General features: G+C 34.7%; 5 protein-coding genes and 1 non-coding gene across 6 annotated transcripts; 5 read left to right on the top strand and 1 right to left on the bottom strand.

Annotated features, from left to right (window-relative positions):
* Positions 1 to 26156: 26156 nt before the first annotated feature.
* On the bottom strand, positions 26157 to 27880 carry LOC145627234 (uncharacterized). Its single transcript, XM_081679624.1, has 4 exons — positions 27778 to 27880; positions 27395 to 27565; positions 26968 to 27096; positions 26157 to 26881 (listed from the first exon to the last, which is right to left on the bottom strand). The coding sequence occupies exons 1-4, from the start codon at positions 27796 to 27798 to the stop codon at positions 26354 to 26356; spliced, it is 849 nt and encodes a 282-aa protein (XP_081535750.1). The 5' UTR covers positions 27799 to 27880; the 3' UTR covers positions 26157 to 26353.
* A 3886-nt stretch (positions 27881 to 31766) lies between these two features.
* On the top strand, positions 31767 to 33152 carry LOC145628122 (uncharacterized). The gene is made up of 4 exons (XM_081680439.1): positions 31767 to 32105; positions 32159 to 32344; positions 32454 to 32831; positions 32949 to 33152. Exons 1-4 carry the CDS (start codon positions 31767 to 31769, stop codon positions 33150 to 33152), a joined length of 1107 nt encoding a protein of 368 aa, XP_081536565.1.
* A 6695-nt stretch (positions 33153 to 39847) lies between these two features.
* LOC145628121 (uncharacterized) lies at positions 39848 to 40419 on the top strand. Its single transcript, XM_081680438.1, has 2 exons — positions 39848 to 40062; positions 40251 to 40419. The coding sequence occupies exons 1-2, from the start codon at positions 39848 to 39850 to the stop codon at positions 40417 to 40419; spliced, it is 384 nt and encodes a 127-aa protein (XP_081536564.1).
* A 332-nt stretch (positions 40420 to 40751) lies between these two features.
* On the top strand, positions 40752 to 41700 carry LOC145628119 (uncharacterized). The gene is made up of 4 exons (XM_081680437.1): positions 40752 to 40776; positions 40883 to 41127; positions 41281 to 41508; positions 41572 to 41700. Exons 1-4 carry the CDS (start codon positions 40752 to 40754, stop codon positions 41698 to 41700), a joined length of 627 nt encoding a protein of 208 aa, XP_081536563.1.
* A 4188-nt stretch (positions 41701 to 45888) lies between these two features.
* On the top strand, positions 45889 to 46635 carry LOC145628118 (uncharacterized). Its single transcript, XM_081680436.1, has one exon. The coding sequence runs from the start codon at positions 45889 to 45891 to the stop codon at positions 46633 to 46635; it is 747 nt and encodes a 248-aa protein (XP_081536562.1).
* A 15123-nt stretch (positions 46636 to 61758) lies between these two features.
* On the top strand, positions 61759 to 61830 carry TRNAE-UUC (transfer RNA glutamic acid (anticodon UUC)). Its single transcript has one exon. It is a non-coding gene; the product is annotated as a tRNA-Glu (tRNA).
* The last annotated feature ends 4536 nt before the right edge of the window (positions 61831 to 66366 follow it).

Below are 66366 nucleotides of genomic sequence, written 5' to 3'. Positions count from 1 at the left end.
CCCGACCGGGTGCGAGAGCTAGTCTTCAAAATTAAGTATTTTCGCCAGACCGGGCGCAAAATTCGTCGTATACGGACTACCTTGTCTGCCCGATCGGGCAAGCCTCGCCCGATCGGGCGCGAGAAGGGGCGAAATTTGGACCGATAGATTGCCCGACTGGGCGAAGGGCGCCTGACCGGGCGCGAGAACCTCCAAATATACAAATTCCAGATCGCCTGACCGGGCGCGAGGGGCGTCTGCTTCCTCTTCTTCTTTCTTTTCTTCTTTCTTCCTTCATTTCTTCTTTCCTCCATTACTTTCTCTCTCTAAAACTCAAATTCTCTCTACCTTCTCTCTAAGATTTCTCCTTCATTCCTCAAAAAAATTCAATACTTTTTACATATTTGTAATCCCCTCTTCATCCTCTACATTTCCATATAAAAATTTTCAAGTTTTATTCAAATAAAATTTCATACCCATTTTTACCATGGCTTCGAAGAGAGCTCGGTCAATTTTCGGTAGGAGTTCCAGTTCGAGGGAGGAATACGACCCAGATTTGCAACTTCCGTACTGGCCGACGATCCGTATTGCTAGCGGAGAGCAAAAGGAGCCGCTGGAACACTTAATCGGGCGTGAGGTAATTCCTTCTCGGTGGTTACACCGCCCTACTTTAGAATCATTTGGTTTGTATGATTTTGTAAAACGATTTTTAAATGACATTGGCATGAGAAAATTTGTTGATATGCACTATCCTACATACCGAGAACTAACTTGTGAATTTTTGTCTTCTTTACAAGTTGTTAGTAGTAGAAATGGACCGAATTTAATTTTTAGGTTAACAATAGGAATATTAGTTTAACTTATGTAGAATTTTGTAAATTATTTGAATTAAATTCTGAATTACCTCACCAATGGCATGCAGACTATAAAATGGATGACATATATCATGCTTTGACTGGTTTGCCTACTCCCGACCCCCAACATACTAGTACCAAACCTATTCACCACCCTGTCCTAAAAATCTGGCAAAGATTTGCGGGTTTGTGTTTTTTAGGTAGGAACGAGCCCCATAATGCCCAAACTAAGGAACTATCTGTCATAGGCCACTATGTGTATGAATTCGGGAAATTGAACATAGGTAGGTTTATTATTCACCATTTGAGTAGGCATGCCACGACCAGCACCACATCTCGCACCCCCATCCGTTTAGGAGGCCTTATCACTCGAATAGCAGTGAAAAAGGCCGGTTTTGTAGTGGATGGACCCCACCAACTGACCAACTGTGGACTAGATACTTATATGACTGCTAGGTATTTTGAGGAGTTGGGGTGGGTACGATCGGATAGCGAGCAGACACCCTTTTGGTGTATTAGGACTGGGAGCGAGCAACCCTTGCCCATCTTTCCCTTACCCAGTCCTGACTTGATCGCCTTTCCCCCAGGGCAACCATCTTACACATATGATGTTTTAGTTGCCAACGCTAGGGGGAAGGTACCACCACCCCAGCCTCATCCTCAGCCCGAGGTGGCATTCTCTCCACCTCGTATGTCTCACTTTGTCCCTCATGTTGACTCTGACCCAGTTTGGGACCTTCAGAGTATAGGTAAGGCCTTAGGACGTATTGAGCATTCTCATACTGACCTTAGGAGGATGGTAGGTTCCATAGACCATAGGTTAGGGTACCTAGAGAGGAACCAGGGTAGAGCTCTCTACCCTATGTACGATGATTATGCTCATCGGGGAAACATTCCCGACGATACTATTCACCATGACTGGTTTCACCCTCCACCCCAGGGATACGATAGGGATCCCACTGCCCACGGTATTTACACTGACTATTCCTCCCTTCATGGGTACGGCCAGGACATTCCTTTCGGGGGACCGGCGGGGGGGAGTTTTCATGCTGACTATTTTGGTGGTAGTTTTTCTGGTGCGGGTGGCAAGGGAGGTGCAGGTTTCGGCTCGATGGATGAGGATGATCAGGACTAGCTTTGCTGGGCTAGTTCCCGAGCCAATGCGGACATTGTCTGATTCTGGCTTGGGGGAGATTTTGGATTTGGTATATTTCTTTTCTTCTTTTTTTTTTTTTTTTTTATTTTTGGTGTGTTTTCTTAGGTTAGATTTCTTGCTTTCTAGGTTAGTTTTATTGCTTTCTTATATATGAAAAAATTAAAAAAAAAATTGAAAAAAAAATCCAAAAATACATTCTAATGAATTGTAAATTATGCTTCCCTGTGCCCCTTACTTGAGAAATTTGTTTGGATTCTTGGTTATTGATAATGAGCATTGTGGATTTGTTGATCATGATTTGAAGTTTAATTGTTTGGATTCCTAAACATGCGTCAATTTTGCCAACTATTTGTGAATATAGTGCTTGACTAGTTGATTTGATTAGGAATGTGTGTTAGTTCCTGGTATGTCAATGAATTTGAGTATTGGTTTGCAACTATTAGTAATATTTATATAATTCATTATTATTCACATTGAGGAGGACGAAGACATTTGTTCTTTTAGGTAGCCTCCAGATGATTATAGATATATTTGTTCCCTTCTTGCTACCTATTTTGTTGCCTTGACTTTTTGTTGTTTTATTAGCCACATTACAAGCCTATTTTGCCCCATTGGTTACTAGTCCCAAGCTTGGCTTGGGGGAGCTATTAGTGAGTGAGGTGAGGGAGTTTGTAGTGTGCTTATTATTTGCACAACTTGGGTGGGTTTTTGAGAAGTTGTTTTGTTGTTGATCATGTTTATTTTTGATGAGTTTGAGAGTTATATTTTCTTGAAAAAATAAAGCATGATGTTATGAAAAAAAAGAGAAGTTCAAGAAAAAATATGTGAAAAAAAATAAGTGAACTTCAAAAGAAAAGAAAAAAAATTGTTCAATGTTCAAATGTTCTAGTTGGAGGTTGTAGGGAATAATTTCAAGCTTTTAAAATCCCACTAGCTTGAACCCCACTGTGATCATACACTAAAGTACGGTGGCGTCCAAAAGGGAAGAAGATAGAGCAAAAGAGTCGCCAACAAGTTTTTTAAGGAACTTGTAAACCGTTCACAGGGTGAAGGTTACACCCCTTAACGATCCAAGAGATCGTCAACTCCATAAGGTCTTGAACCAAATAAGGGTTCGGGGATGAAGGTACAAATCCAACCTAAAAGAGATTGAACCTGCCCTAATAATAGGCCTCTACTTTATTCTGATCGTATTCATGTGCGCTTTCTGACTAACATGCAATCAATAGGATTAACCCTAAACCTGTTTATCTATGTTGGTTGAATTTAATGCACAAATAAATTTATTGTTGGCGATCACTTGAATTATAATCATATTAACCCTAACAAGATTATTAAATATCTTATTAAGCGTATTTACAAGTACAAAATTCCCTTTAACATGCATAGAAGGTGTGATCAAGCAATAACAATAAATATCAAGCAACATAATAATAATCAACATCACAACAATAAAATTATAATCATCATCAAGATAATAATAATCATAAAAATAATAATCATAATAATAATCATCATAAATAAAATCATCATCAAAATAATAATAATAATAATATTCATAATCATTATAACAATTATAATCATAATCATATTCATGTTAACATTAAAGCATAATAATAATAGCAAGATCCTAGGCATGATACTAACAAGATTAATAACAAACCCTAGCATGTCACTAAGCAATAAAAATCAAATCTTTAACCCTAACATGATACTAACAATCATAAATATTAGGAAGAACATAGGAAGCATCGTAACAATCATATTTAATATTAAAATTACCCTAGACATGCTACTAGGAATATCATAATAACAATGTAAACATGATTTCTACATTATAATATCAATAAAAACCATTAAAGTACTTACTTGGATGCTTCGTACCTCTTTCTAATAACAAAATACACACGTTAGTAACTTCAAGGAAAATAATAATCAAACAATTAAATTAAATAATTGAAATAGAGATTTGCGACCAAACCCTCAGAAATTAAACCTTTCACGTCTAGGGCGAAGGCAACTTCGAATAGGGCTAGGTGTTTCTAGATCTTGCGAATGCGGAATTTTTTATGAAAAAAACCAAGTAAGAATTAAGAGATGAATGAGAGAATTAAAAGAATGCTAATGAATGTTGATGAATGGTGAGAATTGATGAATCTTGATAATGAATGAAAACGGAGTTTTAAATACGATATTTGTAGAGAAAATTAGCCAAAAAAGATAAATTAACAAAACAGAGTCTGACGCTCAGGAAACAGAGCTGGCGCCAACCCTGGCTAGATGGCGCCAGGCACCAGCACTAGCGTCAGGCGCCAATGGCTAGCGCCAGGCCTGGTTTTAGGCGCCAAGGCCTGGGTTTGGACGCCAAGCTTAATTTTAACGCGTTTTTGAAAATCCGATAAGTTTACCGTACTGGAGGATAAAATAATATAATTTCTTCGAAAATGCTATTTGATTTTGATTAAAACTCTGAAAAGTCAACAAAGTCAACTTATCAATGCTAATTGAATTAGGAATGAAAAGAACCTTCTAGAAGAATCTAGAAGACTAAAACCATTCCTAATTGCATTAGGAATGATAAATTATATTAGGCCCTCCCCTAGATCATTGGGCCGCACATAAAGCTCAAACCGGGCCCAGTTTGGTAAATTGGCCATAACTTCCTCAATATTCATCGGAATTGGGCTTATAATATATCGTTGGAAAGGTCTTTGCAAGCCCCATCCAACTACACCACTATTGGACCCATATCATGGACCAACCAAACTGGATTGGATGTTTTCTTAAAATAGAGTTTTCAAAAACAGAGAGAAGAGAAAAGAGATAACTTTCCGCAACACTAGACCTTTCCACACTTTTGTTTCATTCGATTATGATTCTACGTGAAAGGTACTCATCACTGGGTTTGGTTTTGGGGAGACACAAATGGGTGTCTACAGAGGTTGATCAAAAGAAAAAAATAGAACTTCAATGAAAAATTCAAGTTTGGAAATAAAGTTTGTTTATTCACTCCACTTCTTCATTATTATATTTTTATGAGTGATATGTAAGAGTTGGGATTGTTTATTATGATTGGAGTATATTTGGTTGATGTTAGAGTTGGTTATGTAGGAGATGTTGATCATTATTTATTTTGATCATGGGTTTTGATAGGATTTGCTCCCTTAAGCATAGCTTTTCTCTCACTTATTCCCAAATTTATCCTACCCTTTACCCTAGCCTTACATTACAAGCTTTAAAGACCTTCTAACCTTTGTGCATAGAATTGTATGAATGTGAAAGTGTTGTTTATCAATGCAAGTTATGACTTGAAATATTTCGAGTCGACTAGTAGGTTGAGCGTTCATTGTTTTATACACACGAGAGTGTGAGTTGGCAGGGCATTGTTCACATAAAAGGGTTGGATGGAGAGCGATCGAGTACATCTTTTACTCGCCACAAGAATGAGAGTTGAGTGTGTGAGCACTAGTCTTGAATTCTATATGCTCTTGTGGTTTGCTCTGTTTGACAATTGTTAGGGAAGATTGGTAATTAGATGGATTTGATTGGTTGATTTTGAAGCATGTTTATTTGATTTACCCTGGATCGTTTGTGCTTGATTTTTACTTTTTGGGGTGAAGCATATTTATTGATTCATTCATGAGATCTTTGCTTAGGGACAAGCAAAGGTTTGGCTTTGTAGGCGTCGTTTGAAGTGCGCCTACGTTAAAAGCATGTTGTGAATATGCTTGGCACTCATAGGAAGTGGGAATTGACATTACGATTAGGGAAAACGACTAGGGACAAATAAAGTAGGGAGCCGCCAACAAGTTTTTAAGGAACTTGTAAACCGTTCACGGATCATAAAAGGCAACCACGATAAAGGGACAACAAAGGCAACAACGATTGACCCGTGAAGGTTACACCCCATTCATAATCCATGAGATTACTAACTCCATATGGTTCGGAACCACGAAAGGAGGATCGGGGATGATGATACGAAGTGAGTCATGGAGTCACATTCGCCCGTATTGGCCTCTACTCGATTCTTATATTGAAAAGAATTCCTGTGATCTCAAAGGCATACAAACAATAATTCAATTCGCTCCAATCTATTATTAAGCTAAATTGGTTTAATATTAATGCAACATATTATTCTAAAATATTGGTGATCACTTGATTAAATAACAAGATTAAAAAGGAACCTAAACCGGTTGTCCAAATTATCTTATTAGGCGTGATTTTCAATTACATATTCCCTTTAAACATGCAATATGGTGATCATAAATAAAAATAGTAGAACAACATTAATATTAAAACCAATTTAATCACAATTCCAACAACATAAAATCGTTAGAAAAATAATAAAAACAAAAGAAGCATGATCCTTACTTTGATTCTATTTGTTTGCAACTACAAAATAATAAACGAGTTAGTAACTTCAAGAAAATAATAAAGCAATGATTAAATTAAATTAAATAAAGTAAAGTTGATTTTGGGGCCAAACCCTCAAACAATTCTACCTTTCACGCCTTGGCTTAAGGATGGGACCACGAGTGAAGTATGGACACTTTGAGTATTTGAAAAAGGAATTTTGAAGTAAGAAGGGTAGGCTAGTGTTTAGGCTAAAGCATAGAAGAGAGAAAATAAAATAATCGAATTACTCCGTGCCCCGTTCATCAGAAATGAGGGGGTATTTATAGGGAAAATGTGCTGAGGGAGCACACGGAACCCTAAAATGATAAAAACCCTAAAAAAGTATCCCGTGACACGGTCAAACTGTACCGTGACACAGGAAATTCCACCGTCAGACGGGAAACTTTCCCGTGACACGGTACAAATTTGCGTGACACGGGAAATATTTAGAAAACGGGATAAAAAACGCGTTAAGGGTTTACGCGGAAAAGACACGAAAAGTCCCGTGTCACGGCAGACCTCCCGTGTCACGGGAAATCCCACCGTCAGACGGGAAGGATTCCCGTGACACGGTAGGTACCTGCCGCGGCGCGGGAAATTCCAGCCTGTTTTTCCGTCTAAATACATTTTTAACCCTAATTTCCTTCGGCATTTTAAGTGCCGATTGATAATTTCGGGCCTTTTCTGACTTTTTATTATTTGGGCTAAAATAAGAAAATAATTAAATAAAAATAAATAATAAAACAATAAAATAAAAAAAGGCTTGGGCTAAAAATTAATTAATAAGTTTGGGCTGAAATTAAAACTATGCTTTTACCAAACATCAAGACTAATCTATGGACTGTTCAAAAATATGAATTTAATAAAATACGATTTTTTAATCACTCTCGGGATTAAATACTAAACCCGACCAATAGTGGCGGTGAAAGGTTGTTCATCATCTGATTTGGTTTTGGGGAGACATTTTTAGGTGTCTACAGGCTTGGGGGAGTTTGATGTGTCTATTTTATATAGTGTTTTACCCCCGTCCCTTGGTCATAATTAGTAGTGTTTTTGGCTCTTTAGAGCCACTTTTATTACTAATTGGTGTTTTCTAGTGTTTTCGTAGATTGGGTTGACTTTTGCAGGGATTTATGCTTTTGGAGTTTTTTCCCGACATATTTTGGATCAATCACGAACATTGGAGAAGCACGACCAGTTTTTGTAGCCCAGGGCCGGTTAGAGTCATCGAACCGGTGATTAAGGGCTCGGTATAGGTGATACCGGGGCATTTGGACCGAGTATTTAAAGACCGGAAGAGAAAACCCAGATTGGCCCAAAGAGGAAACCCAGATGTGCCCAAAATGTCTCTTTTGATGTTGTCTTAAAAGATGACAAAACATGCGCATCGTTGAAGTAAGATTTCATGATAGAAGGTTCCTAGAAGGAAAGGTGATAAGGATGGCTGCAAGGGCTATGTGTGAGTGAAGTGTGTGAATGTGATACTAAGGATGGCTGAAAGGGCTATGGTGATGGAAATAGATGTGAGAAGAGTAAAAAATGATGACTCTTTAGGTTGGGTAGGCTAAATGATGTGGGTTCAAGTCCCCAAGTCTAGCTCTAAATGGGTAGGGGTAAGCATTGGATATTCTTTGACTCGATCATGCATGGATATGAATATGAATGTGGCCGCACCTCGATGTGAGGTTGCCTACGTATCCGTTAGGAATCAGGCCGAACGTAGCTCTAACCGAACTTTGCACAAGTGTATGTACACCTCAAAGAGGTCTTTCAAGGGTTGCAAGGTGGTTAAGCTGAAGGTTTAAGGAAGAAAGGGGTAAAAGGCTCAAGACCCGAGAGAATCCCCAAGATATGTAATTTTGAATTTGAAAATTTTGAATTTTGCAAGTTTATTTTCAACTTTTTTTTTTGTTTTGAATTTCTTTTTTTCTTTTTTTTTATTCTTTTGAATCAATGTAGACTATCTCAGATCATGCGGTCCATCACTCACTTAGCATTCATGTTTCTCAGGCACGGTACCAAGCACTCGATGAGAGACGCAATTTGAGACGTGTTCATATCAAAGACATTGGAACACTTGCCTTTAGACATTGTTTTATTGTTGCTTTGATGCTTTTTTTTACTTGCTTTTTTAATGTTATACAATTACACATCTTCCAATCCCAGGGTTAAGTGAATGTGGGTTGAAGAAATGAAGGCCAAACGTTAGACGAGGCTCAAAATGGTTGATGAAGAAATGGAATGTGATTGAACGGTTAACAGGGAATGACATGGTTGCAAAGGTGCCTCAAGTCATTGGTGTACCTTGGGTTTAGTTCGGTATTGATTTTTTTTTATTGAGAATGAATGAATGAATGAAAAATTCTATGATCGAGATGTAAAGGAAAATTGCTCATTTTATTAATGGAAAAGGTGAACGAAACACATGAAACATATAAAAATTCAAAATGGAAAACCTATGCTAGACATGAATGGGGAATGGAGATGAATAATAAAGAAAGAAACCATGAAATCTTGCACGAAGGATTTGTTATGCGCCTTGTGTTCATTACTTCTTGCCGCCTGAAGGGACAGGAAGTTTGTTTGCATCCATCAAGTCTTGAATGGCGTCCTTCAAATTCCAACATTGCTCCGTAGTGTGGCCCCTTCCTTGATGGTACTTGCAATGGGCATTGGGATTCCATTTGGCGCTCCTTTCTTCAGGTTTTGGCTCTAGAAATGGCCCAATAGGTGTGATCAAGCCTTGACTGTAAAGGCGATCAAAGGCCGCATCATAAGTCATTCCTAAAGGAGTGTAAGTTCTTTTCTTCTTGGGCAATGGAGTATCAAGAGCTAACACTTCATTAATATCAACTTGGCTTATATTGTTGGTAGTATTTTCGTTCTTAGAAGACGAAGAAGAAGGATGGTCGTTCTTCTTGTTTTTCCAAGTGTTATTATTGTTACTACCAACAGTCTTTATTAGCTCATCCTTGATATTGATGCCGATGTCGTATACACCTTCGAAAGTGTTCAGTGGAAGAAATTTGAGATGTTCCCTATATTTATGAGTCAGATTTTGAATAAAGAGGCGAACCATCTCTCCTTCTTTGGGAGGATCTACCAAGAGTGAAGCTGTTTCCCTCCACCTGTTCAGGTAAGCGGTGAAGCCTTCATTCTCTTTCTGCTTGAGAATGGAGAGTTCACGTTCAGAAGTTTTAGTTTGAATGTTACACTTGTAACGATTCATGAAACTGTCGGTGACATCTTGCCAAGTCGCAGTATGCTTGGCATCTAAGGAATAAAACCATTGTTGGCAAGCATGTTCTAAGGAGAGAGAGAACACCGTAGGGAAGAGTGTTACGTCAAATCCCTTAAGAGCCATGGTTGCAGAGAACGCCTTCAAATGGAATATTGGATTGTCAGTAGGCTTGAACTTTGGAATATCAGCAGTGGAGAACTTTTCAGGGAGTCTGTCCTTCACTTCCAAAGGAGTGGGAGGCCGTTCCACATAAGTGAAATCCTCAGAAATCTTACTCATTTGTTCCTTCAGTTTGTCAAGGGTGGAAACAGTGACCTTGTTTTGTTCCATGGTAGTGACCCTAGTGGTAAGGGTTTGCATCATGGCAGACACTGCCTCGATTGATTTGTTGATGTTCTCAATATCTTCTTTAGTGGCCATTGAAAGGCGATGAGTAATGGGGATGGCAAAGTTCTCTTTGAACGCCTATTAGATCTGAGAGATTGTTGCGATAATGACTCGAACCGTATTAATCTATCCCTGTTCCTTGACCAAGTACTGTGAAATAAAATAATTCACTTAATTGTTTGACTCATTGCTCAAGATAGGAAAGGAAGGAAAAATTAGACATTTGAAAACAGGTGAGAAAACTCCACTCATTTTTTTATTATGATGAAAAAAAAGGTGCATGAACCTAATATACGATCATAAACGACCTGGTGCACGACTCGAGTCGGAACATAAAGAAAGTGTGTGGACTATACTTGACTCGTGAGTGACTAAGTGATGTCATAAGACTCGTGGTATGATCGTATGGCTAGACATGTGAACAATAACCAAAATGACTGACGTGAGGACCAAATTAACACGGAAGACTTGACTGACGCGGTTTTTTTTTTTTTTTTTTTTTTGGAAAATCCACCGTGTCGCGGTAGAAATTTGCCGTGACACGGTAGAGTTTCCCGTGGCGCGGCAAACTTTTTTTTTTTTTTTTTTTGCAGGTCCACCGTGCCACGGTGGACTGTGCCGTGACACGGTGGACAGTCCCGTGTCGCGACAACCATTCCCGTGCCACTGTGGATGCTGACGTGGCACGAGATTTTTTTTTTTTTGCAGGTCCACCGTGCCACGGTGGACTGTGCCGTGACACGGTGGACAGTCCCGTGTCACGGCAACCATTCCCGTGCCACAGTGGATGCTGACGTGGCACGAGATTTTTTTTTTTTTTTTTGCAGGTCCACCGTGCCACGGTTGACTGTGCCGTGACACGGTGGACAGTCCCGTGCCACGGTGGATGCTGACAAGGCACGGGATTTTTTTTTTTTTTGCTGCAAGTCCACCGCACCACGGTGGACTGTGTCGTGACACGGTGGACAGTCCCGTGTCGCGGCACCCATTCCCGTGCCACGGTGGATGCTGATGTGGCACAGGATTTTATTTTTTTTTAAAAAAAAATCTATAATTTTAAAATTCTACTTGTTTATTTTTAAAGGGAGGATACCATCCGACTTACTCCGAAAAAAAAATGACACAAAAAACAAGACTACCCTAAAATACGGTCAAAAAGTAGTGCACGACTAAAGATAAAAAGTGTGTGAACATGATATGTGAGTGATTAAGTGAGGTTATAGACGCGTGTTTTGACCGTATAGCTAGACATGACACAAAATTGGACACAACATTCGCACAAAAATCGAAAAAAAGACTGACAGAACACTTTCCTGGGTACCGTGTCACGGTGCAGACTGTCGTGACACAGTGCAGTCTACCGTCAGACGGTAGACAGTCCCGTGTCACGACACTGTTCACCGTGGCGCGGCAGAACATGCCGTGACACGGTGCGCAGTTCCAGGTCAGTTTTGTGATTTTTCCAGATTTTAACCGATTTTAGGTCCGTACTAATTACTATGTGAGAATAAAAACCCTCGGTCATGGGTTAAACAAAAGAGCAAACACATAAAGGTTAGCACCAACAACCACATAGCATTTAGGCACGATGATGAAAAAAATTTCGCAACCTAGAGTCAAGATCTAAGTTCCACTATGGTCAAGCTTTTGGGTGTCAAAGGGTACCATGGTTAAGAGTTTGGACGCGTTAGCAAGGAAGCCTCCCTTGAGGGTGTATGCCAACGGGAGGCTCTACGAGTTCGTGATGAAATCGAAATCGACTCCATGGTTTGGGTGGATTTAATAACTCGGATGAACCCTTATTGCCATGAGTGTTTTTGGGTTGATAGAGCATAAATCCCCCGGGCTAGCCATATACGTAGAACACGTACTATTGTGACAAAATAGGTGACCTAAAATGAATATGCATATGTGACAATGCCAATTAAATCGCAGGAATACAATTCAAGAATCATTCAAGTCTCATCCACTCATCTCAATTAAATACCGATCACTCAAATCGATAAATAACCAAGAATCCTCCCCAGTGGAGTCGCCAAATTGCAGGCGTCGTTTGAAGTGCGCCTACGTTAAAAGCCTGTTGTGAATATGCTTGGCACTCATAGGAAGTGGGAATTGACATTACGATTAGGGACAAATAAAGTAGGGAGCCGCCAACAAGTTTTTAAGGAACTTGTAAACCGTTCACGGATCATAAAAGGCAACCACGATAAAGGGACAACTAACAAAGGCAACAACGATTGACCCGTGAAGGTTACACCCCATTCATAATCCATGAGATTACTAACTCCATATGGTTCGGAACCACGAAAGGAAGATCGGGGATGATGGTACGAAGTGACTCATTGAGTCACATTCGCCCGTATTGGCCTCTACTCGATTCTTATATTGAAAAGCATTCCTGTGATCTCAAAGGAATACAAACAATAATTCAATTCGCTCCAATATATTATTAAGCTAAATTGGTTTAATATTAATGCAACATATTATTCTAAAATATTGGTGATCACTTGATTAAATAACAAGATTAAAAAGGAACCTAAACCGGTTTTCCAAATTATCTTATTAGGCGTGATTTTCAATTACATATTCCCTTTAAACATGCAATATGGTGATCATAAATAAAAATAGTAGAACAACATTAATATTAAAACCAATTTAATCACAATTCCAACAACATAAAATCGTTAGAAAAATAATAAAAACAAAAGGAGCATGATCCTTACTTTGATTCTGTTTGTTTGCAACTACAAAATAATAAACGAGTTAGTAACTTCAAGAGAATAATAAAGCAATGATTAAATTAAATTAAATAAAGTAAAGTTGATTTTGGGGCCAAACCCTCAAACAATTCTACCTTTCACGCCTTGGCTTAAGGATGGGACCACGAGTGAAGTATGGACTCCTTTGAGTATTTGAAGAAGGAATTTTGAAGTAAGAAGGGTAGGCTAGTGTTTAGGCTAAAGCATAGAAGAGAGAAAATAAAATAATCGAATTACTCCGTGCCCCGTTCATCAGAAATGAGGGGGTATTTATAGGGAAAATGTGCTGAGGGAGCACACGGAACCCTAAAATGATAAAAACCCTAAAAAAGTATCCCGTGACACGGTCAAACTGTACCGTGACACGGGAAATCCCACCGTCAGACGGGAAACTTTCCCGTGACACGGTACAAATTTGCGTGACACGGGAAATATTTAGAAAACGGGATAAAAAACGCGTTAAGGGTTTACGCGGAAAAGACACGAAATGTCCCATGTCACGGCAGACCTCCCGTGTCACGGGAAATCCCACCATCAGACGGGAAGGATTCCCGTGACACGGTAGGTACCTGCCGTGGCGCGGGAACTTCCAGCCTGTTTTTCCGTCTAAATACATTTTTAACCCTAATTTCCTTCGGCATTTTAAGTGTCGACTGATAATTTCGGTCCTTTTCTGACTTTTTATTATTCGGGCTAAAATAAGAAAATAATTAAATAAAAATAAATAAAGGGTTTGGGCCAAAAATAAATAATAAAACAATAAAATAAAAAAGGCTTGGGCTAAAAATTAATTAATAAGTTTGGGCTGAAATTAAAACTATGCTTTTACCAAACATTAAGACTAATCCATGGACTGTTCAAAAATATGAATTTAATAAAATACGATTTTTTAATCACTCTCGGGATTAAATACTAAACCCGACCAATAGTGGCGGTGAAAGGTTGTTCATCATCGGGTTTGGTTTTGGGGAGACATTTTTAGGTGTCTACAGGCTTGGGGGAGTTTGATGTGTCTATTTTATATAGTGTTTTACCCCCGTCCCTTGGTCTTAATTAGTAGTGTTTTTGGCTCTTTAGAGCCACTTTTATTACTAATTGGTGTTTTCTAGTGTTTTCGTAGATTGGGTTGACTTTTGCAGGGATTTATGCTTTTGGAGTTTTTTCCCGACATATTTTAGAGCAATCACGAACATTGGAGAAGCACGACCAGTTTTTGTAGCCCAGGCCCGGTTAGAGTCATCAAATCGGTGATTAAGGGCTCGGTATAGGTGATACCGGGGCATTTGGACCGAGTATTCAAAGACCGGAAGAAGAAACCCAGATTGGCCCAAAGAATTGGAGCCGATCGTAGTCCAAATAGTTGCCCAAGTGAGCCGCCCGGCCAAAGTGGCTGGCGCCCGGAGGCGCGCCCGGCTTGGCGGGAGAAGCTAAGGTTGGCGCCTGGTGACGCGCCCGGCCGGGCGCGAGATTGGTATTGAAGAAGCAAAAAGGCGCGCCCGATCGGGCGGTGCCTCGCACGATCGGGCGCGTGTAATCATTAAGAGACGATTAGCGTTGTTTTAGTTTGTTTTAGTTTAGGATTTGTACGGAGTATAAATACTCCTCCGTAATACGTTTTTAGGATCTCTCTCTCTCTCTCTTTCTTTTTCTCTCTTAATTGTTTTCTTAGATTTCTTTCTCTTAAACATTTGTTCTTAATCTACTCTTAATTAAACTCTTAGAATTATTTCTCTCTTGTTTCTCTCTCTACAACTCTTGGTTTAATCTCAGTTATTTATTTTCTTTCTTTCATCATGTCTCCTTTAATTGATTTGTTTATTTTATATTTAATTATGTCTGAGTAGTTTCCTTTCTAGGGTTTATGGGGATCCATAATTAATATGAAGGGATAATTTGTTATTATTGATTATTGATATTGCATGATATAATTTCTTATTGAATTGTTTTAATTCTTTGCAATTAGATTATGAATCGAGCAGATGTAATTTGATTGTGAATGTTTAGCAATATTGAATTGATGAATCGAGCAGATGTTAATTTAATATTAAAGGCTATTTTTAATAGGAACTTAGATCTAGTAAATTGCGAGAGCCTGTTAGATCTATGTTGATTAATAAATTGCGAGAGCCTGTTGATCATGTTATTTGTGCAATGTTGATTATTAGTTATTATGTTTTATCTCGGAATATTAATTATTGGTGAACCTGTGACCCTAGGCCTTCTTATTATTGTTTTTCTCCCTAAACTTATTCTTCGTAGTATAGAATTTATTCCCAAAAATATTGGTTACTTAGAGGGTTTAGTTATTTACTTTTGATTAGGGGATACGACTTTACCCTGTCAGTTACTCGAGTTTCTCAATTAGGAATTATTCGAGTCACAATTATTTGTATGCCGCATGACTGAGAAAGTCAAGTAACCCTTGACCGAGTAACCTTTAACCAAGTGAACCCCTCGAGTAGACCATATCCGAATCACTCAAGTAACCCCTGACCGAGTGACCCAAGTAACCCCTGACTGAAAAACTTAGGTAACCCCTAACAAAAAAACTCGGGTATCTCCTGTCGCATGGTGTGGCCTGCTACACCAAAAAGTTGCTGAAAATAATGTAAGTGCCTTATTTTGTGTATCAAAAAAATATATCGATTTTTGTGCTACTACTCTTATTATCGCATAAATTGCTCATGCAAAGTTTTAAGAGTCATTTTAGTTATTAAGGGTCATTGTGAGCATTTTGATAACATTTTCATATATTTTGGTTGAGAAATGAGCAAGTTATGCTATACCCATGACCTTTAGTACGAGCGCTTCAATAGAGGTTCCACCATTGTTATACATATTTTCAAACAAATTATACATATCCTCAAACAAGTTATACATATCCTCCATTGACTGGATAATATAATATCCTCTATTGGTTATATGATATCATGGTTGTTGGATGATAACCTATATTACCTATATGGTATCTTTTATGATTGTGTCTATGATATCCTTTATTGGCTGAATGATATCCTCTATTAGCTATATGATATCGTGGCTGGATGATATTCTCTATAGGCTATATGATATCATGATATGCCAATAAAGGATACCACTTCACCTTAACCGAACCCACAACCCCACTTCACCTTAACCGAACCCACCACCCTACTTCACCTAGCCCACACCCAAACCCAGATGCACCCTAACCGACCTACTTAAAATTACCTTTTTTTACCCCTAATTGAACCCACACTCAAACTCACCCACCTAAAACCACCCACCCACCTAACCGACCCCCTAATCGAACCCACCCAAACCCAAACCCACCCACCTAAAACCACCCACCAACCTAACTGACCCCCTAATCGAACCCAACCAAACCCACCCACCTAAAACCACCCAATTAGATCTTGTACACAAGAAACCCGAAAATAATAAATAAAAAAATGAAAACTTACAAAAAAAAATCAGAACAAAAAAGTGAAAATAAAGATGAAAAACTTGTAAATCTACTACACCTACCACAACAATTCGACCACAATCAACCGAATTTAGGCTTGAATTTGGTTATATAAGGTCAAGTTCGACCATGATGAAAACGCTAGATCTAGCGTTTTCGTGGTCGAACTTGACCTTAAAACCATATATTAGATTAAAAAAAAAACTCTGTCAATTAGTCGGAAAATATATGTCGGGGATAATTTGGGGGCAGAGAGAGAAGAGGAGGGCGGAGAGAGAGAAAAGGAAGAAGAATAGAGAAGAAAACATAAAAGAGGACAGAGAAGGGAGGTGGAGATGAGAGAGCAAGAGCAGGAGAAAACTGAGAATTGAAGAAGATGAGAGGATAGAGAAGGTGAAGAAGATGAGAGGAGAGAGAATGAAAAGGAGAAAGGGGGGAAACCCCGGAATTGAAAAGGGTTGTTTTAGGGTTGTTTGTTTTTTTAGTTAGACTCCGACGAATTTTTTCAATTCGTCGTAAATATCCGACGGAAAAAAAATCCGTCGGAAAATATGCACTGTCCGATGGAATTAGGTATCCGTCGGAACCAGTCCGTCAGAAATCGACCTGATTCTAATAGTGTTACAGGTTGTCTCCTCTTGATCTTGTCAAATATAATACTCATGAGTATGCAAGTACTCTATGATTGATTTTGGTAGGATTTGTGATTGATTATTTTGGATCTAAAATGCTGGAGTATAATTATCAACCGAGTGTATTTTTTTTTTTTAGTTTTTGATTTTGGTTGGATTTGTTTAACTTTTATTTTTGGTTGGATTTGTGATTGATTGTTTTGGATCAAAAATGCTGGATGGATTTTTTTTTATTTTTTTTATTTTTTGTTATTTATTTTTTTATGTCACTTTTCTCTTAGAAATTCGGATGAGAGAATTAATGATGAATCATAGGGTTACTCAGGTGTTACTTAATGGGGTTACTCGGTGAGTCAGAAGTTACGATGGTGAGACAGGGGTTACTCGATGAGTCAAGGATTACTTGGTTACTCGGTCAGGGAGTTACTAGTTCGGTCAGGGGTTACTAGTTCAATCTGGGTTATTAGTTTGGTTAGAGGTTACTAGATTAGAGTTACTAGTTCGGTCATAAGTTACCTAATTAGGGGTTACTTGTGTATTAGCTGGTTACACCGTATGGACAGCCACACACAAAACCTGCTGATATATATATATATATATATATATATATATATATATATATATATATATATATATATATATATATATATATATATATATATATATATATATATATATAGGGGAGGGATCCGGTGAGAATAGGTTCATATGTGAGAATTCATACTTATATGAGAATTGATTTTAAATTTAGAACATGTGAGTAAAAGTTTAGAACATACGAATAAAAATTTAGAACATGTGTCTGAAATTAAAATTTAGAACATCTGAGTAATAATTTAGAACATCTATGTGATTAATATGTTTAGAACATTTGATTTAAGAATTAGAACAAGTGATTAAAAATTTATAAAATATGTTGTATGAAATTTTAAACATATGAGTAAAATTTAGAACATCTGATTTAAGATTATGAATATGTGAATAAAAATTTAGAACAAACTGATATAGAATATAGAAAGTGTGAGTAAAAAATTTAGAACATATGAGTAAAAAAATAGAACATACGCTTTAAAATCTGGAACATATAATTAAAAATCTTAAAACACACATTTTAAAATTTAGAACATATAAGTTAAAATTTTGGAACAAGTTATTTAAAATTTTTGATATTAAACTTAACTAATTTATGGTTTAGAACATGTGATTACTAAATTAGAACATTTGATTTAATTTAGAACACCTAAGGAAAAGTTTAGAACATTAGATTTAAAATTTAGAACATACGAGTAAAAATTTAGAACATAAAGAGTGTTTTCACATAAGAAAAATTCTCACGAGAGCCTCCCCATATATATATATATATATATATATATATATATATATATATATATATATATATATATATATATATATATATATATATATATATATATATATATATATATATATATATATATATATATATATATATATATATATATTCCCTTAAAATACAAAATATATTTCAATCACTAGTAGAAAAAATGAAAAAGCCACCGGTTTAAGGTCACCAGTTTTTGTAAACCGGTGGTTTAAAAAATAGGCGGGCTAGGACAAAAATTATTGCCACCGGTTCAAACCAAACCGGTGGCAAAATTCCTCAAGACCACCGGTTTTGAACCGGTGGCAATATTCAAATTAAAAAAAAATCGCGGCTTTTTATCTCCTCTTTCCCCCTTCTCTGGCTCAATTCAACAGTACACAATTGCAATTCGTTCCCAAGTTTCGTCCATTATTGAACCCTCTCTTCAAACCCTACCACCACAAACTCCACCACTGACGCCAAAGCTACCGCACCACCATCCACCACCTCCGCACTCCCTCCACCACATGCGCATACCTCCACACTCCCTCCACCACTCAGCGCAAGCAGCAAATTAGGGGAAGCGTTCGTGGTACCTCCACCACCTGTCACCCGTCACGCCACAGCCACCGCACCACCATCCACCACCTCCGCACTCCCTCCGAACCTCCTCCACCAGTGAGCAAAGCAGCAAGCAGCGCTCACCACAGGGCGGAATTCTAATTTTCGGGGGAACCTAACTCCCTCCACCAGGTGTGTGGTAAATTATTTCTCCATTTATTTGGGTTATAGTGCATCAAATATATACTCTGGGGTTTAATTCACACTGTTGTTATTAATTTCATTGTCAGTGGTCAATTTAGGGTTCTTCTAAGGTGGATAGTGAACTATTAATTATAATCACCTAAGTTACGAAAGATTATTGATTGATTTTGTTGCTAGAGTTTTGCTGCGCGCTGTTATCAATTTAAGTTGATATTCTAGCTAGAGTGCGATGAATTTTATGTGATTTTTTGGGCCTAATCTGATGATTGAGTGAAATTTGTTTGCTAATGTTTTGCATTTTTTAACATTATTCTCTAGCGCTGGCAATTATCTACAAAATTCGGAAATTCCATACTCTTATTATGTGATTTTTCGAGCTTAATTTGATGATTGAGATATGGTTGCTAATGAATTGCACTTTTGGAGCCTTATTCGTTGGCTGGCTCGGGCAATTATCTACAAAATTTGAAATTACATAATTGTATAGAGAAAGACATTACATAATTGAAAAAAAAAACTGCAATTACTTGATATTAGTGAATCATAAAATTATGGAGACTACCACGCATTATCTTACCCCAAACCGCATTACATCCATTATACTTGCTTTATTAGGAAATTTTGAATAAAGTAGAGATTATTAGTAACCTTGTTAATTAATTAATTAGTTGAGTTTGGTAGTATGTTTTAATGTGTAATTTTAGGTGGTTTTGTAGTTCTTGACAAAATTACTAACTTTTATTTTTTGTTTTATTTTTTATTTTTGTAGATTCATATTATGAAGTGAAGCACAAGTTTATTAGCTATTCAAGTGGGAAGTTCGAGACATTACATCCGTTATACTTGCTATATTGGTATGAACTATAAACTTTATGGAGCTATATATATTTCTTTCTATTTATCTATTTGATAAAAGTTTGTTCATGATATTACAAGTTGTGTCTTGTTTAATAATAAATAATAACAATAATATGTTGAATGTTTGCATCATCATATGCCTAGATACCCGTTCAAGGCTTTCTCATTAGGAGAAAGTCTTGAATAGTCCCCGGTTGGGACTGTTCTTGAATGTTTACTCTCACTTAGGTGGTGAATGTATGTCTTTTTTTCGATTTTAAGGAACATCTTGGCTGTCCATTTCTTCTCCATGTTCTCTGGGTACATATGTGGGTAAGTAATTATCTACATCTTGTACTTGGAGAACTGGGGGGAAGTGCTGCCGGATTTTCCTTAAAATTGGAAAGTTGACATACATTCACTAGTGAGAGTAGACATTCAAGGATGGGTTAGGTTGGAGTGATAAGGACACTTTGGAAACATGCATTTGTTCACTATATGAATGGTATATTCACGATGTGTACTTGAAGTTGATTTACATAAGATATGTAGCAATTGTACATTATTGATAATATGTTGCTATATATGTTTAGAGACACTTTACTAAATGGGAAAGGATCGTGGTTGGATGTATGGTAGACGTGATACAATGGATTTTTGGAATGGGGTTCAAGAGTTTTGCGAGACGGCTTTATCTTATCAGCGCAAAATTGGTGAGGAAGGCCTATATTGTCCTTGTGTTGATTGTAATAATGTGAAGGTGGTCAATAGTGTTGAAATCATTAGAGATCATGTACTTTGTCGTGGGTTTAGACTTAAATACCATGTGTGGATTTGGCATGGTGAAAGTGGAGAGTATAGTGAGGATCTTGATGGAAATGATGTGCATGATAAAAGCAATGAGATTCATGTGGATGAGGAATGGGAGAATGATGAATATGTTATTGATAGTGGTGAGGATGGAGCTGAGGATCATCCAGTGGATGAGGTCGAGGATAATGACGTGGATGAGATGTTGCATAATGTCGAAGGTGATGTGTTTGAATTACTATCGGAGGCTTTGGAAAAGACCCCTTCACCTTGGCTTTGGAAAAGCCCTACCATCCAGGCCGGGTAGTAGGTATGGGAGGGACGTTGCTAGGATGGGAGAAGGTGATGGGTTCAGAATACACAAAAAAGGGAAGATCTCGAGGAAGTGTTAACTCACCGGAAGAATTGGATGCCAAGGTGGCATCCATAAAGGAACAAGTTCGCAATGAGTTAATAGGTGAATTTAATGCTTGGGCGAAGCAAATGAACTTACCCTTGCCGTTCCCCTCGACTACACCGGTCGACTCTAGTAGTCACCCAAAAGGACAAGGAGAAGAGGAGATACATGAGGTAGTTTTCTATCTATTAGTTTTGGCATAGCTTGTGAGTTACGTGAGATCTAATGTGGCATTATTGATTAATTATTGCAGGTTGTTACTCCCACACATGCGGACTCGAGGGAGGTTGATAATCCAACACCCCATGAATTTCCAGATTTAGAGGTGAATTTAGGATTCGAGGGAGCGTGTTTGGTTTTAACATAGTGAATTTCGTTACATGATCAATTGTGTAGGAAAAGACCCTTTTTGATAATTTCAGTTTTTACAAGTGAATTTCGTTACTGGTGTAGGTAGAGACCGAGTGTACACTTCTAGCCCCGGGGCTATCAAATGGAGGAGAGTTGCAGTTGGTGGCGTATGGAAGTGCACAAGCAACGACTGGTGATACGGTCCATTTCCAATCGCTTAGGCCACAACATTACTCGGTCGGGATCAATTCTTACATTGCTGGGTTTGAAAACATCCCACTACCGGTGCCTATAGTGGATGATGGGATTACTCTTCTTTGGGAAGCAAAGGGTAGCTATGTGCAATGGACACGTGCTTGGGTGAGGTTGATCAACGAGGTAATATTTATTTTGATGTTGTGCAAAATAACAAATCTTGATGCGTACTTATTAGCTTAAAGCCCGGCCAAAAATTTTTGAACTTTAATTATCTTTGTTTTGATTAGATTTCGAAAAAAAGTCAACCATCAAAGAGAAGGAAGGTGGTGAAGCCTAAAAGCGTTGATTAACCTATAAAGAAGATGAGTGAACAAGGGTCGAAGAGTGAACAAGTGTCGAAGAAGAATTCTTCGAAAGGTTCAGCCATGCAACCTACTCCACTTGTTGGAGACAATGTCCTTCAATCGCTCACTAAGGATTTAACTTTTCTACACAATCGTTTTAGTCATTTTCCTAGTGACGATCCCATTGAAATTGCACTTCCTAAGGCAATGTTCCATTATGATGAGGATGCAAGTGCATGGTTAAACAAACAAGATGTGAAGGAATTTTTAAGCGATTCAATGCTTAACATTTCTCTCATTCAAATATTCATGAGGTACGGGCTCATGCCACTTAAATTAATTTGTTGTATATATTAGTGTTGTTTATCCTTCATATATATGTCAATTAATTTTTCATTGCACATGGACGTAGAGCACTACGGGAGCACTTAAGTGACACTGATTCCCCTAGTAAAGTTAGGTGGTTATGCCCCGAACAGACATCCGAGACTAGAATCTTACACAACTCCCCCGAGGTGATGTATTATGTTAACCATAATATTCGGGAATCAATGCGTGCGGGAGACAAGTTCATATTCGCCCCATGTTATGAGGAGTACGTTTAACCATGTGTAATTCAATTCTTTCTACATTTGAATTATTTGTTGTACCCTAATTATTGATGTGTTTGTGTATGGTGAATTTATGTAGGTATCATTGGTTCCTCATGGTGATTTGTCCTGCTAATAACACAATCTTTCACCTTGATTCAGCTCGATCAACAAAGAAGTACCTCGTGATGTCTGTACTACAAAAGTAAATATAGCTACCTAGAGTTGAGTATCTTAACCTAACTCATTTAGTAGTCAAACTAATCAAATTTGATTTTACTTTCCTATAGTATTATGAAGAAGATACATGGTCGTGCTCCACGGGGTCCTACATGGAAATCACCTATGGTAATGCCACATCATATTGTGATTATCTTAATAAACATTGCTAAAACAATTGTGGGTTTTATGTGAAGTTTGATTCATTTGATTTGTTCCTATGCTAGTGCCCACAACAAGATAATGGAGTTGATTGTGGATTATACGTGATGAGATTCATGCTTGAGATAGCGACTCATTGTTCCAACACCATACATCTTGATGAGGTACGACCTTAAACTTAGTAAAATGCCCTTTTTCTTTGATTTCAAGGCTTAGCCACTTATAACTAAGTATAATTGATATTTTATGAGGAAGAACTTGGTCATTTGTTGAAAAATGTAGAAAATGGGCAATAGGCCTTATTTTGGCTATTTTGGATGAAAATGCGACCTTAAACTTAGTAAAATGCCCTATTTCTGTGATTTCAAGGCTTAGCCACCTATAAATAAGTATAATTGACATGTTATGAGAAAGAACTTGGTCATTTGTTTAAAAATGTAGAAAATGGACAAGTAGAAGTCAAATAGGCCTTATTTTGGCTATTTTGGACGAAATTGCGACCTTAAACTTAGTAAAATGTCCTTTTTTCTGTGATTTCAAGGCTTAGCCACCTATAACTAAGTATAATTGACATGTTATGAGGAAGAACTTGGTCATTTGTTGAAAAATGTAGAAAATGGGCAAGTAGAAGTCAAATAGGCCTTATTTTGGCTATTTTGGATGAAAATGAGACCTTAAACTTAGTAAAATGCCCTATTTCTGTGATTTCAAGGCTTAGCCACCTATAACTAAGTATAATTGACATGTTATGAGAAAGAACTTGGTCATTTGTTTAAAAATGTAGAAAATGGACAAGTAGAAGTCAAATAGGCCTTATTTTGGCTATTTTGGATGAAATTGCGACCTTAAACTTAGTAAAATGCCCTTTTTCCTGTGATTTTAAGGCTTAGCCACCTATAAAAATGTATAATTGACATGTTATGAGAAAGAACTTGGTCATTTGTTTAAAAATGTAGAAAATGGGCAAGTAGAAGTCAAATAGGCCTTATTTTGGCTATTTTGGATGAAATTGCGACCATAAACTTAGTAAAATGTCCTTTTTCTGTGATTTCAAGGCTTATCCACCTATAACTAAGTATAATTGACATGTTATGAGAAAGAACTTGGTCATTTGTTTAAAAATGTAGAAAATGGGCAAGTAGAAGTCAAATAGGCCTTATTTTGGCTATTTTGGATGAAATTGCGACCTTAAACTTAGTAAAATGTCCTTTTTCTGTGATTTCAAGGCTTAGCCACCTATAACTAAGTATAATTGACATGTTATGAGGAAGAACTTGGTCATTTGTTTAAAAATGTAGAAAATGGGCAAGTAGAAGTCAAATAGGCCTTATTTTGGATGAAAATGCGACCTTAAACTTAGTAAAATTCCCTTTTCCTTTGATTTCAAGGCTTAGCCACCTATAACTAAGTATAATTGACATGTTATGAGAAAGAACTTGGTTATTTGTTGAAAAATGTAGAAAATGGGCAAGTAGAAGTCAAATAGGCCTTATTTTGGCTATTTTGGATGAAAATGAGACCTTAAAATTAGTAAAATGCCCTATTTCTGTGATTTCAAGGCTTAGCCACCTATAAATAAGTATAATTGACATGTTATGAGGAAGAACTTGGTCATTTGTTTAAAAATGTAGAAAATGGGCAAATAGAAGTCAAATAGGCCTTATTTTGGCTATTTTGGATGAAAATGCGACCTTAAACTTAGTAAAATGTCCTTTTTATGTGATTTCAAGGCTTATCCACCTATAACTAAGTATAATTGACATGTTATGAGGAAGAACTTGGTCATTTATTTAAAAATGTAGAAAATGGGCAAGTAGAAGTCAAATAGGCCTTATTTTGGCTATTTTGGATGAAAATGCGACCTTAAACTTAGTAAAATGTCCTTTTTCTGTGATTTCAAGGCTTAGCCACCTATAACTAAGTATAATTGACATTTTATGAGAAAGAATTTGGTCATTTGTTTAAAAATGTAGAAAATGGGCAAGTAGAAGTCAAATAGGCCTTATTTTGGCTATTTTGGATGAAAATGCGACCTTAAACTTAGTAAAATGTCCTTTTCCGTTGATTTCAAGGCTTAGCCACCTATAACTAAGTATAATTGACATGTTATGAGAAAGAACTTGGTCATTTGTTGAAAAATGTAGAAAATGGGCAAGTAGAAGTCAAATAGGCCTTATTTTGGCTATTTTGGATGAAAATGCGAATGTTTTTAATTTTACCAAGTATTTAATTTTTTACATATTAATTTAATTTATTCTAACATAATTTATATATATTCCAAGTTTTGCAAGGTGCAAAAGGGGGATCCGTTAACTAGCAAGGAGCTTAATGAAGTTCGAGACATGTTGGCATCTTTCATCACCTTCAATTTGTAAATGTGGCATCATTTTGAATTTATACTTTGTTTATTATTAACTTTTAAACTACAATATTGACTAGTTATTAGTATTGTTTGTATTTATTTATATATCACACTTTATTTAATTTGTTGTATTGCATTTGGTTTTTAATTATAAAAGTAGTCTAAATATATATTTTTAATTCTTGTTATGATTATTAATAATAATTATATTATGGCAGAATTTTTAGCAATAATATGCCAGAATATTATAGCAGGATCAGTTGCAGGAATAATTGCAGGCAAAAAAAAAAAAAAAAAAAAGATCCTTTTATTGCCACCGGTTTATCGGTTCGAACCGGTGGCAATAGTCTACCTTCAGCAGCAAAAAAAACGCGCCATTTTTTTATTGCCACCGGTTAACCGGTGGCCATAATTAGTATTACCACCGATTTAACCGGTGGCCATGAACACTATTGCCACCGGTTTTGAACCGGTGGCCATTTGCTGCTTTATTGCCACCCCCCAAATGACCACCGGTTCAAAACCGGTGGCAATGGGGGGTTTTCAACCGGTGGCCATTTGCATTTTTCGCCAAGTGAATATTGCTCATTAAGGGGATTGAGGACCGTGAGGGATAGATTGGTATCTTTGGTATGGTCATAAAAATGGTCATGTGAACACAAATCGAAATTGCTGGTTGTTTGGGCCGAAAATAGCCCAAATTTGTGACTTAAATACCCCCCCCCCCCCTTCCCTTTGTCAATTGTCAGCTATTGGCCAATTTTCCACAACTCTAAATACTCATCTGTTCAGATGATTGTTAACTCAATCAAATTCTATTTACTTTGAGCTCCAAAGTAAATTTTTACAACAAATTTATTCTTGTATGTTTGCATCTCCGAACTGATAGTTTTGTCAAAAAAACAGATTAACATACATTATTCAGGATATATAGTACAACTTTATGGACTTGACGAGTACAATGACCAAAACACACAATACATAATCACACATCACACCAAAAATACATATATAGTACAACTTTCACGACTTAATAAGTAGGATGACGAAAACACATAATACATGTTAACCGAGTTCATTAAACATAAACCTTCACCGGTACCAATCCGTGCAGTCAAAGCCTTACTAAGATTTCTCTTCATTGTTAAGGTTATCAGTGGACATTTTATGATGTCCATGTTTCCTGTCCTTAATTGTCGGCCTGAGATTTGGGTACTCCAGGATTTTTAGCTTTTCGCCATCGGGTGCATTCACCATCTCAAAATTCTTATTGAAATAGAATTTATACTCATAAAGATACTTCACTCCATTACAATCTCTTACAAAACATAAGCCCACCTCACTCCCGAACTTATTTTTCAGGTGATTAGCAATACTCTCTATATTAAGAACATTCCACTTAACGTCTTTAGACTCTCCATCAACTACTCGTCCTATAGTCTCAACTTTAGCTAATATATTTATTTTAGGACCAACTGGCAGGCTCTCTTTGAAATGTTCATAAAGTTTATCTATGTTCTCAAAATATTCTAATTGATCCAAACCAGTAAGATAACCGTGGTCTCCATATTGATGTATTCGGTGGTCTTTACCATTTTTATATGATAAACCAGGAGAAATTTTGTTAATCCTGTCCACATATTTTTTATCCACCTGTAGATACATTTTGTCAATTAGCAATACTGTAATAAAAAATGCTGTTTTGGTAATTTATTTGTAAGCACAGAAATATTGATTACTTTGTGATCATATTCTGGTTTGGTTGGACGATTCTCTATTGGGGGCTCCTCATGAAGACGTAGTGAATGAACCACAACCTTTTTAACTTCGTTTTGACTTCTATGTAACAACTCGAACGTTTTTGAATTCTGCACATTGTTTTTAAATTATTATTAATCAACAACATGTACTATATGGTTTTCAGTTTTCTATTTTTTTTAAAACTAAAAACCAAAAACAGAAAACAAGAAAAAGGTGTTTCCACTTTTCTGTTGTCAGTTTTTAAAATTACCATGATTTTAATAAGTGTGAATAATTTTTTGCTTGACATGTATTATATGGTTTAAAAAACAAAAACCAAAAAACAGAATACCAAAGTGATGCCAAACGAAACCTTAATCTCTAATTTTGTAAAAAGTTAATGAATGGATTATACTATATACGTACCGTCATAACAAAAACAAAGTATGGAGTATTGAGATCAACTGTTGGATTAACATTAGAGGGTAAGTGAAGTCCCTTTGGTGCCTTTGCCTTGCTCTGATCACTGATATGCGATGAAGACGAACCGTCATTGTTAGCTTTCATACCATTTTCTAAGGCTTCCAAGAAGTTCATCTGAAAAATGTATTTCATGGATTAGAGTTTATAAGATTTAGACGCATGGAAATTTTATCCTAATTATGAATATGCTTATCAAATTTAACCTAATCTTGTTGTAGCCATTGAATAGCCTTCCAAAAAAAATATGCATGTCAAGTTTTGGTTTGACAACTTATAACTAATACTCATAGTTTGGTACATTCTAAAATGGGAAATACAGTGTTTACCTCACTTCTGGTGGTTTCCATCTGTTTTTCAGGCGAGAGAAAGGGAAGGAGGATGATCAGCGAGAAGAGAGCTAGACACCCAACAAGTTAAGAAGTATTGAGCTCAGTGGTGAGTGACCGAAAACAAGTAGGCAGCATATATATATATAGGGGATTTGCAACTTTGCAAGTGACTTAAGAGACAAGAATATGTACCCACTTATAAAAGAAGTTAATACTTAATTTCAAATGACCTGATACATGAGATAAATTGTGAGTCTATATTCTATATAATTACTCGTGGGAGGCAGTGATTGGATTCATGAAAGTCGCTCATGCATGATGCTTTTTCCCAATTTCAACGCCTTTACTTTGGTAATATTTTGTTAAAATAATCAGGTGTACTGTTGTAATTCGAGGAATATGTACCATCCACTAGTAAAGAAAGGTAATAAAGAGGTTTAATGTCAAATTATCCCCTATATGGAGCATATTTGATAGGAAAATTGTAAACTAATAATCCCACCTTTAGATGGTCTTCCATAAATAATTCCATCTTTCTAAATTCCAGAAACAATTCCACCTATTCCCCCTATCTTCCATTAACGATCCTTTTTACAAGTTACCCCTTAAACCGGTGAACCTATTCTATTTCCCTCCCTAAAGTCTTTCTTCTCCAACGGTTCCCCCCCCCCCCAAAAAAAAAAAAAAAACTCAGTTTCGCCATTTTTATGAAACAAAGGAGAAATTCTCCGTCCAAAAAAAAAAATACATCTTTCAGAAATTGTCGAGGACTGCAATTGTTCATTGATTGAAGAAAATTAAGGTCCTTAACACAGCAATTCAAGGTGGGCTAATTAGAGGTAAATCGACAAACCCTGGCTTTCTTAAATTTGCGAATTAAAGCAATTAAACAAATAAAGCTTCGATTAACATAGTGAAGAGTAATTTAAGTAGTTATTGAGACTGTTTGCATATTGTTATGGCACTACAAGAAAAAGGTCGAATTCCGACGGACACGAAAATCCGTAGGAAAATACAAAATTTTTTACGGATTTAATTTCCGTAGGAAATTTCCGACGGATTTGGAATTTCCGTCGGAAATTTCCGACGGACTTAAATTCCGTCGGAAAATATTTAATTTCCGACGGATTTTATTCTGTAGGAAATTTACTACAGATTAATCCGTCGAAATTAAGTGATTTCCGACGGAATTAAGCCCCTCGAAAAATTTCCGACGGAATTGCAAGTGCTTTCGACGGAATTTAGATTTTAAAAATTAAAAAAAAAATTCTCAACCCTAATTAAACAGCTAGCAGCCGCCCTTACCCTTCATTTCTCTTTCCTCTCTTTCTCTCTCCTCCCCTCATTCTTCCTGTTCTCCTTCTCCCTCATCCTCTCTTCTTCTCCGCCCCTTATTCTTTCCCCTCATTCTCACCGTTCCTCCTTCTTCCTCCTCTTCTCTCTTCTGTTTTCTTCTCTCTTCGTTCCCCTTTCCTCCTTTTTTCCCTCTTTCTATCTCACACCAACAACCGCCACAAACATCAAGAATACCACCCACCGGAGCTTCTATGCCGACGATTTTACCACACACCGTCTCTCCTTTGAAATTTATTTTCCATATTTTAAAGGTTTTGTAAGGCCAAATTCGACCATTAAAAGCCTAGATCTAGACTTTTCATGGCCGAATTTGGCCTTGTTAAACCGTTTCCATGATGAAATTCGAAGCATAATTTTCAATTTAAGGTATATTTTAAATTTTCGATTTTGTTTCCGAGTTTTTTTTTTATTTATTCATTTTTGGTTTTCGGAGTTGTTTTCTAGTTTAGTGGGTGCAGATTTGGGTTAGGGTGTTTCGGTGGGTTCAGATCTGGGTGGGTCGTGGTCTAGGAGGTGGTGGTGGGTGCCGATTTGGGTCTGGGTTAGGTTTGGTTAGGGTTTGGTGGTTTCTAGGTTAGGTTTAGTGGTTTCTGGGTAAGGTTTGGTGGTTGTATGGTGGTCTGTAGTGGCGGTAGTGGTGATCTGATGTGGTTGGTGGTGGTGGTGATGTGGTTTTGAAGTTGGTTTGGTTGGGGTTGACAGGGGGTTTTCGGGTGGTTGGAGGTGGCGATACGCCGTGCCGGTGGTGGCACGGCGTATTTTTTTAATTTCCCGAAAATATTTTCCGACGGAATTCCCGTCGGAAAATTCCGACCGAAATGTAAATTCCGTTGGAAATTTCCGACGGAATTTGCCGGTGCCGGAAGTTGTCTTACGACGGAAAATTCCGTCGGAAGAGTGTTTCCGACGAAATTTCGGTCGGAAGAGGTGCTTTTTCCTACCACGGTGTTTCCAACAACCACTTCCGACGGAATTCCGTCGAAAACCCCTTTTCCGACGGATTTCAGGGTGTTTCCGACGGAATTTTTCCGTCGGAAATGGGCTGTTTTCTAGTAGTGTAGGTCTTGCATGTTTGAAAATATATCATGGTGGGAAGTTTAAATTTGACAGTAATGGTTACTGGGTTTATTTGGGAGGGAAGTTCAGAACTTTTGATGTTGATGTTGATGAGTTGTGTTGGTTTTATATGAAGGAATTAGTTGCTAAATGTGGTAATTATTATGAAATTTTCAAACTTTATTACTCAAATCCTGGACTTGACTTTGGGGGTGGGTTAAAGTCTGCATTTGCTGATGATGAATTAAGAGAATTGGGTAGGGTAATGATGGAGAACGGCACAGTAGACTTGTATGTAGTTGATGATGATGATGTTGAGCCTAAATTTGTTGCCCCTGTTAAACAACCCCAGACTGGATCCAATACCACAACCCAGCCCACTTTAGCCATTGTTGCCACAGGACATGAGCCCAATAGGCCCAAAAAATTGATACCTAAGAGAGAGCTGGCATTTTGAGCCAGAAATCTAGTGCAGTTTCAGATAAGCTGCATGTGTTGGAAAATTCTAAAGGCAAAGCAGTAGAAGTGGTCCCCACTCCAACAACAAACAAACTACTTCAACCATTTCCTTGATCTAGTACTTCCATTTCATTACCAGAAAATCCTAGTCAAACAATAGCAACCCCAATTCAAATAGCAAACACTTTAGAACCTCATTCTGAATTCATTAGATCTGAAGTTCCAGGGGACTATGATTAGGAGGAAGCTAGATAGACCTAATAGCCCCATTGCTATAGATGAGTTACTGTACGATGTAGGAAGTGATGAAGATGATGATGATGATAGAGATTATGTGTTAGAAGATGATTTGGAGGGTGAGTCTGATCCAGGTGAGTATTTGTTTCAAAAAGAGGATGAAGTTAATCTCATAAATGAGTATGAGGAAGAGGATTGGCTAGGTGATTATGAAATTTATCAGGCTAACTTTGAGTTAGATGGGGAAGAGGATGATGTTAGTGACATTGAAGAGTTGAAGGAGCCAGAGGATTTTGATGCCGACAGTAGTGATGATGAGCAAAGGGAGGCAAGGGAAAGAGTGAAAGGTTTCAATTGTACTTTAGTAGAATTGGCACAGTCACTACAAGTTCAAGCTGCTAAGGGTAATTTAGCTGCACGGCAGGAGGGGAACAAAGGGGGTGAGAGTAGTATACAGGTTGGGGAGAGTAGTAAACAAGTTGGGGAGGGTGGAAAACAGGCTGGTTACAACTCTGAATATGAAGAATCTGATGAAGAAATTCACACACCTAGGGGAAGTGATGAAGAGGAGACAATTGGGGAAAGAAAGAGCAGGAGAGGTCTGCTTGTAGGGCCTGAGACTGACTTTACTCAGTTTCAGTGGAAAGTTGGACATAGATTTGCAACTAGGGAGGACTTTAAGCAAGTTGTTGCTAAGTTTGCAACTTTTCAAGGAAGAACTTTAACTATTGTGTCCTTAAATAAAAGTAAGCAACAAAGAATTGGTGTGAGGTGCAGTGAAGGGTACGTGTCCTTTTAGGTTGTATGCCTCTTGGGACTCCAGGAGAGGTTCCTTTGTAGTTAAAATAGTAATGTCAGACCATAGTTGCATCAGAACTATGGAGAAAAACAAGCAGCTGAAAGGGTCATGGTTAGCAGAACAACTACTTGATGTGTTCAAGGCTAGGCCTCATTGGCCAGCTAAAGAGATCATGGAAACAGTCAGGAGAGCTTACAGGGTAATCATTAGGAAGGAGTTTGCTTACAAAGTCAAGTGGCATGCTCACAAAAAACTTCATGGCTCCATGAGAAAGCATTATGGGAAGGTTGGTAGGTATCTTGAAGCCTTGAAAAGGTCCAGTCCAAACACACAGTTGGACTTAGTCACATACATGGACAAGAATAAGCCACCACGGATTTTCAGAGGTTGTACGTCTGTTTTGAGGGACTGCAAAAAGGTTGGATGGAGGGTTGCAGAAAAATTATATGTGTTGATGCTTGCTTTTTGAAGACATTCCTAGGGGGACAGTTGATGTCTGTTGTAGGCAGAGAAGGGAATGATCAGATGTACCCAATTGTTTGGGCAGTGGTGAAGGGTGAAAACAATACTTCTTGGGAGTGGTTTCTGAATAACCTCAGCAAAAGCCTTCAGCTTGGTGATGGTTCTGGAACTGTGATTGTGTCAGATAAGCATCAGGTATAAACTTCAACTGTTTATGTTGCTTTTTTTTGCTGAATTCATTAATACATATATTTGGTTATGTTGCTTTTTTTGCTGAATTCATTAATACATATTGCTTTACTAGGCCATTCTAAGAGGGGTTAGTGTGACACTCCCTCAAGCTAAGCACAGACATTGTGCAAGACATATTTTTTCAAATTGGCACAAGAATTTCAGAGGTGATGAAATGAAATTGATGTTTTGGAGTTGTGCAAAGTCATATAGTGAAGCTGACTATAAAGATTCACTTAAGAAGTTGGAGATAGCTAATGCTACAGCTGCTGCAGGCTTCAAAAGTTACAACCCAGATGTCTTCTGCAGGGCATTTCTGAAAACTGATGTGAAGGCAGATGCCATCACATCTAACATGGCTGAGACATTTAATGGGTATATCATTAATGATTGGGCAAAGAATTTGCTTTATATGTTGGAGGATATAAGGGCAGCTTTAATGAGGAGGCTGGTGATTAAGAGGCAGGAAATGGAAAAATGGAAAAGTGTTTTATGTCCAAGGTTTTAGAAGAAGCTAGAATCAGAGAAAGAGGAAGCTGCTAATTGTGAGGTCATTCCTTCTTCATAGACTGTGTTTCAAGTGAGCCATATCTTGGACACTATGTCTGTGGACCTAGAGAAAAGAACTTGCACATGCAGAAAATGGGACATGTGTGGGATCCCATGTTGTCATGCAGTGGCTGCTATTTTTTTCTGTCATAAGAAGGCAGAAGATTATGTTGATGAGTGTTATAAGAAGGAGATGTACTTGATTGAAAGCATATGGAATTAATCCCTCTAGTTGAAGATGAAAGGCATTGGCCTCAATCAGAGTTGAGTATGGATCCACCCCCCCCCCCCCATCAAAGTGGGACCAGGAAGGCTAAGGAAGAATAGAAGAAAGGATCCATTTGAGGACCCTAAAAAGTCAGGAAAGTTGACCAAACATGGCATGGAAATGACATGCTCTGTGTGTCAACTAAAGGGACAAGGTGCCCCAACAAAGGAACTACTCTGCCACAAGCCCCAGATGAGCCTCCAGCAAAGAGAGCAAGGGGTAGGCCAAGGAAAGAGGTTGCAGCTTCCCAACCTATGCAGCCATGCTCTTCTGCTCATCTAACAGCAACAGTTGAGCCTTCAAGAATAGGAAGGGGAGGTAGAGTGATCAGCAAGGGAGGCAACTCAGTTGGAAGTACAATGGGAAGGGGAACTGGCAGAGCTAGGGGAAGGGATGCTCTAACTAGTAGGGGTGGGAGAACTGGAAAGGTGGGGAAGCTTCAGGCGGCATGGGAAGAGGTGTTACCACAGCAAGAGGAGGTAACAGGGGTGGTAGAGGAACAAGGGGTGGTAGAGGATCAAGGGGTGGAAGAGGCAGAGGAAGAAATCAGGTCCCCCAAGGTTTTGGTGTTTATTTCACATCAGATGGCTCTACATTCACTAATGTATGACACTAACGCATTCATTAGTTTATTACAAAGCCTATTTCTGTCAAAATCCCAAAACTAACTCCTTTTTTTTTTTTCAATGCAGCCACCAGGAAGTGCAGGACCTCAAGTTGTTTCAGCACACACCACTACTTTCTCCTACAACTTCAGTCAGGGTTCCTCAAATTAGAACAATATGTAATAAGGATGTATTAGTTAGTTAAGATCAATGACATTCCTAAGTTTTATGTAATTCAGACCTATGTTTAAGTATCTTCATTTGAACAGAGTTTGTCTTGTATTTTGAAGAATTTCATGTTATGCTATATACGCTCTCAGTTCAAAGTTTTTTTTTTCATATTATGTTGTATTAAAGTGTTTAAAAACTTCTGCAACAACAATTAAATTGCAATAATTTTCAGCAACAACAATTTAACCAAGCAAAATAAGGCATATATTCATTCAAATTGCCATGGTTACAAAAGTCAGTGAAGGTCAGCACCTACACTACAGTCAAGCCCTACTTCATTATTTAAGTCAAGTCTAGCCTACATCCTAGTCAATACCATTCTAGCATGCCAAATTAAGCAAAAAAAACCCAACACTTTCACATCTGAAAACTACCTAAAATACAAATGTCCCAACCAACCCACAGCCCACTTATACTACACCTTCACAGCAACCCCAAAAAACTACCCACAACCCATCATCAACACACCCTATTTCATCAACAGCACAAGGGTGAAAAATGCCCAAGAGAAGACCAGAGTAAGCATCAGCCTTTTGTTAGTGTTGTTTTCCTTCAGTTCAAACATTGTTTCAGTTGTTACAATGCCCATCTCCTCCACCTCTTCTACCAGCTTCTCTTTCTTTGCCTTCAACCTCTTCACTTTATCCTTCATCATGTCCAGTTCATACTCAAGCTCACAAATTCTGGTCTCCTTCTCCAGAACTAAATGCTGCAGATCACGAACATCATCCACCTCATCAGCCCACTTGAAAAAGAACTAAATGTTGCAGATCACGAACATCATCCACCTCATCAGCCCACTTGAAAAAGCCACAAGTCCTCTGCTCCTACAAATCACCCAAATTAGCCTATTACAACAACAACAAAGCAAATTTTTTTTTTAAAAACAACAACAACAACAATTTGGTGCGCAATTACTTACAGACCAATATGAGCACCCAAAAAAACGCTTCCCCTTTGTTGGACCATCGTAGCGCACTGTCCTCAGTGGTGCAATTTCATTGTGGTAGCACACCACCTGAGAAGACGAGGTTTGCTTCGACCTCGACCTTAAAGAGGCGCTAATTGAATTATGACTTGTCATTGATAGAAAACTGGAAAAAAAGGAGAAAACTTTGAGTACAAGAGAAGAGATGAGATGAATTAGAAGAAGAAAAGTGAAAAATTTAATTGATAAGGGGGCAAGTTATAAAATTCTCAAAGAAGATAACAGGGGAGAGGGCAATAATGGCGTCTAAGCTTTAACGGTTGGAAATTAAATTAGAAGAAACCGGATGTTCTAAGCAATCTTATGATTTAACCGGTTTCAACAGGTGAAGGATCGTTAATGGAAGATAGGGGGAATATGTGAGATTGTCTCTGGATTTTAGAAAGGTGGGATTGTTTGTGGAAGATCACCTAAAGGTGGGATTATTAGTTTACAATTTTCCTATTTGTTAGTAGAAAAGGGGTCATTTTTAACAATTTCGGTAAGAAAAAGAAAGTTGAGTTATTATACATTTATACTAACGTAGACCTAGCAATTAGTTCTTTCAGGTTAAGTACGAGTTGGATCATTTTGTATTAGGTATACAATATGGTCATGTCCAGCAGATCAAATATAGAGGGATGTTTCTACTACGGTCTCTTTTATTATGATCATTACTATTCTTGAATCCTATTGGTTGATTTTTCCTTTTTTTAAAATGCTTGGTCAAACTTCTTTTTTATTTTTTAAAACCATTTTAATTTCTTTTTCCAGAAAATAAATTTTAATTTTAAAAAAAAAAAACTATTTTTGTAATTATTTTATTAAAATCAGTTTTATTATAAAATCTGAAAATAAGATTAAATTAAAATAATCAAAAAAAAAAAATCATCGTTCTTCGTTATTCTTCAACATTCTTTAAAGTTCTTCATCCATGGATGAAATTTATCACCAATTCATGATCTTTGTCTCGCAAAAACAATCGCACATCGACAAAAATTAAAAATATGATCTGATCTACACAACATATGCAAAATTTTAAAATTTTCGAAATTGAGGTTCTAGCGGAGCGAATTTGGGTTTGTTTTTAATCCTAGAATAATAGATTTTATTGGAAAATCTCAATCAAAGGATGCAAAAGTTGAGATCTTATGTAATCGAAATTAAAAAATTTAAGTTTTTCGCTAATGTGGGTTCGTCAGGAAAATTCAAGAAGAAACCGTAACATATTTTCTTCAAATCTTATTTGATCGAAAAAATGAAGATGAAATTTTAACACTTGTTTTTATATTAGGTTTTCACCAATATGCTAATAGGACATTACCTATAACAAATAGTTTTACTGTTTATTCGTTTACGACCATAAAGAGTATTATAATCATATTAAATGCTATGATTATGACATTTAATTTATGATTATAATTATTTTATCATCAAATAAATTCATTAGATTATCAATGCAAATTTAATTTAACTGATTTAAATTACATTGAAGACTTTAACATATTAATCATCAACAAAAGGTTATGACCGTGCACATTATAGGTCATTACATTATGAAACGATATATGCCAAGCTTATGTCATGAACTATTTATTTAGAATTGTAACTCAACTAGTTAAATATCAACGAACAAAGACCTATGAATTATTCATTTAATCTAGCTCGCACTAGCGTCGTGATTTTTGCGAATTCAAAAAATAATACTATAATATTGTTTTCCAAAAAAAAAAACAAAAAAAAAAAAAAAGCTACTTAACTATATGTCAATTTTAAATGTTTGCCTTCAATAAATCGAGTTATTATAGTTAATTATTTATTATCATGAATTGTATTCCATATATTGATACTATCTGATCCTTATAAAGTGGTAGAATAGAATCATATTATTTAATATTCCTCTTATATGAACCTAATTTAGGATCACCAAATATTTTATTCTACCACTTTATTAGGATAGTATCAATAAATAGAATACAATTTATGATGATAAGTAATTAACCATAATAACTTGTTTTATTGAAGGCATGATTTTTTAAATTGACATATTTGAGGATTTGTAACGTAAGTTTGACATGAAAATCTTTTGTCAAATATTAAAAGGCATATAGATAGACTTCAATATATTGTTAAGTTAACCATATATAATTGTTAATTAGCTATTTTTGTAAAAACAATATTGTAGTATTATTTTTTGAATTCACAAAATTCACGACGCTAGTGTGTGCTGGATTAAATGAATAATTCATAGGTTGTTGTTCATTGTTATTTAACTATTTGAATCACATTTCTAAATAAATACTCCGTGACATAAGTTTGGCATATATCGTTTCATAATGTAATGACCTATAATGTGTACAGTCATAACCTTCTTTTGATAATAAAAAATGTTAAACTCTTAAATGTAATTCAAAACAATTATTAATAGTTTAATGCAATTTTTATTGATAATCTAATGAAATTTATTTGATGATAACATAAATATAATCACAAATTAAAAGTCATAATCATAGCCTTCAATATGATTATAACACTCTTTATGGTCGTAGACGAATAAACAGTAAACCTACTTGTTATATGTAATGTCCTATTAGCATATTGGTGAAAACCTAATACAAAAACAAAATTTAAAATTTCATCTTCGCTTTTTGGATCAAACGAGGTTTTGAAGAAGATATTTTACGTTTTCTTCCATGATTTGTTTCATGAACCCAGATTATCAAAAAAGTGAATATTTAAGATTTTCAACTACATGTAATCGCCAATTTCACATCCCTTGATTGAAATTATTCAATTTAAATGTATTATTCTAGGATTAAGAAACAACCCACATAGATTCGAATGTGTACGAACTCCGATTTTCAAAAAATAAAAAATAAAAATCGCACATGGTGCGTAGATCGGGGCATGTATTTATTTTCCACCTGAAGCGTGAGTTAATTTAAGAGACATAGATCATGAATTTGTTGTTAATTTCATCCATTAATGAAGAAACTTGAAGAACTTTGAAGAACAATGAAGAACTACAAAGAATAATTTTTTTATTTTGATTTATTTAATTTAATATTATTTTTTGATTTAATTAATAATTGATTTTAAGTAAATAATTTCAAAAATTAAAAAAGTAATTTCGGAAATCAATAAATATTTTTTGGAAAAATGAAAAAGAATTAAAAATGGAAAATTCTAAAAATAAGGTTTGACCAAGATTTTAAGAAAAAGCAAAAATTAGCCAATCATAATTAACTATATTCATGGTCATAGTGAGAGTGACCATACTAGAATTTTTAAATATAGAGTCATGATTTATGATCAAGTATCAAGTCAGGGGTTTGGGTCGGGCCATTTCGAGTTAGGTTCATGCAAGTCAATAGGTCAGTGAAGTGAAGTTTTTTTCGAATTATTTCAAGTTGGGGTATTTTGAACCAGGTCACTTCAGGTCGGGTTAATTTTGATGTCAAAATATCGGTTATTGTTCAAGTTGAGTCAAGTTTGGATCATTCCATAATCAAGATTGCAAGATAAACATCGACATTTGTAGGATTTTTTTTTTTGTTTTATTTTTTGTTAATAATAAGTAGTGCTACATCTCTTATATTTGGTTACCAAACATAACTGCTTGTGTTACTAAACAATCTGCTTGTGTTACTAAATAAATTAGTAAGTTAAAGTGTTTAATATTATCGGGATTTTTTTGTCATTTTCGCCGACCTTTTATCTTTTTCTGCCATTGTCGAGGTCATTCGACTCTCCATTTTTTTACTAACGAATACAACTTTGATCACTTTTGTTACTTTAATAATTATTGTATTTCTACACAATTTCAAATTTAATAAAAAACGGGAAGAAGAAGAAGAAGCAGTTGACCAATTTCAACAGTTCAATAGATCATTTTGATTGCAAGTAATTACACTAGTTTCCACAATGTCGTTCTCTTACTCTCACCTATCTCTTTTTCTTTTTCTATCTTTTTTTTGTCTGCTCTGAACTTTGGTTCTGTTCTTCATCATTCACCATATTCATCAACCCCATTAAACAATACAACACTACTACGTAATTACACCATATTCATCAACCCCATTAAACAATACTGCACTAATACATAATTGCAAATAATTACACCAGTTTACATTGTTAATTAAAACTTGAAATTCTTAATTATCTCGGGAGGTTTAATTTGTCCAGTTAAATTCGATAAATTTATCCAATTACATCGATTAATCTGACTTGAGGATGTATATTCAACATTCTATAACGATAATAAAGCAGTTTCAAAAAAAAAAAATCATCTTCCATGGTCGCCCTTTTGTTAATTCTCTGAAACGCTGTTCAGAAAGAAATAAACATTTTTTTAAAAAAAAAATAAAAATAAAAATACTACCTCCGTTACAGGTTATATGCAAAGATTTGACATAAAGCAGATAGGAAAAATGTCTAATCGTTGCACATAACCTGTAACGAAGGTAGTATAATAAATTACGGAAGACTATTCAATGGCTACATAAAAATTATGGCCACTATAAGCTTTTGATCTAAACCCTTCATTTTTTTAGAGGAGATCTTATCCATTCATTTATCAAATCAAATCATAATTTTTTAAATTTAAAAAAATAAATAAAATAAAATAAACTAACTGCTTTTACCAGGCAAGCCGGAATGGCCCTATTATCTCTCACCTCCTTTTTGCAGATGATAGTCTCCTTTTTGCTAGAGTGAATCGACGGGAGTGCGAAGCAATAGTTGATATTCTCAACAAGTATGAAGTAGCATCCGAGCAGAAAATTAATTATGAAAAGTCGGAAGTGTCTTTTAGCAAAGGTGTGAGACAAGAGCAAAGAGAAGAGTAAATGGGGGTTCTACATATGCGACAAGTAGATAGACATGAGAAGTACCTTGGTATTCCCACAGTGGTTGGACGATCGAAGAAGGTAAATTTTGCAGCCCTGTTGAATAGGATATGGAAAAAGCTCCAAGGGTGGAAAGAAAAGCTTCTCTCTCGTGCCGGGAAAGAAGTTCTTTTGAAGTCTGTGATTCAAGATATCCCGACATATTTAATGGGAGTGTATAAGTTTCCGTGCTTGGTTATAGAGAAGATAAGGAGTGCAATGGCTAGATTTTTTTGGGGCCAAACCGGGTCGAGGAGGAAAGTTCATTGGAGGAGTTGGGCGGATATGTGTACTCCAAAGTGTACTGTTTAGGTGGTATGGGCTTTTGAGATTTAAGTGTCTTTAATGATGCTCTTTTCGGAAGGCGAGCTTGGCGCCTTGTGACTAATGAGGATTCTCTTCTTGGTAGAGTGATGAAAGCCAAGTACATCCCACATTCTAATTTCCTTGAGGCCTCTTTGGGATATGCGGGAAGTTACTCTTGGCAGAGTGTTTGGAGTGCGAAATCACTTGTTAAAGAAGGGGCGATATAGCGTATTGGGAATGGGAAAGCAGTGAACATTTGGAGCAACCCTTGGGTGGCGGATGAGCATGGACGTTTTATTACAACTGAGCCCTGTGATGGACTGAACCAGGTTAGTGACCTCATTGATTTTGACAAGGTGGAATAGGACGTGGATTTAATTCCTGCTCACTTTAATGAGAGAGATCAGAAATGTATTCTTTCAATTCCTTTGTGTTTGAGAGAGCCAAGGGATATGTTGACGTGGGCTTTCTCAAATAATGGTTTATATTCCACCAAAACTGCATATATGCTGGGAATAGGTTGCAATTTTGATGATTTCCATCATGTTTAGAGGATAATATGCGAATTAGAAGTCTCACCAAAGGTTAGGCACTTCTTGTGGCGCCTATGCAATGGAACGCTACCCACCAAAGGCCTGCTTGTGGCGCGCCATCTGATGGAGGATAATGTGTGTCTGTGGTGCATAACAGAGGTAGAGACTAGCTCCCACACCCTTTTTGAATGTTGGAAGGTGAAAGAACTTTGGGAAGACAGCGGTTGTATGGCTTTACTGAGCAATGGGGTGGATGACATTTGCGAGCTGCTAGTGAGTTGGGACAAGGCTGAGCTGAAGGTTAAACAAAGGGACTGCTTTCTTGCGTGGTGTATCTGGAGCGAGAGGAATCTGAAGGTGTTTGAAGGTAAATTTACTCCAAATGTTATCCTCTTGGCTCGGGTTAATAGGAATGTGGAAAAGTATGGGCAATATAGCCAGAAGATTTATTCTCTTCCAACCCCAAAATCATAGTGCAGTAGTAAACGCTGGTTAGCTCCTCCTTCAGAAGTGATTAAGCTGAACGTGGATGCTTCCCTTGCCGATGAAGGGTAGGTCGGATTAGGGGTTTTGGCGAGAGATGAGGAAGGTGTGGTTCTGTTTGCTGATGTCCACAAGGTGAGAGCTTGGTGGCCACCAGAAGTTGCAGAGGCGAAAGCTTTATGCTTGGGAGTAAGGCTCGCAAAGAAGTATGGCTATAGGGATGTTATCTTCGAATCAGACTACTCGGTTGTGGTGAATAGGCTGTCCAAAGGAGCTGTGTATTTTTCAGACCTTGATGGGGTACTATAAGACATTTTATTTCTTTGCAGTTGTTTTAATTCGGTTTTTTGGGTTCATGTTAAGAGAGATGGCAACAATGTTGCTCATCATTTAGCTAGAGTAAGGCCTTTCGGTGTAGAGCAAGTTTGGGAGAATTGTTGTCCCCCGAAGATTTCTCCGTATGTACTCTCGGACGCTTTGTCCATTTCTTAATAATTACACCGATTAAAAAGTAATATCATTTAAAATAAATTTTGAAACTTATTACTAATTCTCTTTCTCTCTCTAAAAACTCTCTCATGCTTAGGGCGATTAACTATCATGTGCTGAGTTTCAATGGCGAGGAAGAAGAAATCATCTCTGAATAATTCGTCTATGGCGAAAGCGGCTGGAGTGGTGGAAGGTAATAATAGTTCTGTTTCTTTGGGTGGTAGTAGGAATCCATTATCGGGATCGGGTGCTGGATAGAATAATGGATCTGGATTGAATAGTGGATCTGAGTTGGTTCTTTCTCCGCTGGTTCACCCTAGTGCTGGATTGATAACCCGATCTGAGCATGAGATTATACTTGAAGGTAATCGGGTTTTGGGTATTCCGGATATTGGCAATGGAACAGTAAATTCTGGGTTTCGGGGAAATGATGCAATTCCAGTTGTTGTGGATGAATCTCATGAGCTTGATGCTATGGGTGTAGTGATGCAGGAATATGCGAATCCATCATTGGGGGGAATTACTGGAGGAAATTCTTCTGCTCATAGACGTCTTGATATGAATGGACAAAAGTGGGCTAGTTTTTTTCATAGGTCTCCTTTAACTAGCAAGGGAGTAGCTCTACAGTTTTTTGCTCCAGTTGTTAAAGTGGGCAAAGTGGTTGCTCAGATGCAGAAAGCGGAAATTGATGCGATGAGTAAGAAGTGGATGTCCTCTATTATCATGTATGTTGTTGGTGACACTCCTACACTTACTGTTGTGAAGAGGTATGTGGATTCAGTCTGGAATCAGGTTCAAACACCTAATATTTTTCTGCATGATGATGGTTATTTTTTGGTTCATTTTCATTCTATTGAGGATAGAGATTTGGTGTTAGCTGGGGGTCCTTATACTTTTCTTAACAAACCTGTAATAATTAAGCCATGGTCTACTGGTTTTAATTTCTATGAGGAGATCTTAAAAGTTATTCCTCTTTGGATTAAACTTCCTAATCTCCCTCTTAATTTCTAGAGTGCTGATTCTCTAAGTCGGATAGCAAGTATCCTGGGTGTTCCTCTTTTTGCGGATGATTGCACTACCAGGCAATAGAGAGTGTCTTTTGCTCGTGTTCTTGTGGAAATGGATGTTACTATGACTCTTCCGGATCATGTTTGGATAGAGGATGAATTAGGGGTGGAATTTAAGCAGGCGATTGTGTATGATTGGAAACCCTCTTATTGTGCTAAATGCTCTATGCCAGGTCATGATTGTTCATTTCTTGGTAAACCTGTTCAGAAACCTGTCACTAAACAGTCTACTAAACAAATCTGGGTGCCTAAGAAGCAGCAACTGGGGCAGAAACCTGTTCCTGCCCAGGTAGCTACTCCAGAGCATCAGACTCTTGTTGTTACTCAATCTGGTGCGGATTTTGGTTGGCGAGTTGCTACTAAGAAATCAAAAAATAGGGGAGTTCCTGTAAGCACTTCTAATGTGTTTGATAAGTTACCAGAGATAGATATGCAGCCTATTGATGTGGGAAATGATGTTGCTCAGGAGGAAGAATTGGAGGATATAGTTGACCAGGATAATCCTGGTGACCCCCCCGATACTTGATGATAAGCTTATGCACTTGGAATATTAGGGGGTTAAATGATCCCTCTAAGATTAGTGAGGTAAAGAAGTTGGTTGTTGCTAATAATATTAAGGTTATAGCTCTTCTTGAAACTAAAGTTAAACCTAAAAATAAAGAGAAAGTTATGAAGAAATTAGGCAGACATTGGAGTTGGGAAACTAATTATTCTTTTTGTGATAGAGGCAGGATTTGGTTGGGTTGGCAATCTAGTAGTATTGGAGTTACTATTCTTTTTGTTTCTGAGCAGGTGATCCATTGCGAGATTGTGGATAATGTACATAACAATAACTATTTCTTTTCTGCTGTCTATGGTTTACACACAATTGATACTAGGAAACAACTTTGGATTGACTTAAGGAATATTCAGAACATGATAGGTGTAGTTCCTTGGCTGATTTCAGGTGATTTTAACTCTATGCTCCATATTTCTGATAGAATTAATGGAGCTGCTGTTTCTATGGCTGAAATTAAGGATTTTGCTGAGTGTATTGCTGACTGTAATCTTTTTGAATTGAAAAGTGCTGGTCACTTCTTCTCTTGGCACAAGGGAGGTGTGATGACTATCACTGCTAGTAGAATTGACTGGTGTTTTGGTAATAGTAATTGGATGCTAGATAAAGGTGATGTTGTTGCTGATTAATTAATTAAACCCGTTTATCTCTGATCATAGTCCAATTTTGGTTACTCTTTCTGCTGATTCTCATGGTGGTGGTAGACCCTTCAGATTTTTCAATTATCTTGTCCATCATAAAGATTTCTTACCTCTCATTGAAGACTGCTGGAAGAAGGATGTTCAGGGGACTGCTATGTTCACTCCCTTGTCTAAGGTGAAAGTGGTGCTTAAAACTTTACATTCTGAAGAGTTCAAGAGCATTCATGATAAAATCGATAATGCTAGAACAAAGCTTGCTAATGTTCAGAATAAGTTATAGGTTGATATTCATGACTCTGAGCTTTGGCAGATGGAACATCAGTGTATTGGTGATCTTAAGAAGTGGCTTAAAGTTGAAGAAACTACTCTGAGACAGAAGTCTAGGATTCAATGGCTGCATATTGGTGACTCAAATCACAAATTCTTTTATTCTTCAGTCAAGGAGAGATATAGGATAAATCGAATTTCTCTTTTGTATAATGATCTAAATGAGAAACTTGTTTCTCATGATGATATTCAGCAAGAAATTTTGCAGTTTTATGGGAAGCTTCTTGGTTCTTGTGCTCCTCAGATTCCAATGATTGATCTTTCTATTATGAGAAATGGTTCCAGATTGTCTGTTGCTCATAGAACTCTTCTCTGTCAACCTATTACAGATACTGAAATTGAAGCAGCTTTGAAGGGAATTGATGATAGTAAAGCTCCGGGCTTAGATGGGCTAAATACTGTATTTTTTAAGCATACTTGGTCTATTCTTAAGACTGACTTTTGCAAGGCAGTCAAGGAATTCTTTGAGAGTAAGCATCTTTTGAGGCAGGTTAATATTACTTCAGTGACTCTGGTTCCTAAAGTTCCCAACCCTTCAAGAGTTAAGGACTTTAGGCCTATTGCATGTTGCACAATTATTTACAAAATCATTTCCAAAATTTTGACAACTAGAATGCAGCAAGTGGTTCATACAGTGGTAAGTGAATGTCAAGCTGGGTTTATCCCGGGAAGACATATTTCAGATAACATTCTTTTATCCACTGAGCTTTTTAAGGGCTATACTAGAAAGCATATTTCTCCTAGATGTATGATTAAGGTAGACCTTAAAAAAGCATATGATTTTGTTGAATGGGGCTTCCTGAGGAGTGTTATGCAAGAATTGGGCTTCCTTGAGCTTTTTTTGGAGTGGATTTTTGCTTGTTTGAGCTCTGTTTCTTATAGTATTCTTATTAATGGGAAACCTAGTCCCCCTTTTTTAGCAAAAAAAGGATTAAGACAAGGCGATCCTCTTTCTCCTTATCTCTTTGCCATAGGTATGGAGTATCTCTCAAGGAACATGACTCATCTAAAGAGCAATCCCGATTTCAATTTTCATCCCAAGTGTGAAAAGCTTGGTATCACTCATCTAATGTTTGCAGACGATCTTCTCATGTTTTGTAGAGCTGACTGTATTTCTGCTGAGCTGCTTCTGCTTGCTTTTAAAAAAATTTCTTGCTCTTCTGGTCTTGAGGCTAATTTGGACAGAAGCAATGTTTATATTGGAGGTGTTGACCTGTCTATTCAGCAGCAAATTATTGATAGCCTTAAGATTCCTAAAGGTTCTTTTCCCTTTAGGTATCTTGGGGTTCCTCTTGCCACCAAGAAACTTTCCTATGCTGATTGTAAGCCCCTCGTTGATAAGGTTCTCTTAAGAGCCAAATCTTGGACTGCTAGATTCTTATCCTATGCTGGAAGACTTCAACCGGTAAAAGTAATTTTGCTGAGTCTTCAATCGTTTTGGTGTCAAATCTTTATTATCCCTAAAAAGGCTATTAAAGAAATTCAAAGATACTGCAGGATCTTTCTATGGACTGGTAGCACTGATGCCTCAAAGAAGGCCTTAGTTTCCTAGCATCAGCTCTGCTTGCCAAAGGTTGCTGGGGGTTGGAATGTGAAGGATATGGAGCTCTGGAATAAAGCTGCTGTGTGTAAGCTCTTATGGGCTATTTCATGCAAAAAAGATAAGCTCTGGGTTAGGTGGGTTGATGCTTATTATATCAGAGGCAGGAATTTAGATGATGTGCATTGTCAAGCTATGTCTTGGGCTTTGAAGAAAATTTTTGACTGCATGAATCTGATCAAGAATGCTGGTGGCTGGGACAGTTTTATCAAAGGGGGTTGCTTTTCTATTAAGACTATGTATAAGTTTCTCCATGGTATTCATGATAAAGTCAGCTGGAGCAGGGTGATTTGCAATAATCAGGCTTCTCCACGAAGTTTATTTATTGCTTGGCTGGCTATTTGTAACAGACTGCCTACCCTAGATAGACTCTCTGCTTGGGGAATTACTTCTGATACTATGTGCAAGTTGTGTGGTAATGTTGCTGAGTCTATAGATCATTTGTTCTTCAAATGTACTTTTTCTGCTCAGATTTGGGGTGCTGTGCTTCAGATTTTGCATTGCCAGAGAAATCCTGGCTCCTTTGATTCAGAGTTGCTTTGGGCTACCAAGTGTGGTAAGAAAGGGACTCCTAAACATAAGTTGTTAATGTTTTTTGCTGAGAGCATTTATGCGATTTGGATCCAGAGGAATGAAGTGGTTTTTAATCAATATCATAGGTCTGTTGATGCATTGATGAGAGAAATTTCCTTTAAAGTAGCTTCCAGATGTAATGATAGGCAATGTGAGATCCTTATTGTAAACTGAGTTTGTCGGCTTCTTTGTTGGTGTTTTGGCTGCTAGCTTTTGCTAGTTTTTGGTGTATTCCTGTTCTCTTGGTGATTAATAAAATTTTTAATTGCCAAAAAAAAAATTTCCCTCAAAAAAAAAACTGCTTTTACCCTTTTTTTTTTTAAAAAAAAAAAAAACATTGACGACATATTTAATAATTGCTTCTCCATTGATGGGAGGTTGAAAATTAATTTTAATTCATACACACTAATACACTACATAGCCATTAAAAATTCAGATTGTACGATCAAGCAGCGTTAGGTTGATTCATAGTAGCATTATTATAAGATTACAAAAATTAGAAGAATGGTATAGAGGAGAATCAGATATGATCAATGGTGGAATTTGACATATTTAAACATTTTAATTTCTTCTATGTATGGTATGGCCTTTGAAGATAATATCATCAATTCATGGTAAACAATGGAGTAGTATGAAAATCGTGAGTCTAGGGTGGAAGAGGATGATAAATAGATAATGCAGTATTTAATTAAAAGGTTAAATAAAATTACTTTTCAGTCAACCCAATAATCAATGTGAAGGATGTGGAACTATTATTGACAGACGTACGATCATGATTTAATAGTTATGGTGACCACAAAATTATTATAGTCATTGCAAAATTGTCCATAAATTACTAGCTTTGGAAATGACAAAATATTTGAATTTTAAACATTAGTTTAAATTAGAAATTTCAATTCAAATTTAAATGAAAATTCAAAATTAGTGGAGTTTGAGGCCCATATAAACTACCAACCAAATGATGCTATGGATCGGAATAATGTATGTGGCTCCCACATACATTGGCTGTATGTGTACCTTTATAATTTCTCCGTTTTCTTTTATTTGCAACACTTCCTTAAAAAGGAAATGTCACAATACTTGCAACACACTATAAAAGAAAAGTTACTTTAGGGAAAAACTATATTATTTCCCTTATTTAAAGCACATGGCCTACTAAATTACACTCCTAACAACCAGTCATCCTATTTTAAAGTTTATTATATCATGTGAACCTCACCTTTCTTAATTACTGCGCTAAAGGGTGTGTTGCATCTAAAAGAAAACGGAGGAAGTAGAATTTTACCTATGTAAGTGGGTTGCGCCGCTTTTATAGCGCATTGGGATTTGGGTCCTTAAAAGCCACCATTTCTCGAGGTCTTCCAAAGGGAGGTTTGATAGGTACTTGTATATACATATCAAGGGGCATTTGAGACATTTCGCATGAAATTTACCCATCTCTTGCCTCCTTTTCTCTCACCCCCACGTGCTGGATTTAAGTGTACCACTGGATGATTAATAGTATCACTAGATGATCAAATAGTATCATTGAACATTCAGTGGTGCTATATATTCATTCAATGGTACTATATATTCATTTAGTGGTACCAACTACGTATAGAAATAATATCACTACATATTCAATGATATTATATAAGCTTTTAGTGGTACATTTAAAAATTGGTCCCACTTGCCAATTTCTCTCCTCCTTTCTCTCACCCCCATGTGCTTACAATACTTTTTAATATTTTAAGGTTTGATATGCATTTGCAAATACATATCAAACCTTCATTAGTACTTCCTCCCATTTCTCAAATGATGGGCGGCCACATGTCTTATCCTGGTTGGCTCATTTTGAGCGCCTCCTAGGGTGACACATGTCACAATTTGATTGGACTACGTGTCTAGGCTTTAATTTTATCCTAAACAGGGATCATTTTTACCCTTAAAGACCCAAATTGAGTTAAGAATTAGGAAAAAAATTACATAAGTGTCTTATTTTGCGTGTAAAAAATTATACTTGTATTGATTTGCGTATTACTGTTCTCTTTACCACATAAATTGCTCGAGTAGGGTATTAGGGGGTCATTTAGACTTCAAGATTTTAGAGGTCATTTTAGTCCTTAAGGGTACAAATTGAGCTAAGAATTGACATAATTGCATGCTCTTAAGTCTTAACCATACAAAGAAAACAAAAATGGAAAATTCATTTCTGATAAATATCAAATCAAATGGGACCAAAATGAAATTTATGTAAGTTTTCTTAAATAGACAATATTGCTCATTAAGGGGATTGAGATTTGAGGCCCTGCGGGATTGGTGTTTTTGGTATGGCCGTAAAAATGGTCATGTGAAGTTGTGAACACAAATCGAAATTGCTGGTTATTTGGGCCGAAAATAGCCCAATTTTGTGATTTAAACAACCCCTTATAATACGATTATAAGAGTACTCATTGTTTCGTGATTGTTAACGGAAACAAATGCTATAGCCTATACAGCTATACTCCTAATAGATAAGATGGGGTAGATTACGGTACTCTCTCCGTCCCACATTAATTGACACATCGATAAATTAAATACAAGTTTATCAATTATGGGTTAGTTTTACAGGTCTAATTATAATTATTTCTTGTAGGAAGAGAAACTGTAAAATCAGAAAAATAAAGAAACGTGGGCCAAATTATTTGATGTAAATTAACGATGTGATGTGTTTAAAATATTGTCTAAGAAGCAAAATTCACCCTAACTATGGTGCTATCAGAGATAGTGTTGCCCCTCAAGATTTAACACAACGATTCCTCTTAATGTGCACTCAAAAAGAGGAATTAGGTTCTCACAATTGCTCAAAACAAAAGGAAGAAAAATGATTTTAGAGGAAGAAGAAGAGATTTTTCAGTTAAATTGATTAAAACTCGGAGTTTTAAAGTCTTCAAAATCGTAATTGTTGGAGAAGAACCGGGAAGCAGTAAAGATAGAGGGTGAAAATCATGTGTGTTTTTGAACATTTCAAAGACGAGTAAAACATAGGAAATTTTGACATTTGCTACAACTAAAAATACCATGTTTTACATTTACTACCGATTTATTTGTTTATTTGTTTTTTTTTTTCAACTTTACTACAACTCAAATTCTTGATTTGAGCTTGATTCACAAATGAAACAACTCGAACATGACCTGAGTAGATTTTGACCTGACCCGAATATACTTGACCCGAAATTTACTCAACCCGATTCCTAACCCGAATTTGACCCGAAACTCGAATTGACCCGACCCATACCCGACCCGAATGTTAGCTGACCCGACCCGAAAGTGACCCAACCCAGACCTGACTAGAATGACCCATTTGCCAGGTCTACGCACAGGTGCCACAAACACGAACTAGCTAGACGACGGCGTGTAGGGGTGCTTCGGCTTCCTTCTAGCCCACAACAAAAAGGATATCACTTCAAACATCTATCCTAAACCCAAATATAAAACCCAAGGAAAACTTTTTCACCAAAACAAAAACCTCTTTTCCTTGAGCATTTTTTCCAACATCTCTATTTTTTGAAGTTACTTTTGTTGACCATTTATAAAATATGTATTGTTGTATATACTAATACAGTAATATGGGCTCATATCATGGATCACCAAAAGGTTACATTTGAACTAGTCCAACTTAATCATCTACGATGCAGGTTTTTCCAAAGAAAGCAGGAGGGCCAGCAGCCCTATCCAATTGAACTTTTGCATTAGCCGTTATAACAACATGGGTTATATGCCTAAAATGAAATTGAATAATCAACTATATTAAACCGAAGCTTGTCATTGGCGGGCGATTAATAAAATCTAAAACAATGTTAAAGAGTAAAGACGGCTTTGTTACATTTTACTGTATCTTCTACTTCTTGTCAACACTTACTATTTAATTAGATCATTTAATTTTAATCTTTATATTTATATACTTTATTAGCCAATGTTGACCATCATTTAATAATTAATAAAATACATTACATTTATTAAATAAATTTAAACAAATTTGATACTCAGTAATTTGTAACACATAATGACGATAAAGTGTGATCACACTGAACAATCATTATATAAGTTACTGGGCTTGCCCCTCTCTTTCACCAAAAAAAAAATCATTATATAAGTTACTTTATTAGTGTTATAAGAATTAATCGATCAGTATCATAGAGTTATTGCATCAGTTTTATATATTTAGTTGGTCAGTGTTGTAGAGATTAATTATTAGTCAAATCAATCAGTATTACAGAAGTTACTCACTCAATGTTACTGAAACTACTTTGTTTAAACAAACGATCATATGATGTGATTAGTCAGGATAGTCACACTTGGTAGCTTATAAACCAAACAATTATTTTTATTCCTGTCCTTAAAATATAAAAGGAAAAGACAATTTATTTTTCTTTTAAACCTAAAAAATGAGCTGTTTTGAGCTTAAACAGTGGATCAATCACTTCCACAATCAAATGTAAAGTCTCGATCCAAAGGGTCTAAACAATGATCTATGATGGATTAATGAGTCCTTGTTTAAATTAGTCTCTTCGGAGACATCTGATACTTGTTTAAATTACTCAAAATCAAAGACTTTAACTTTAACCATTTTTTTTTTTTTTTTTTAAATTTCTGATGAACCACTTGTCATTATAAAAATTTGAGTTGATGCCATTACAATTTTACAACTAGTTGAACCAGCCTAACATAATTGAGCGACATTATTTAGCTTACAAAATACTATATGAGGTCAAGATTTGGTTAAATTTTAAAATCAAATCAATTTTACAAAATTCAGATCAAATCAAATTAGACCAAAACAAACTAATTATAACCTTAATAAAGAGTCATAAACACCAAAAAATAAATAAATAAATAAATAAAGAAAGAAAGAAAGAAAAAACATGTAGAGTCATTTTTAAGAAATTAATTATGTCGAAATATTGGGACTTTTACCTCTTCCAATATTGTGGGAAGAGGGGGCTCTTTACTAAACACTTAAGTCTTAAATAATACGGAGTAAGTTTAACAAACACGTGAATTAAACTTAAGAATTTTGGGCGTAGGACAAGCCATACATATACAGCTCAAAAATGGCTGCCTTTAAATTTGTTATGGAAAAGAAGCCTAATTAACAATCACTTATCACAAGTTGCACCGTTGCGAGCTAATCCATCTACATATTAGTCAAAATTTGAGGATGTAAAGGGAAGGTAATTAAACCCGTTATCCCAAACATGTAAAGATAACGAGAGCTGATGAGATTTATATTTGTATCTTAAATTCTTAAAGTAATAAGGTGAGTTCTCTATAATTTTCACCGATTGTGATTTAAATACTACGCATTAAATCTATATAAATAGTCAATGTCAATTTAACAACTTTCTGAATCATGACAATAGAACATGTACATCGATAACAACATTAATACATTATCATCGATCATTTTACGATCATCCTAACCAATCAATCATACTCATTAATTATTAGGAGTAAATAAATATCGTTATACAATAAAGAGGCCAGGAATAATAATGAAAGATAAGCAAGTGCCCATTTCAGTAGTACGTACGTATATACTTACGTAACTACGGAGAGGAGATCAGAGTACTCCGTATTGAAATATGAAAGTTTCTCTCTCCTCATTTTGAGATGAGAGTACAAACTCATCCCACGTGAGATCTGAGATGTACGGTCACTCCTTTCTGACTAACAGCTCAACCTGAATTACTTCCCCAACAACTCAACAAGCCCCCAATTCAGTCTTTTGTCTTGTTCACCTTTCATGTGATGCTTCTAAATTGTGGGACCTTTTTATATTATTATTATTATTTTATTATTGTGATGTACTAGTCGTCACAAAGCTAGGTATTCCGTATTAAGGGTTGTTTGTTCTCTTCATCTTCTTTTCAGTTCAATTCAGCTTCTATTAATTCAGTTTAGTTCAATTTTTAATTTCAATCTCTCATAAACAATTCAGTTTAGTTCAGCTCATTTCAATAAATCAGAACAGACCCTTAGAATCAATCTTAAGATCCCCTAAACTCGGGAGACAACATCTAGCTAACTGAGCAAATTATCACTCTCATAAGTTTTAACTCGTTTAATAACTTTAATTTGTATTTTTAGCTATTGTATAAGTTTGTATTTTTAGCTATTGTATAAGAAATAAATTTTAGCATGTAATATATTGTTGAAGTAGTTACAATATACAAGTATTTGTTTTTATAACATCAATATTATATGATTTTTACAAATACAAATTTAAAGACATTAAGATCAAATTAGTGTATTGGCTAGCGTGTCTAATCAAAGTATTATAATTTTTTTTAAAACAATAAAGGGAGTATATAACATAAAATTGTTCAAAGGATACCCTTGCTTGTTTTGTTACTCTATTCTCTATTGTTTTATTCACCTTATATTAGGTCTAATAAATTTAGATGATTTAATTTCAGGGGAAAAAAATAAGTTTTGATAAGGGTAACTTAATTTTCTAAATAAGTTTTAATAAGAGGAAATAAGTTCAGACAATAAGTTAAAATCAAGTGATCTAATGAATAGAACACATCCTAATATTCATATTAATTAATAGTTTATATTCCCTTCATATATATTTTTAAATGCATTATTTTAACCGGTAGGGCGTTTTAAAGAAAATAAAGGAACACCAAAATAAAAAACGTTACCATAACAAGGAGAAGACGAATTTTGTTCTCTTTCCATGTTTTATTACTTGTATTTGCTACGAGTACATTATCACTTGGTACAAAGGTGTTGAAAACTTGAAATGCATGGTAGAGAAAAAATTGAATGTAAAATTTTGTCTGATATAGAAATTTATCAAATACTTTGATTAAGACATCTTAAAAAGAACATGTACTTAGAAATTAATAAATAAATAAAACCATGGTTATTTTTAGCAAATTTTCACATAAATTGATAAAAATAATTAAAATGTACAAGCATTAATCTCTTTTTTTTTTACTTTTTAAATTTTCCCTCATAATTATAAAAAACGCATAAGAAAAAAAATGGTGGCCTAGAATTATTGCAAAATGGAGGTGAATATGGTGAATTAAAAAAATGTCACACGCAATAAAAGTATTGAGGAATATACCGAGTATTTGATTGACAGAAAATTAAACATATTTATAATTGGAGAAAAGAAATTAAACATTTAAAATTTGTAATGTACTGATTGTATGATTATTAACTAGAGTTACCGAGAAAGTTCTGTAGTTCAATGATCCAAAAAAAAAAAGGAAAAAACAAAAGCTTCGTTCAATAATGTCTCAAATTGGATGGTCAACTTATCGTAACTCAATTACAGATTTACAGTAATAATTGTATAAAAGCTAACTAGATGCATGCATGCAAGTTTATACACTGTATTCCTCCTATTAAAAGGTATTAATGCATCTTTTAATTGCGTCAACGTATTTCTATCCCTATCCAATTTTTTGTTAGTGTTACGAAGTACGGAATGGTAAAAATGTAAGATATTGGATTTACCTTAATTCATACTCCATATTATTCTAATGTTAAGTTTTAAATTTATTTTTTTGCTAAGATAAAATTAAGGAAATATATAATAAGTGAAAGCTATGATAAAAAGCATGTTGATTATTATGAAACAAAGTACTACATAACTATTTCTCCGTATTATAAGCTTTTATATATAGTTACAACTCTTAGGATAACATGTACAAATTATATCATTTTCCTCAAATGTGTTATAGTGCTATAATAATTAAAATTTTATATTGTCAAATATTAAAGTTATATATCGCAAATACATAAAAATTCATGTTTTTTTTACCTATCTAACAACTTAATTTTCCTCCAAGTACCAACTTATCAAGTACTCATTTGTTTGAAGTAGCTAATCTATAAAGCTATCCTAAAATAACAACTACACAAATTAAAAGTAACAAATACAAGTACTTTTGTGGAACAAATTGTTTGACAATTGGAATTCAAAGCAATGGCGGCTTTGTAAAATAGTTTCTAACACATACCGAATAACACAAACGTGTTATGCGAGCTCTATTTAGTGTTTTTGAAAGATTCACTTAATCATTGCAGTTATGAGTTTATGACTTATGAGTAGTGAGTTAATGCAAACAATACGTAAGTTCACACTTCACACAGTATATTTTCAAAAGAAATTAAACGAGGAGAGTAGATTAGTTGAAAGGTTATAGTCATTACCCGTCATAAACACCGAATAAGTAATATTTTGTTGAAACATAAGATACAGGAAAAAAAGAGTAGGAACGTTTTCTTGGCTCATAATATAACACCCTAATCAATCTAGTAAGTAGTAAAAAACTTAAAAATAAGAAAACTTGATATTATTAATGGATCAACTCAACCAAAAGCTAAAACTAATGGTTGGAACCCAGGAATATATTTATAGTCTATCATGCCCCTTCACATGGGAGCCCTTTGGGCTTGAAATGTGGATGTAACATGGGCTTCTCGTATACTTTGCGTGAAACATCTAATTTGAAAGGAGGGGTGGATGAGATTCGAATCCGTGACCTTTGTGTCACATTACCTCTGATACCATGTTAATGGACCAACTCAACAAAAAAGTTAAACTAATGGTTGAGGCCCAGTAATATATTCTATAGTCAATCGATCATATAATTGTATAAAATATATTCCCGATCCTCAACCAAAAGCTTAAACTAATGTTTAAGACTCAAAAATATGTTTTAACTCGATCTATCAAATATCTATAAAGGGATTGATATCTTGGTGAGTTAGTGTGGAGTAGCTTAGAAAGGCCACATAATCTACGGCTCCGTTTCCTTTACAAAAGATGTGCTGGGAAGTCAGAAAAAGAGTTCAAGATAGTCTTTATAAATATAATTGTGATATAAACATAAGAATAACTTTACTTGGAGTTACCCAAGTACAATAGTTGGGTAGCCATTATATTTCAAAACCATGATTTTCAAAACTTTACTTGGAGTTATTTAGGGCTGATCATGACTTAACACAAGGGTTGTGACTTGTGAGCAAGAGAAGGAAAATTTTAAAGTTTTAAAGAACTTTTGGTGGTAAAATAAAATAAATAAATAAAATATACGGAGTATTATAAATGGTAATGATTAACACGAGAAAAATAGTAGCTAGGTGATTATTATTACATTATCAAATTTCCCTAATTACAGCGACTAAAGATTTATAAAACCATTTAATTTGAGAACCCACCTAATTCCTCTCAAAGGACTCTTACTCTTCTCTCTATTTACACATTTAATTTGAGGTTTGCAAAAAAGGCAATTCATGACAAAAATAAATTAAGGAAAAAGATATATGCAGCCCTTAGGGCATATAAGAAGCTAAAAATGGAAAGGAAAGACAATAAATAACCATTTATTACACCGATTTACTCGTGAATTGTCAATAAATTCCCAATTTAATACTAAAAAAGGAACTATATTAAATGCTTATATGCAGCCCTAAGGGCTGCATATAGCATTACCCATAAATTAATTTACATAATGAGAAAAAAATTTCTCACCTTTGTATTCTTATTTATTGATGGAATACAGCTATTAAATCATATCTTATAAATGATGTGCATTATACAAGTTAGGAATATGGTATATTCTTTCGTGTATGTTCAAAAACTAATAAGTTAAAAGGTCCATAATTTCAACTGTTTCTTCTTCATGGTTTAATGAAATGAAAGAATTTTCGCATTAAGATGTGTTAAAAGCTGACCCAACTGACCTGATGTGATCCAACCCAGGCCAAACAAAAGAAATCAAATTAAAATTTGACTTGTATGGGCACTATATTTTGACATAACTCGACTTTGAAATAGACTTAACCTGGCTCGACCTCACTAAACTCGATCTAGATCTAGGTACCCAAATTAACACTTCTAGTCACATTTTCCTTACCAAAAAGTTCTAAAGATGTGTTTCTATATGATTGAGAGGAAGAGAAAAACAACAAAACAATTTTTATATGATTTAATTAATTTTGGTAAGGAGATGAGCTCAAATTAATGAAGTGACACAATTCTGTCTTCAATTACGAATGATACATATACATGCAATTGTATAAATAAGCTTAGGTTCCAATTTTGATGGGATCTCACTCATTATATGATACTTCGTATTGCCTAATTATTATTTCGATGGGGATTGAGTGAGAAATAGAAGAATCCAAAAAAAAAAAAAAAGTTTAATAAGGTGTATTATTGATAAAAGTCAAAACTTGGAGTGTATCATTGATAATTTTTTATTTATTTTTTTTTTTTTTTGATAAATAATACTGACTTTTCTTATACCAACATGTCATACAGAATTCACAATTGTTTTTAGACAATTATTAATCATGGTTGATTGAGTTTGTAAACTTCTCCCCTTCTTATTAGACCAATGGAATGGAAAGGCTATATAATACTTCGTATAAGTAGCTTTTGAGTGGGTTAAACCGATACCATCAATGACCATCTCTTATAGTATAACACACAATACGTTCACACAATTATTGGTTTGTAGGTTAGGGACCATTTAGAAAATCATATTGCTAGTCGTACCTACGGAGTATAATTTAGGTTCTTGTCCAGAGTTTCTTGCTGAATCCATGCATTGCGCTTCATAGTGGTCTTTTCCTAGCTAAGAAGCATAATATCTCCCATATTTTTGTTGACGGTGATAATCTAACTGTTATTAATATTTTGAATTTGCAAGTCTTTATAAATAGCCCGTGGAAGCTTTAGCTGTTGATGGATGATGTCAAGAACATTTTGGATTCTTTATCGTCCTTCAATTACTAGCATATCTACCATGAAGAGAATCGGGCAACAGATTATGTTGCCTCTCTTGAATATTCCACTTTGACACACCAAGACCTTTTTATAGATAGCAAGTTTTTTTTTTTTAGATAGTTTAGGGCACTATCTTAAGACAAGATGTTCCTAATCTACAAATCCCGTGCTTGTATCTTACTTCTAAAAAAAAAAGACATATTTGCTTGTAGGTGTAAAAAAAATTACTCCGTATTAGCTTGTAATTCTCTTGTCTCTTCTATCTAGAATATGCATGTATCATAGTATCCCTTTGGATCTCTGAATAGTTGATATAGACTATACGGTAAATCTAACAAGGTTGCAATTATTTATATACTCACATATAAAGCATGTCAGAAAAATAAATAAATTAATAAATAAAAATAAAAGGTTATTACTCCATGAAAGAGAAAAGGTCATATATTGTTGCTTAACAGTGGACATAATCTATTTATAACAGTAATACAGTAACTATCAAAATGTAGGCCAAGTTAATTTAGAGTGTTGTACGTAAGTACTAAAGGGCTGACCCTATGCTAATTTTACAAGGACTTGTCCGACAAAATCATCTTCCTCAATTTTACAAGTCAACGACTGACAAGATAATTCAACAAAAGTTCAGATATTTTGTTCCATAAATAGCTCTTTATGAAAATAATTTAACAAAATAGACATTTTGGATAAATTGCTATGATTTTTTTGATTGTTAAAAAAATATTAGGAGATATAATTTCTCCAAAAAAAAAAAAAAAAAAAAAGAGATGTAAAAAATATTAGAAGATATAAATAAATAGTTTTATTGGAGGATTTAGGTGGCGTCATGAGACCTAGAATGATTCCGGACGTGTCTTAGTTCTAGTGACTAGTGTGTTTTGTTTTAGTTGTTGTTTTGGTTTGTTTTCTTTAGTTATTGGTTTCTGTTGGTTTTCTTTTCTTTCTAGTTCCCAGCTTTGTAATTCCTTTTTGAGGTTTGCCCCTGGTGCTCATCAAAGAAAAAAAAAAAGGTCTGATTTTATAAATAGTTGTATGTCTCCCCTTCTATTCCACAAAAGTAAAACGGGCAATAAAATTATTTAGAGTGTGCATCCAATTCACAATTAACAGTAAAAAATGTATAAACATGTGATCAATCAATATGCTCATATAACATGCCTCATTTGAAAGAACAAAAGTCATTAAAAAAATTATTAAAAAATAAACATGAACCAATTTACCTCCCTATATTATTATTAGGTAATAATAGTAACAAACGAGAAATAACTCGATAGTACAGAGTAGTAAAGACTAAAGTATGAAACATGTTACTTGGGGTTTATTCTATTGATTGATGTTTGTTTATTATGAATAGGAATGTTAATTATTTTACTTTGAAATAAAGTTGATGTTTAGATATGACTTTTTGTGGTATGTCCTTAATCTTAATATTTGAGTTAATGAGCTAATTTTTCTTCAAGTCAATAATCATTCATAACTTCTCAAGTTATTAATTTAATTTTTCCGGGTTGAAGTTCTCCAAAAAAAAATTTCAAGGGATATTCACTTCTAAGTAAGTTAAATTTTGAGTTGTAAATGATACATTTGAAGAATTTTATAAAGATTTAGTGAAACCAAAAAGGTTATATATAAGTATATAAATATATATATATATATATATATATATATATATATATATATATATATATATATATATATATATATATATATATATATATATATATATATATATATATATACATATATATATATATACATATATACATATATACATATATACATATATACATATATATATATATATATATATATATATATAGGGAGGGATCCGGTGAGAATAGGTTCATATATATGTGAGAATTCATACTTATATGAGAACTGATTTTAAATTTAGAACATGTGAGTAAAAGTTTTGAACATACGAGTAAAAATTTAGAACATGCGTCTGAAATTAAAATTTAGAACATCTGAGTAATAATTTAGAACATCTAAGTGAATAATATGTTTAGAACATTTGATTTAAGAATTAGAACAAGTGATTAAAAATTTATAAAATCTGCTTTATGAAATTTTAAACATATGAGTAAAATTTAGAACATTTGATTTAAGATTATGAACATGTGAATAAAAATTTAGAACAAACAAATATAGAATATAGAAAGTGTGAGTAAAAAATTTAGAACATATGAGTAAAAATATAGAACATACGCTTTAAAATCTGGAACATATAATTAAAAATCTTAGAACACACATTTTAAAATTTAGAACATATAAGTTAAAATTTTGTAACAAGTTATTTAAAATTTATGATATTAAACTTAACTAATTTATGGTTTAGAACATGTGAATACTAAATTAGAACATTTGATTTAATTTAGAACACCTAAGGAAAAGTTTAGAACATCATATTTAAAATTTAGAACATACAAGTAAAAATTTAGAACATAAAGAGTGTTCTCACATAAAAAAAATTCTCACATAAGAAAAATTCTCACGAGAGCCTCTCCCTATATATATATATATATATATGGAGAACAAGTGATGACTTGATTAATGTACTGTCGTCTTTTTTTTTTTTTAATTTAATAAGTAATTAATTTATGTTTATAAGGTGATAAAATAAAATTGTATTCATTGTAATGGATGTATGGTGTAATCTTTAGGTTGTGTACGATGAACACCATGCACTCAGATGCATAATTAAGTGTTATAGTTGGATAATTGGTTGGTCGGGTAATTAGTTTGGGGCCAACAACCCTTAACTTTAACAATATTCCCAAAAATGATTTGGTTAGAAGGGTTTGAATAATGATTAAAAATTAATTTAGTGCAAGTAAAAGATAGTGACACCAATCCAAAAATTGTGTATAATAGTTCACCATTATAAATCATCAAATCAAGACATAAAAGTGCAATTATTTATTTATTTAATTAAATTGTTTGTATTTGTTTAATTACTTTCTCCTTTTCATATTAATTAGTTGACATGTTTTTACTTCCCTAGCTATTCTCATAACTTTTTGGCTTTTAATAAAATATACTAATATAATCTTTTAGGGTAATTGTTCTTGTCCAAAAAAAAAATAGGGGTCATTGTTAATCTTGCATAATGCATACTTTGTTAATAGGGTAATGTTATATGTAGCCCTAAGGGCTATATATAAGCATTAAATATACTCTCGGAAATTGTATAAAATTTGGAATTTATGACAAAAACACGCGTAAATCAGTGTAATTAGTGTTTATATTTTCGTGATTTCTCAACTTTTTACGATTTTCAAGAGTAATTTTAATGCTTATATGTAGCCCTAAGGGCTATATATATCATTTTCCTTGTTAATATTAGAATCATGTGTTGACAAATGTGCCTATAAAAATATGTGACAAAGATACAACGGATAGGAGGAAGTATATTAATCCATATGGTGGCTTTGCTAAAAATGTCATCACTTAACCCAAGAGATCAATTTAACTGGATTGGATTTACAAAAACTTTTGTATACATCAGGTTTACACTAATATTAGTGTACATCGAGCAGTATAAGGGTAACTTTTAGCTAATTTTAGGATAATTTTTTGCCTTTTTTTGGGTAACTTTAAACATAATACAATTTTTATATAAATAAATAACAAGAAAAGTTTTATAGAGGTAATTTAATTACATTCAATCACTAATAATTGATTTTTAGTCAATTAAAATGTGATTCTTTACTAATAAAGCGTAGATAATTTTTATTTAAATTGGGTTACTTTTACGCATATTGGGGTAACTTTTATTTATTTCAGGCGTAACTTTTAATCATTTTATGCTATCTTTATAATGGATGTACAATAATTATTGTACATCCGATTTTTTTAAAATTTTGTGTTGGATTTAATATCTAAAATAAATGAGCTCATTTCAGTTTTCATGCACTAATCTACATCTATCTATCTATACTTAGTATTTAAAAACTATAACCAAGAAACTACAAAAGACACATGTCCCTATCCATTCTATTACACTTCTCTAACCACAGTGCCACATCTCATTTTAAACTATTAATTTTTTGTTTACACCATTTTTTTTTAGTTCTTTCATTACACTTATTGTACTTTATTTTTCATACACACTTTATCTATTCATCTTCATCTCTCCCCTTTAATTTAACCTTTTCCTATTCTCTTTAATTTTAGCCCTTCCACCTTCTATTTAAGCCTTTTTTTCGATTAAAGTTCTAAAATTTTAATTCCTTTAATCATGTTTTCTATTACATATTATATCCTATATATAATGACTTACTGATATTTCCTCACTTATCTCTCAATATAATTTTATATGAATAACCCGTACATTGCCGAAGGCTAGTTAAACTTTAATGGAGTAAAAGTTATGTTTGTCAAAAAAGATTTAGATGTTGAAGCTTTTGATTATTCGGGATAATGGTTGGAACGGGTTGAAGGTGATAGACAAATTATTTAAGATAAATAATTAATAAATTTCTTATGATAGAAACATCAACAAATCCGATGTCGTCCAGCGGTTAGGATATCTGGCTTTCACCCAGGAGACCCGGGTTCGATTCCCGGCATCGGAACTTTTTTGTCCTATATCCTTTTTTTTTCCCTCTTCTTTTTTTATTTTATGAGTTTCTTCCTTACTTTTTCTCTCTTCCTTTAATTTGTTTGTACATTGTCATTTTGTCAAGCTACTATTTTTTTTAACAAAATATATATATAATTATTATTGGATTTAGATTAGTTATATTGTGTATTTTCGAAAAATTAAAAAAGATAATACTCTTCACTTTATAATTTTATATCTATTTATTGTTTCCCTATCTTAGGAGTATTACCATAAAAACGACCTTATTTGATCTCCGATCCATTCCTTTAATATTTTTATTTATTAATATGGTACTAAGAAACCGTCAAAGATCATAAGAATATATGACGCTTGTAAATTCGTAATTAATAGTATTGCCCTTAAGTGTTCACCAATGGTGAGTGTTGATCAAATAAAAAATTACATGATACTCCGTACTACCCCGTAATTTACTAATTACCCTTCAAGTCTTAAACAATAGGACATGAAGTGTTGAGAATTAATTTGGTCAAAGAAATTAGGTTAATCGTAATATAATTAGCAAACAAATCACAGTTTAATATAAGTAATTTTATTTCTTAATTAAAGCAACCACATGCATGCAGGTTTATTTTGAACCACACATAAAAGCATCAATGTTTTGTCCTTTTGTTGCCTTAAAAAAGAATAATACTCGTAGAATAAAAAAGGTACTAGTATTAATTCTTTAATTATGTTACTCAATTTAACATTTAGGTAAATAGCTTATCAATGATTAGTTTCTTAGATCTAAATTTGACGGTCCTTCTAGATGTGCTAAGCATGTGTTTTCACTAATTTAAACTAAAGTTTATTACTCAATTAAGGTTAATTAATTATTATGTCATATTGTCACGCTGCTAATATAGACTATATGTATTGTGTTTGATGGGAAATTTGTACATTTTAGAATTATTTAATTAACTTAGTCAAAAAGTTAACATGTGATCACTGATCTCTAATTGGAATCTTAGTAAGAATAGTTAGATCAATGATCATGAATAAGTTGCATATGTTATCATAGATTTAAATCATGTAACTTGATATCCTATCACAATTTTATAATTTATATATAATTATTTTGTTTAAGTTGGACTTTAATTTAGGACAAGGACAACATACAATTTGCAATGTGAAGATATACTCTTTAGGACTAAATTTTTGGTTCTTTCTTATAGATTGAGAATATAATAGATAATTTATTAAAATTGTACTCCTTATTTATTTATCTTTATTTTTGCTTATTTGCTATTCATTTTGTGGAAATATATATGTAGATCTTGTAGTTGAACAAAATGGTGCTATGGCGGCCTTGGTACAATCTTATGTAAGTAGGAAGGACTCACTTGGAAAATTAAATAAGTTAAAGTAAAGGTTAACACAAATGTGTTTTTTTCATCGATCTTATCTTGATTTATTTATAGTCTAGACATATAGTAGCTTAGTTAGGACTAAATCAAATAAGAAAACAATGAAATCCTGTAATTATTTGCTTAGGTGAAGTAGTTGTAAAAGACTGAAAATCAGAGGCGGGGCTACAAACGCTAATATTAAAAGTGGCCTGGTGCAAATTTGTTAGATTGAGCCCTAAAATCATTTTTTGAGGAAAAATATGTTACTAAACTAAAAAATTTGGGCCCTTTTATAATAGTTTTACTTAGGGATCTTGTGCGATCGACCACCCTTCACATACTCAAAACCACCCCCGCGGCCTGCTGAAAATTATAGCAAGAGGGTACTCCATATGCGTACATAATGATATACATATTTATAATTACATATAAAATTCATGAATTGGAAGTCCTTGTATAATCAAATTGTTTAACACTTAATGGCTTTGTTTTCCATTTCAGATTTTGGAAACTATTCTTTATCAACTCTTTTAATAAAGTACTATAATGATTACTGCTGAAGGAAAGTATGACGAATATAACATTTAAAGACCATATATTATATGTTACAACAAAGCTTGTAAGAAATTATAGAAATGCAATGTGGTTCAGCCAATTTTCAACCAACTAACACAATTTAAAGGTTAAAGAAACTATTTAAGTACATTTTAAAATGTCATCTATGTGAAAGTGAGGAATAGCTCAAGTGATTAGAGTTTTCCTTCTGATTTCGGGAGATCCGAGATTGATTCTCATCGTCGCCCTTATAGCTCTCTAAACACCAAACAAAATAAAAAAAAATGTCGTCTATAATTTGAGTATATGTGTATTTATAATGTCGAGCCTAAAAATTTAATAACTCTTACTTAGCATTTTAGTAATTGTTTTTGAACTAAAATTAAACATTAGATTCAAAACCTTCGTTCAATTATTTTCTTTGTAAAATATTACGAAGTACTGTATGACTTATTTTTGATATTGAACTATACATGAACATATATTTTGGTGGCGATTTGTATTTTTGAAACTAAAAACATACGTATGCCATAATTACTATTTGTACGAGAGTAAGGGATAGCTCAAGTGATTGGAGCTTCCCTTCTGATTCTAAGAGATATTGGAATCGATTCTCATCATCTGTCCTTGTACATCACCCTCTATATATATATCCAAAGAACAAAAAAAAAAAAATTACTATTTGTATGTTGTGAATTATTTTCCCAAATAAATCATTTGTCCTATTTTTGAGTTGTATACAATTTTAAATCTTAAGTCGTCAATTAGCAGGCAAAATTGAGATTTTGGCTTGCAAACTTTATTATTATTAGTAGTATTTTGTTTGTCAATGAAATTTTATCCCACTAGATACGTGAATCATTGTCTTTTTATTCGACGTGCACCACCATCTTATAGCACTTACCCTCAATTGCATTCTTGTCAAATATTTTTACAAATTAGAAGGTTATAAAACCTCCTCGTTTGGACTAGAATTTCAACATGAGATCAAATTGCATCGAAAATCAATAATATTATTGGAATTTATGCATGCTCTAAACAATTTTTTAAATCCTCTCCACTGAATCATGTGTATTTCCTCTTCTTTGATATGATTATCAATGAGCTACTAAGGGCCTGTTCTCTTACGTTAAAATTCAGTTCAGTTCAGTTCAGCTCGGTTCAGCTCAATTCAGTTCACTCCAGCTTCTAATTTCCTTCTCTTATAAAATATTCATTTCAGTCCAGATCAGTTCAGTTCAGTTCATCTCAGTTCAGTCAATGAGAACAAGCCATAAATCATCATTTGTTCTAACATTAGGATCGATAATTCCTTTGACAGTAGAAAGTCTAGCTACGTACATAGGGCATGTTCTATTCAGCTTAATTTCAGTTCAGTTTAGTGTAGTTCAGCTCCAATTAATTCAATTCAGTTCAGCTCCAATCAGTTCAATTCTTTATTTTCTTACCTCACAAACAATTCATTTCATTTCATCTCAATTCAGTTTAGTTCATTTGTTCACTTGTTCTTAGTAAATCAAAACAGGCCCGTAGTATATATATATATATATATATATATATATATATATATATATATATATATATATATATATATATATATATATATATATATATATATATCGTGAGGAGGGGGTCCTAATTCTTTTCTTTTTCTTACCTTAAAAAATATATATATATATATATATCTCGTGAGGAGGGGGTCCTAATTCTTTTCTTTTTCTTACCTTAAAAAATATATATATATATATCCTCCTCACGATATATATATATATATATATATATATATATATATATATATATATATATATATATATATATATATATATATATATATATATATATATATATATATATATATATATATATATATATATATATATATATATATATATATGTTAGGAAAGTAGGGTGTAATTGTGTTTGATTAATGCGGAACAAGTCAATGAAATTAAGAACGAGAAAAGCAATAAAGAAGATAAACAAAGAACACAAGGATTTACGTGGTTCGGTCAAAATAGACCTACATCCACGGGTGGGGGATTCGAGAGCTTCTTCACTATAATGGAGAAAGAAACATGAGAATAATACAAGGAGTCTTGAATCTAATGTCTCAAAAAAGGTATGATCAAATTGATCAACTAAAGAGTCCTTTTATAAGACAAGAAAACCCTAAGATTGTTCCCCAAGTATATTCAAATAGCCGTCATAGATTAGATATAATTTTAGGAAATATTCCATAAATTATCCTAGAATAACCTAACTACCGAGCTATAGCTCGGCAGCTAGCTCATGCCTGCCGCAAGTCCTCATAGGGCCGAGCTATAGCTCACTCGCATAGAGTTATAGCTCGCAGTTTCGTTGCAAATTTCCAGCTTCGTCAGGTTTTCGTAAAACGGTCATAACTTTCTCGTTTCTTATCGGAATTGGGCATATGACCTATAGTTGGAAAGCTCTTGAACCAATCTATCACCTCCAACTTGAATCACCTCAAAATCAGTTGTGGTTTAAGAGATATAAGCATTCAAAGTCAGCCCTACTAGATTTCGAGTCACAATTTAACAAAATACATACATATATATATATATATATATATATATATATAT

Source organism: Chenopodium album, chromosome 4, assembly GCF_948465745.1.
Source record: "Chenopodium album chromosome 4, dcCheAlbu1.1, whole genome shotgun sequence".
NCBI classification, from domain to species: Eukaryota; Viridiplantae; Streptophyta; class Magnoliopsida; order Caryophyllales; family Amaranthaceae; genus Chenopodium; species Chenopodium album.
Note: the sequence above shows the minus strand (reverse complement) of the source record. Positions and strands in the feature narration are given on the sequence as shown.

What these genes read in the sequence shown, in the direction of transcription:
- LOC145627234 (XM_081679624.1), bottom strand. Translation starts at nt 27,798, where the DNA reads ATGGAAACCACCAGAAGTGAG. An exon ending in TGGAAACCACCAGAAGTGAG is followed by an intron (nt 27,566 to 27,777) that starts GTAAACACTGTA and finishes TACATTTTTCAG; the next exon opens with ATGAACTTCTTGGAAGCCTT. An exon ending in AACCAGAATATGATCACAAA is followed by an intron (nt 26,882 to 26,967) that starts GTAATCAATATT and finishes ATGTATCTACAG; the next exon opens with GTGGATAAAAAATATGTGGA.
- LOC145628122 (XM_081680439.1), top strand. Translation starts at nt 31,767, where the DNA reads ATGGAGAAAAACAAGCAGCTGAAAGGGTCATGGTTAGCAGAACAACTA. An exon ending in TTTTGAGGGACTGCAAAAAG is followed by an intron (nt 32,106 to 32,158) that starts GTTGGATGGAGG and finishes TGCTTTTTGAAG; the next exon opens with ACATTCCTAGGGGGACAGTT. An exon ending in TTGTGTCAGATAAGCATCAG is followed by an intron (nt 32,345 to 32,453) that starts GTATAAACTTCA and finishes TTGCTTTACTAG; the next exon opens with GCCATTCTAAGAGGGGTTAG.
- LOC145628121 (XM_081680438.1), top strand. Translation starts at nt 39,848, where the DNA reads ATGGGGGTTCTACATATGCGACAAGTAGATAGACATGAGAAGTACCTT. An exon ending in CCGACATATTTAATGGGAGT is followed by an intron (nt 40,063 to 40,250) that starts GTATAAGTTTCC and finishes TCTTTTCGGAAG; the next exon opens with GCGAGCTTGGCGCCTTGTGA.
- LOC145628119 (XM_081680437.1), top strand. Translation starts at nt 40,752, where the DNA reads ATGCGAATTAGAAGTCTCACCAAAG. An exon ending in AATTAGAAGTCTCACCAAAG is followed by an intron (nt 40,777 to 40,882) that starts GTTAGGCACTTC and finishes GGTGCATAACAG; the next exon opens with AGGTAGAGACTAGCTCCCAC. An exon ending in ATGTTATCCTCTTGGCTCGG is followed by an intron (nt 41,128 to 41,280) that starts GTTAATAGGAAT and finishes GATGAAGGGTAG; the next exon opens with GTCGGATTAGGGGTTTTGGC.
- LOC145628118 (XM_081680436.1), top strand. Translation starts at nt 45,889, where the DNA reads ATGGAGCTCTGGAATAAAGCTGCTGTGTGTAAGCTCTTATGGGCTATT.